Raw genomic sequence first — 60,948 nt, 5'->3', positions numbered from 1 at the left:
CGGTTTGGCACCAGTAGAAAATTTGCACAATTTGGTTATCAAGACATCATTTTCTTTCGTAAATGGCTTTATGCCGGGTGTATGAATCGTAAATGTCTTGATATATGTAAGACCGAAAGATGTGCAATTATCAGAACTGGAGATGGGAATGTGATCTTCATTTTGAATCTCTGGAAGTAAGCGCCCAGAGTAGGACATGAATCCACATCTGTCTTATAAAGAGAAAGGAGTTAGAATTACTCCAAAATGAAGACTGCAAATGACAAAATGAAATAAAAAAATGATGAAAAATGCAATGAAATTTGATGAATTTTGTCTGTAATTTTCGACAGATATCTATAGAGTAATTTGTATTGCATGTCTGAATAAGCCTGTAATGGGAGGTTTATATTGTGTTTACTTGTTTCTTTACTTTTCATCTTGTATCGTTTTATTCTTTTCCTTTCTATTCTCCTTCATTCTCTCACTTCTCTTTGTCTTTGTCTTTTCTCTTCATCTTTGCCTGTAATCAGAAGTTTATATTGTGTTTACTCGTTTCTTTCTTTTCATCTTTCATCCTTTTTTCTTGTTTCTTTCTTTGTTATTTTCCTTCTATTCTCCATCATTCTCACCTTCTTAACTTCTTTCTCCCTTAATTTCTGGTTTTCTTTATTCCCATCTTCCTTCCGTAATCCCTTCATTCTCCTTTCCGGTGTTGTAGCTAGACCATTTTTGGTGCAGGGCAAATTGTAAATGGCAAAGCGGGTGAAGTGCTCACCTCCACAGCCGAGGGTCAATGGGTTTTAGCGCACACATTCGTAATTCCGAACTTCGTTATTCCCAAGGTTTGGATATTCCGAATGTTCGTTATTCCGAAGGTTCGTATTTCCGAAGGTTCGAAATTCCGACGTTCAATAGTCTGAAAACGAATGATGTTCGTAATTCTGAAGGTTCGTTAGTCCGAAAACGAAGTGAGGTTCGTAATTCCGAAGGTTCGTTAATCCGAAAACGAAATGAGGTTCGTAATTCCGAAGGTTCGTTAGTCCGAAAACAAAATGATTAACGGAACCTCATTTCGTTTTCGGACTAATGAACCTTCGGAACAACGAACCTTATATCATTTTCGGATTAACGAATCTTATCTTGTTTTCGGATTAACGAATCTTCAGAAAATCGAACCTTATTTTGTTTTCGGATTATCGAACCTTTGGAATAACGCCACAAATGTTTGGATTAACGAACCTTTTTACGTTATGGGATTAACGAACATCGAGATATAGGCAATTTACGTGTTTCGGAATTACGCACCTTCGGAATAAAGAACCTTCGGAATAACAAACCTTTGGAATTACAAAGTGTAACTGGTTTTAGTACTATTAGTGGCTTAAAATCGTCAAAATTAGCGGTAAATCTTGAAAAGAATTAGAGAACGTAATGTTTGACAATCCTGTATGATTAAATGACCCGATTGAGCTCTTTTTTGCACATTGCTCGAGCAGTTGAGGAGGAATTTGTGCTGGGTGGCAAAGTGATTTTTAATGAGTGCTTTGCGTGAATTTAGATCACTAGGCAGAACCGCCAGCTGCTGCTCAGCGTAGCTACAACACTGCTTCTTACCTAAGTTTGTTCCGTCTTGCCACTCTGATTATATGTATGTTATTTATTTTGTTGAAAAAAAGAAAATCATTTTTCGTTGCTTTATGTCTGCTTGTGATTGCACCAGCGGCACCCACTATTGTATTATGCAATGGTACAAGTGTAATATTAAACAATATTAAATAATTCTATTCATTAAATTGCTCTTTTGAATTGCATTTTTTTTTCAGACCCTGGATCTGGTAGTGGGAAGAGTTTGTAATCAAACAACTTTAGGGCCCCGAAACACAAAGGTTAGCGATCAATCGCAAAGAACAATTCTGATTGGTTCCTGGTCAGTTTACCAAGCAAATACACATGCAACGATGATCCTGATAGGCCAGTTCATTTAGCGATTAATCATTAACTTTGATGTTACCTGGCCCAGAAATTAAATGCAACTTGATAATTTTTTAGATGAATTAGGGTGTCTTTCACAAACACAAGTATTGTAACTTTGCCATTTATAGGAACTTCCATGGAAACCTTGATTGTGATTGGCTGAAGAGCCTTGTTACCATGGAAGTTGCCTTAATCGCTAAGTTGCATTAGATGTAACTCTTTATGAAATGTGTATGAGGAGTTGCTTTTGAATGTAATCTTCTCTTTTTGTGGAAAGGGGTCCCTGTTCATTTACTGATACAAATGTCTACAATAATTGATTTATATGCAGAGGTATAATGAGAGAACCAGTGTGAAAGTGATATGGAAAGTGTTGGTCTTGTGTTGTATACACAGTGTACCGTATTCTGAAGTCGGGTTTAACTTAAACCCTGGTTTAAAGTTGTGGTTTAACTATGAAGAGCCAATTGGGGCACAAATCCCAAGTAGTACAACTCATATAACACTCAAAGTTTTCACAATTGTCTAGGAATGATAACTGAAGTATTTTTAAGAAATGCACAATACAAACAGAATTTTTGAATTTTTGGCTGCCCATAATTTTAGCACACAGACTGTGGTCCTCATACATTCGTAATTCCGAAGCTTTATTATTCCGAAGGTTTGGATATTCCGAAGGTTCGTAAGTCCGAAAAAGAAATGAGGTTCGTAATTCCGAAGGTTCGTTAGTCCGAAAACAAATTGAGGTTCGTAATTCCGAAGGTTCGTTAATCCGAAAATGAAATGAGGTTCGTAATTCCGAAGTTTCGTTAGTCCGAAAACGTAATGATTAACAAACCTTATTTCGTTTTCGCTTGGAACAACGAACCTTATTTCGATTTTGGACTCACGAACCTTCGGAACATCGAACCTTATTTCGTTTTCGGATTATCGAACCTTCGGAATAAGGCCACAAATGTTTGGATTAACGAACCCTTTTACGTTTTCGGATTAACGAACATCGAGGTATAGGCAATTTATGTGTTTTTGAATTACGAACCTTCGGAATTACGAAGTGTAACCCTGTGGTCTAAGTTAAACCTGACTTCAGAATACGGGCCCGTGTATGATGTGATCAGTGGCCGGTTTCATATAGACTTGTTTGCTTATAAAATATGCACATTAGCCAGAACAAGTTTACTATCGGCCAATCAGATCAAATCATTTCAGTAGCTTTTAACCATTATCGCGAATATGTTATAACAAGAAATGCGGCCCCCCCTGAATTTTTTAGCTCCAATGACTTATCTACACATGGTCAAATTAGGTGTAGACTGCTAGGGGGCCATTTCATAAAGCTGATCATAAGTTAAGAACAACTTTAAGAATGACTGGTGATCCTTTCTTACGCGCTAAACCATTGCCAATGAATATACCATTTACCACAAGAAAGGATCACCAGTCGTTCTCATAGTCCCTCTTAACTTACGAATAGCTTTATGAAACACCCACCAGTAGCCACTGAACAATTTTGTGGGTTGAAGACAAGGCCCTGACCAAGTTAAAAAAAGAAAAGAAAAATCACCAGTTTGTAATTTTTAAGTTTAAGATTGGGGCTTTCCCCTCCTCCCCCCTCGGTGTTGTCTATGAAATGGCTTATTAGACATCTCGGAACAATTTTCCAAGGAGGTAAAAACATCTCAATCGGGTGGCATTTTTTACGTTTTTGTACATTTTTATTGAAAAAAATGGGGCACCCCCTCCCCTCCCCAATATCGAGACATCTCGGGAGCAGCAGAGCGATTTTTAATGGTGGTGACAGGGACCGTAGCAAGTAAAAAAAAAAATCATCTTGGTTTTTTGTTTTAAAAAAGGAGCCCATCCCCTCCCGCTCGGTTGCACAACCCCTGTATCTGCTTGATGATGCAAACCAATTCAGTCTCACAAACCAAGAAAAGGAAAAATGCCAAAAACTGATGCATAGTAAATTAATTTATTTTATCTTAACGTAAACATACCACCAGATTAAGGATTTCCCGGTCATCTTCATAAAATCATCATTCGAATACAAAACTTTGTTGTTCAATTTCATGCAAAAGTGATTTACAGTGCTGTTCAAAGTAGGGCTGCCTTTTAAAGGGATGCTCCGGGCTGAAAATATATGACTTAAGCAGAGAAAAATTAGACAATCAAAAACACCGAAGATCTGATCAAAATCGGACAAAGAATAACAAAGTTATGGCATTTTAAAGATTTGCATTACTCCGGTGAAGCAGTTCTAGGCATGTCATCATGAATATTCATGATGTCATATCCCCACTTGCTCTTTTGTATTTTCTTATATGAAATTAGGTTTATTCAATTCTTTTCTACCAAAAGCTTAAAAATTGAATTAACAACTGATTTAGTGCATTAGACATTCATTGGCCGCAACTTATTTCATTATAAGGGAGACATATTATTCACACAAGTATGAAATAATGAAAAAAATATTATTTTTTTTAATAACATAAGAAAACGGAGAGTGGAGATGGATGTTCTCCATGTCTTAACATCACCATTAAAAATTAACGTTTTTTTTATTTCAAAATCAGATCGCAGATCAATCGAAAGCTGCACGGTGGCATGTAGCTTGCACTATAACTATAAACAATGTCAACATTAACTTTCGTACTCCTTCCCTATGACAATATATCGCCTCAAAAACTTCTTTGAAATAAAACTATCATGTGATAGAACATTCGTGGTATTAAGGAGAACTTCAATAACAGTTTAAGAGGAAGTTTACCCTGACGAAAGTTTTTTTTTTCTTATTATAAAAGATTGCAGGAAAAAGAATAAAACATAATTTGTGATGGTTTGAGAGGATTCCATCAAAGATAAAGAAAGATAAGATTTTGATTTATGACATCATTATGCGAGATTCTGCTCCATTATGTTACCTAATGTAAAATGCATGAATTTCAATTTTGTAGTGTTTAAAATGATCAAAATTTTTATTTGTTCCAGAGCAAGTGTGAAATGATAGTAGATATACTGAAGTAAAAAATAACAACTCTTTGAGGAAATGACATTTCATTTTTTTTTCTTTTTGCCACACGATATGGGGGAAGCTACTCTCATATGACGTCACAAAAACTTAAAATTCAAATTTTTAAATCTATATTGGATTTCGCTCGAACCTTCAATACCTTTTATCATATTTTCTGTTACTTTTACAAATAACAATTGACATTTCGTCAGGGAGTGATATTCCCCTTTAAGATATTAGATGGTACTTTTCATAATGGAATGTATACTATACTGTCATTAAGGATAATGCATAGATGTACAGACTGATTTAATATGTGGTAATATATTGATGACATTCAAATAAAATTACATTATTCTTAAAGGGGAATGAAACCTTTGGAACAAGTGGGCTTGTCTGGAAACAGAAACATCAAATAATAAGATCAAAGAAAGTTTGAGAAAAATCGGGCGAATAACGAGAAAGTTATGAGCATTTGAATATTGCGATCATGGAGATCCTCCCACTGACATTGTGTGATGTCACATGTGATCAACTTTCCCTTATGTCCATTTTTGCCAGGTGCTCTTTCTTTTTTTAAATATGGAATACAAACTCTTTTATCCATAATATATTCTTTAAAACCTGTATTACATGCCCTCCTACAGAAAGAATAAGCATGATCTACTGATAGATGTGATAAAAGAGGTCGTAGGTGAAATATATACACAAGTAATGGAAAGTTGTTCACACGTGATTAATAGATTGTCGCGTTGTCAATTGGAGGATCTACATTACAACAATGATTTAAATTTCAATTGCTCATAACTTATTATTTATTCATTTTTTTCTCAAACTTTCGTTGATCGGTGTCTTTGATTTTTCTGTTTTCGCACAAGCTATCTTGTTCCAAAGGTTCCATTTTCCTTTGAGGAAAAAGCATTAAAAGTATGATAGTGACGGTCAACCATTATTATTGTGAAGCATTTGTCCGTATGTAAACGGTATTAAAAGATCCAGTCCCAAGTCGAGGGTTTTGGGGGTGGGAGGGATGGACGGCAAATGTGGAGCAAGATTGCTGTTTTGATGGTTTGCGGGTGATACAGATATGTTGTATATTCTAAGTTGTAAACAGCCTGATTGGACGGATAATTAAGGAAATTTCGTTCCACTTCTTTAACTGAAAAATACAATAACTGCGATATATATAAATACATATATTTGAAAAGTAAATAAGTAGATTATTGCGTAGAAGTGTCCATTCAAATTGGTGTTCAAATTAATGAGTTTTCCTCGATCAACAAATCTGTACACCAGAATACCAGCAAACAATAAAACACGATTACGTATAGCGCCCTCTTTCCTTCATTAGGCCCCACCCTCCCCTATAATAATTCCGTCCGTTGCATGGTCCGAGATCTGATCAGTGACACGACATGTGTGTTCCCGCGACATTTGCTCCTGTCTTATATAGTACAGGGTGATTTTTAACCTGATTGCTAAGAAAGCATGAATGCCAGAGGACCGACGGCTTAAGGTCCTCTCCGAGGGACGGCTTAAGGTCATCTCAGAGGGCATATAGGGTTAGAGTTAGGACTGTAATATAGTTTCTGGTTCAGAATAAATGTAAAGATATTAGGATTAGTGTTTACTAGGCTTTGATGTCAAGGCTTTATTTTTTTTTTCATATTAAGCGTGCTGATTTTCCATTGGAGCAAAAGCGGCCGGAGCAAAATGTCATGGAACGCTGTGATCCTGTTTATTTCTAAAGAGCGAATGAGATGGAGTCTTCATAAAGAGCGATGACCAGTATGATGCCGATGCCCAATAAGAAGCCTATATTCTGCAAGATTGCCACGGTGCCCTTGCTGCTCTTTCCTTCGTAGTTTAGTAAAATGGGAAGCTGAAAAAATAAGACAAATTAAGGTTATTAAATTAAAGTTATAGAGAACTATTCCTAAGAAGTGCAAACATTAAAAATATGGGTTCATGTGGTTGTTTTCAAACTATTAACACTTTTATTAAAGCAGATGTGCTTTTTAAAGCACTCCAAAAGCTTTGCATCTGCTTCCAGAAAAATTCCAAACCACTCTACCATTTATTTACACTCGGGGTCATATTCGTCATACTCTGCAGCACTATAGAGTAAAGTATTTTCAAATTGTAGAGGAATAAAAAAAATGGTCCATGGAATAATTCCAGTTACTAGCTTCATAAAATAACACATTGGATAGATAATGGGCAATCATACCTTTTACATTCATTGTGACGTCAATGTAAAATATGCGCAGAGCATGATGCGCACAAACATAACTGTGGAACCTCCTTGAAATTAATTAAAATTCTAGATTCATTTTTTTAAATACTTTGATTTTTCTTTTTTTCTGTTATTTTTGCAAATTTTTGTGTAAGGTTGAACTTCCGATTTAATGTTCGTTTTTATTATTTTGGTTTATGAAAAATAATACCCGATCAATCTACGTAGAATTGTATATACCAGATGTATGATGCATTTTAAAGTATGTGTTCGCATTTTTCAGGAGGGGGAGGGGACTTTTATTTTGATTGCTGAAATACAAGCAAAGTAGCGCTGGTGGATTGACAGGTTATTCATTTAAAGAATTATGTTCAACCAATCAGAGGCGAGGATTTCAGTAGCTTATAACTGTGGTTGCTTACCATGTCAACGAGCCCGACGTAGAGGAACATGCCTGCCACTGCAGCGAAGATCCACTCTCGGGCAACATCGGTTTGGCCAAGTGGTATTCCGACCCACAATCCGAGGAAAGCCGTACATGCGCAGAGCAGGTTCAGAAGTAGCGCCGTGCGGAGCCGCATTCCTTGCTTTATGAGGACGGCCAAATCACCTACGAGGAAAATGTTATTAAATAAGATGTAAAAGTGTAGGAAAAAAATATGGAATATTCCGTGATTTGAGTTGATTTTGCTGGCGCGATTATTTTGTAGGCCTAGTGGATATCATCGTCATCATCACCATTGTAGTATCGTCATTATCATCATCATCATCAAAATCATCATTATCATTATCATCATCATCATTACCACAAAAATCATCATCATCACCATCATCATCACCATCATCATCCTCCTCATCCTCTTGATCCTCATCACCATTTTCATCGAAATCATCACCACCACCATCATCATTATCTTCAGCACCATCATCAACAATGTCATGATCATGACAATGACGATAATGATCTCCATCATCACGATCATCATCATCATCACGATCATCATCATCACGATCATCATCATCATCACCATCATCATCATCATCATTATCATCATTATCATCAACATCATCACTACCACCATGATCATGACAATGACGATAATGATGTCCATCATCACGATCACCATCATCATCACCATCATCACCATCACTGCCATCATCATCATCATTATCATCATCCTCATCATCATTATCACCATTATCATCATCATCATCACCACCACCATGATCATGACAACGACGATAATGATGTCCATCATCACGATCACCATCATCATCACCATCATCACCATCATCAGCATCATCAGTATCATCAGCATCAACATCCTCATCATCATCATCACCATCACTGCCACCATCATCACCATCATCATCACCATCACTGCCATCATCATCATTATCATCATCCTCATCCTCATCATCATTATCACCATTATCATCATCATCACCACCACCATGATCATGACAACGACGATAGTGACCTCCATCATTACGATCATCGTCATCACCATCACGAGTAAACCTATCAGATTGATACCTAGTTCGTGAGGAAGCTCGTGGCAGAGGACAGCTACGCTCGTGGAAAGTCCAGCAGCGAGACTGAGTGTGAAGGCAGCACCGATAGCCAGTCCGTCTCCGAAGTTATGCAACGCATCGCCCAAGATAATCATCATGGCAACAGGATTGCAACCTGCAGCAAGAAAAAAAAATGATATTAATATTTGCGTATACATTCGTAGTTCCGAAGCTTCGTTTATTCCGAAGGTTCGGATATTCCGAAGGTTCGTTAATCCGAAAGCGAAATAAGGTCCGTTGTTCCGAAGGTTCGACGATCCGAAAACGAAATAAGGTTCGTTGTTCCGAAGGTTCGTTAATCCGAAAACGAAATGAGGTTCGTTGTTCATTTCGTTTTCGGACTAACGAACCTTCGGAATTACGAACCTCATTTCGTTTTCGGACTAACGAACCTTCGGAATTACGACTCTCATTTCCTTTTCGGATTAACGAACCTTCGGAATTACGCCACAAATGTTCGGATTACCTTTTTCGTTTTCCGAACATCGAGGTATAGGCAATTTACGTGTTTCGGAATTACGAACCTTCGGAATAAAGAACCTTCGGAATTATGAACCTTGGGAATTACGAAGTGTAACCAATATTTGGATTAGGAGAGGACCTCTTTGATCCCTTCCCTCAATTATCAAATTTGTTTTTGTATTTTTAGACAAGTAAAACATACAAAGTAAAACATGTCTAGGGATACAAAAAAGGTTCTAAAAAACCCATACAAGTTTGAAACTTAAAATAATCACAATAAACTAGCATGAAGATAAAAGCATAAGCTTAACAATCGGAAAATAAAACGATTTAAATTACCAAGGAGAAGGTCAGAGATAACTTTTATAGATTTATGTAACATTTAAAAATATCGTCGTAATTATCATCTTCATGATCACCATTATCACCATCATCATAGTCATCATCATCATTATCATCATAATCACCATCATCATCATCATCATAATCACCATCATCATCATCATCATAATCACCATCATCATCATCATCATCATCATCATCATCATCATCATCATAATGATAATAATGATAATAATAATGATTATAATAATGATAATAATAACAATGATAATAATAATAATAACAACATCAATAATTATAATAATAATAATGATAACAATAATAATACATATGATTTATACAACGTCTTTTCCATTTTGATTAAGTGTTTAAGGCGCTTAGAAGAGAGTAAAACATAAAAGTAAAAAGAACTAAGAGAAGTACACCATAATCACCATAAAATAAAAGAAAACAAATACAAATGTGCCTACCGTACCTTCTATGCAGCAATTGGTTTCTGCCGTTGGAATTTCAACAGCCTCGTGTAGTTTTTCCTCATGGTTTGCCTGTGAAGGATGATAATGATAACAATACTAAATAGGTTCATTATTGCGGATTGAAATAATCGCTAGAGGGTATTCATTTCTCTCGCAATCTACTATGGTCAACAAGGAAATTCGTGATCACTCTCGCAAAAAGTTTTCACTGGCTTTCTAGGAAAATTCGTGATCACTCTCGCAAAAAAAGAGTTGCAGCGGCACTCGAAAGCTCGTGAACTTGTAAGCTAGTGAACACTTTTTGCGAGAGTGATCACGAATTTTCCTAGAAAGCCAGTGAACACTTTTTGCGAGAGTGATCACGAATTTCCTTGTTGACCATAGTAGATTGCGAGACAAATGAATACCCTCTAGCGATTATGATAACAATAATTGATAATAATACTGATAATATTGATAATGATAGAAAAATAATGATAATAATAATAATGGAAATAGTAATAATTATTATGATACTACTACTAATATTATTGATAATGAAAACAATAATAATAACGATGAAGATAATACTGGTTAATTGATAACAATAACACCAATGATATTAATAATAATGGTAATAATAACAATAATATCAATAATAATAACATAGAAGCAAAAAAGAATTAGTACAACTACAAGTAACAATAAATTTCATTAGTCAATGTCGCAAAAGTATTTTAAAAATGGTATAAAAACTAGTACCAGAAGTATCTGTGTATGTCAAAGTATAAGTATATTATATCCCAAAGTAGCGGAACTTATAGAAGGAAAAATTCATTGTAGCAGTAGTATTACGAGTAGAAGCAGCAGACGTAAAAGTAGAAGTAGTAATAGTAGTAGTATTAGGAGTAGTAGTAGCAGCAGTAGTAGTATAAGTAGTAGTAGTAGAAAAAGAAGAAAAAGTAGTAGTAGTAATAATAGAACTAGTAGTAATAATAGTATGATAATGATAATAATATGCATTTATATAGCGCAAAAACTATTTTTATATAGATAGCCAAGAGTGATTGGTCCATAGTGCATTACGTGATATGATCGAAATCATTTTTCCTCCAGCCGATCCTCTATCAATAGATATATTGACCAGCCGGTGCATGAATATATTTTTTTCTACGTGTACTGGTGTATGGCGCCCTCTTGTGGATTAAATGTTACCAAGGCATTAAAATTACATGTTTGGGACTAAAGACTAAAGTTTAGCGATCGCTTGCAATTATTGATCAACAGTTTATATCTATTTTAATCATCAATATTCACGAAACGGACCGCGGAATTTAAGTGAGTCCGACGACGACGTACCTAGGAGCCTTAGGTCTAACGTTCGATCTAACATTAGGCCTTCTTCACAGTTACTTAAATGGATCTACATGTTGCTTGTTAGATTAGTGTAACGTGAGACAGGAATAACCGTCATTTCTGAAATTCTGGAAATTCATTTAACAATTTCTGGATATGTTTCTGTAGGTGCAGCCAAAGTAGTTAGCAGATAGAGACTGAAGCTTAACGTTAGCTCAGACTAGAGTTTTGGATTTGGTTTATGAAAGATTTGTGGTGATGTCTGATGAGCAATGAGGACTAAGACCAGTTTTTGGACGATAAAATTTGGTAAGTAGATCTAGATTTAGGCCTGAGCCAAGATCTATAAATATATTAAGTTAGGTCTAATTTTTTAACGCGTTAGATCAAACTTAGACCTAGGCCTAACGTTGGAGTTAAAAAAGGAAAAAAGAAAGAAAGATAAGTCTAAACTCTAAATCTTGCTAACGACACCGTAAATCATCGTTAATGCTAACATAACATAAGTACATTTGGTCCTGGACCTGGTTCGATAACAGAAAGATCAGGACCACCACCAACAGTAAAGGCATAGGTCTAGTCTTTTATTTATAGTCTGACCTAGATCTAGTCATATTTTATCTCATCCTAAATTGGCAAATTAGATCAGAAACTGCTTTTGATCATGGATCATCATGCTCTGCCTTCCCTTGGGTCCTCGACCTGGACCGGACTCTAACTTAGATCTGGACCTTAGCGAACATGATTTTGATTAGAAAATGGTCATTATACCAGTTCCGTCAGTCATTGTGAATATTATAAACAACTTATCTACTGCAGGCATCGTAGACCTAACTTTAGATCTATCTTCATCATTCTAGGCTATATAATATAACAGACATGATGGGGTGTGATATAAAAAAAAATTCTTGGACCACCTAAAGTATTTAAATTTTCCCTCGTGATACAAATATATCCCCTGCAAACTCTGCTGGAAAACCGTTAACGCCCTCTACGTTTGTTGATTGAAACTAATTATTACCAGATCAGTTTTTGACTCGGTGATCGTCGGTTCGGTGAACGCCTTACCGTTCACCGCCGGCGAACCGTTCTTGATGAAGGAATTCCGAGTGGACAAGCTACGCCGACGTTGCCCGTTGATTGTCATCTCCATGTCTCCTACTGCGTGGTTGTGTGAGTGTCCGAAGACCTATCAATGGGGGAAATAAAAATAATTTAAGATTAAGATCAACATTTTCTGCAGGGTTTTATGGTATCGGCTTGTAGGTTATAATATCAGGGGTCCCATTTCATTTAATACCCCCCGGGAGGGGGGGGGGGTACTCGTATGATTAAACACAAAACTTAGGGGCTTTGGAACTAAATTTTGGTCATGAAATGGAGGTCTCCGGAACTGCAATGACTGCTAAAAATGCAATATTTTGGAATAGCATAAATTTTATATTATGGAGTGTAATTATGCTTAGAATTGATCATGACGGTTCTGAGGATTACCCAGTCAGCGGTTTCCGTATCTCTCTATAGAGCTTTTGCTGTCGTTGAACGCAGTTTGCGCCGAGTAAGATCGGAGCACTCTCCCTAGAGGGTCTTCGGCATGGGGGGGGGGGGTAGGAATTTCTATAGCTTCCAAATTAGTGAAGCTCTGGAAAAGAAACTTATAGGCTGAAATGGGAGTCTCCACCGCGGCACATACGTATCAAACAAGTGACCCCCGGGGTTTTAGTAACATATATGAAATACTTAATAGGGAGGGGGAGGAGTGAATTCGTCGGCGGTCATCCGAACCGTCGTATCCACATACGACGGTTGAAAACCCATTTAAGAGATAATCGACTTCAAAGTTTACTGTAATTTTCACACTTAGTTCCCCATCATTACAACAATTTTATTGCTATAGAAAATATATGGTTGGAAAGACCGAGACAACTGCTTGACAATGGTATCCTTACTTTTACACAAAACCAAGGATTATAGAATATCGCGAAAGAGCTCCGTGCTTGTAATTTCGGTTTGAGCGGTTTAGATTTCCCCTGTAAAAAAACGCTATAGGGAATACAACAACCCTGACCGCGATTTCAATGCGCGCGGTCAGTCAAAACGTCGTATCACTTTTCACGGGCAAAGTCAATGCAGCGCAGATGGCCGATACGACAGTTTGGTTGACCGCGCGCACTGAAATCGCGGTCAGTCAAAACGTCGTATCGCTCTGCTACAGTACACGTTTCCAATGGGATTTGGGCATTTTATTAAAAAATTTTATGGCATCGGCGTTAAAATCCATGATATCTCAGAAAATAAAATAAATTGCTGCCTAGAAATTCACTTATGAATAGAATAGGACTTGTACATTCATTTTCTGCAAAAATCTCAAAATCGATTTTCTGACCAAAATTGTCCGATACGACGGTTCGGAGGAACGCCGACGAATTATTTCGCCTCCGACTTGTCGCCCTTTTTATATTCCGGACCACAGATGATCGAGCATTAGAGAATCTGAATTAGGCTAGCTACCTTGACTTCTATTTTGTTCAAAGTTCCTTTTTGTTTAATATCATTTGAACCCGAAACTTTGTGGCATTGTAAGCGCAAGTATTGTCACATTGCGCCACGCTGTTCAGTTCGCCGAGTACTCTATTATAAATTATATGTTTCCAATTATGATTCGTGTTTTTGTTAATAATCATAATTTTAGTGTAGCCCAATCGTGGGTGGAAAAAAACCCTAGTCTGATTGACACCGGGAAGAAAATTTTGTAGGAAATATATGTTAGCGGGCGGTGAGGGGGTGGGGTCGCATGACCCCCAGAACATGTAGTAAAGGGGCATCTAAGGACATGTTCTTACATCGGGAAATCAAAACAATATCAATGAAATGTCATAAAAAACTGCATGTTTAAACTGTACCTTCAGTATATTACGAGACATTTCACACCTCCTACTGAAAGAATAAATCTTTGAAGTCTTTAATCATGAAAAAAAGGTGAAATTAAGGCATATTAGATGGGGCAGCTGCTCGCATACCAAGTCACAATCAAAATCTAAAAATCACTTTCTAAGTCTTTGATGGGCTTTTCTTAAACCCAATTCACTAATATTTTTGTGGTATTTTTACAACAAGCTTTTTGTCAGGATGAACTTCTATGTCAGGGTGGTCGGCCTATCTGATCGAAGAAGGCTCAAACAAACAACTTCATAATCTGTATGCATGGTTGGTGGTTATCTCAACATGTAGATATTTTCAAACTATAGTTGTTTGTAAACACGCATTTAAGTCGAGTGAAAAAGGACACCACCTACCCCCAAGAAAGTAGTGGTTTGCTCGAAGACGAAGAACACGTAAAGAGCCATCTCTACAACGAGACACTTCCATATATAGGCCATCTCAGGGCTAGTTGGTTTGTGGGCACCCTCATCATGGCTGTGGTCGTGAGAGTGTAATCCTACAGCCTGGAAAAATAAAAACATTTAAGAGACGAAGGTGTTACACTGTAAAAACTGCGGTGTTAAAACTGACACCAATTGGTGTTAATAGAGGACCACACCCTGAGGTGTTAGAATTACACCCTAGAGATTAAACGTAACACCAAAGAGTGTAAATATAACAACAAAAGGTATTGTAATAACTCCTATAGGTGTAAAACTAACACCACCAATTTAACACCGGTGTAAAATAACTGGTGTGGTCCTCTATGTACACCGGTTAACACCACAGTTTTTGCTGTGTAGGATGACTTCGTTAACTGGCGTATGAAGGGACAAGAGAGGGTGGGGGGGGGGGTGGCTCTGGCCCTTCTGAACTAATAGGGCCAAGGGGGGGGACCAATCTTTTAAGAAATTTGAAACAAAAGGGGAAAGCGATCGAGCACGTCTTTAGGGCATTTTTTTATTTTCAAAAGTGAAAATGATGGATTATGTGCACCCTTTTGGTAAATTTGGTGAACATTTTGAGTTAAACAGTTCTCAAAGTTGTGCGGGGGTATGCACTGAGGAAATGAATGAGGGGAAAAGAAAGCGGGAAACAATAATAAATGATTATCTAACGATAATAAATTTATGTTTCATAATGGGATTTTTATCAAAAAGACTAAAATTTCGCTGGGTTCGCAATTCGTTTATTCATTTTTAGAGACAGTTTGTCCCATCCATTTAGTCCAATTCCGTTTTTTTTAACACACGAACTGATGGAAAAAATTATTACATATGTGTTCCCTTTAGTGTTTAATGCCGTTTCGTAAAGACTAATTGACAGATAAGACAATACACAATTTAATAACAAATTCATACCATCGGATATAACTATTTCAGTAGCTTAAATCTTATATGGCAATTTGTTATTATGAAACGGGCCTTGGTGTTCATGACTATCATTTCCCAGGGAAAGCTCAAAGCTAATACGAACCAGCAGCCTCCTTGTATAGCGACAACGAAAATAATATTTCATTGTTCGAAATAGACATGCCAATGAAATACTCCGGAAATTTGCTTTCCCCTATTGATCGTGGACTCGGCAGCCGATGTGCAGCGCCAGATCGACGAGGCTCTATCTCTTTAATCATTGAACGCCAAACAGGGTAGCGCGACCCCCATCTTATTTTAACGTCTTTTGGTCTGACGCGGCTGGGGTTTGAACCCCCGACCTGTGACCTGTTCTGAGACGGACGTCTAACAGCTGATCCAACACCAGCTGAGCCAACACACACCCTATAAGTCTTGAACAACTTAAATCTAGGTAGATTCCTAAAACCCATAATGCATCATTCTGTGGTGTTGTAATATACCAATTTGAATGATAACACCAATCCTCTACACATTCGTAAATAACTATACCGCAATAATTCTGTTACAAAGTAGGAAAACAAATATATTGAAGAAATATTTGAGTTTCTCTATAGCCTACAAAATGATAATATGATTGACCAATGAAAAACTATTCTCTGATTTATTAAGAGCTATCTCAAAAGGATTATTTTAAGACTAGCTATTTATAACACACAGTCAATGAGAGACCGAGGTGTCACGCGCGTAAAACATTCCCCATAGACTTGTGTGTTAAAAGAAAAATTCATAAAAAATAAATGTGAAATTAGAGGGTTGAATGTCTACTACATACCTTTGGAGAGGATATACATCTTACATTCCAAATCTGACCAGAGAAGGGTATCGTAGCCAGCTCATTTTGAAAATAAATCGCCATTTATGAAGATAAGTATGATGAGATCAAACTCATCAACTGAAACAGTAAAATAGCCCCAATTCTTCCGCCAGTCAAAAAATAGTTCCCAATCATTGATATATCTTCGCAATTTCGTCAAAGGAAGTTCAGCAGTTGCCATTTCTAGAATCAGTGTTAGATTTTGAATCATATTCATATACTTTTGTCGATCAGCAATATCAAATTGAAAAAAATTCGAATGGGTTAATTGGGTTGAACGAATATCTTTAGCCCTCCTGATGTAATTAGCTCGTGGCACCACAAGTCATTAAGATTGCATACCTGCGTGGTCTTGAATGGTGACTATCATTTCTCACGAATAACTTAACATTGCTTACCTGTGGGAGAAGATGCAAGAGAGCATCACCAGTCAATGTGGCCACGGCCAATGCTATCATGGTCTGTATGGTTTTGTCGTAGACTGAATCCGACATGCACGGTACGAACAGGCCACCAAAGACCGAGAATAAACTGATGATTAACACGGCCAAAGTGCCATATCCCCATACTGCACAAATATATGAAAGAGAGAATATTCTTATATCTGATAGAGGGCTGTGCTTCACTAAAAGTTAAAGGGATGGTCCGGGCTGAAAGTATGTTTAGCTTGATAAATAGAGTAGAATTCACTGAGCAACTTGAAATGCCGAAAACTTCATCAAAATCGGATGAGAAATAACAAAGTCATTGAATTTTAAAGTTTAGCAATATTTTGTGAAATCAGTCGTCATGAACATTCATTATAGGTGGGCTGATGACGTCACATCTCCACTTTTTCTTTTGTATTTTACTATATGAAATTAGGTTTATTCTATTTTTTTTCCTCCAAGAACTAGAAAAATTGGATTGACAATTTTATTGCTGCAACTTATTTCATTATAAGGGAGACATATGATTTTATACACAAGTATGAAATAGTGAAAAAATATGATTTTATGTAACATAAGAAAACGGAAAGTGGAGATGTAACATCATCAGCCCACCTATTATTCATGAAGACTGTTTTCATAAAATATTGCTTAACCTTAAACTTCCATAACTTTATTATTTGGTATCTGATTTTGATGAAATTTTCAGCATTTAGCTTAGTGAATTCTACTCTATGTATTAAGATATAAAAATGCTCAGCCCGGACCATCCCTTTAAGTACCATTCAAGACCACCGCACACCTTGCGATCGGTCTGCGATCCGATTTTGGAATAAATAAACGTAGGGGATTTCAATGCTAACATTGACACATGGAATATCTTACCATGCTTACTGTGTAAAGTTCTAAATCATCGTACAAATGCCCATGTTCAAATCTTTGACTATGCTACTATCCTTATCAGAATAAAAATGAATTCAAAATTTATATTGGCGTCATTGCAACTTCCGATTTCCAAACGATTTGAAACTTTCTCGGCTGTTACACACTTGCAATCATCCAATATTTAATCAATATCATTTCATTCAATCTGAACTTCATATAAAATGATACTTTTCACTATTTTACATTTTCAGAAAATTAGCAAAATATCCGGTTGCATCATCGTGTTGGTCAAATTATGCTAAGAGGACGCATGCGCTACTACGTATTAATCAATAAAATTGAGCGTTAAATAAAGTGGGCGCCATCACTAAGTGTGATTTTAAGTAAAAGCTATCTCTTCGTGTGAATATACCAATCCTTTACAGACCAATGTCGGTACCTATTTAATTCAAAATTCTATTCTGGACTTTACATATAATGTTTGATTAAACGTTTCGCTGTTTTAAAGAAAAGGAAACAAAGAACTACACATTGATTTTCCTATACATTTTGATTCATTACGGTTTGTTTGAAAAACATCCACTTTTGCCAACAAAAAAAGATAACAAAAAAGAAAAAGAAAGCTTCATCATCGTCACGTAAAATTCAAATGCTCATGTTCGTTCATGTTTTTATTGAAGAGTTAACATGGTTAACTTATTCATAACATCCGAGTTCGTTCGAACTTTATCTGTTTTTTGTGCTCAGATCACGTTTCAGTATCAAAGCAACGTTATCACTATGTATTGATAAATATCCTCCATATCTTAAATAATTATAATCTACTAGCATGTTGTCTGTTTTGTCGCTTTTTGTTTCTGTTCCACAATATCTAAAAAAAAAAGAATGATGTACGAATAAAGAAAAAGAATATATATATATATATATATATATATATATATATATATATATCGCTAAGGGGTTATCGTGGTTGTTGTTATTTTGAGAAAATATCAAAGCTGTTGCGAACTTTATAAACACTACTCACCTTGGGCTATGGGTATTTCAGACGGCTCAGTGACGGTGGTCTCTGCGCATGCGCCACTCAAAATCTGTTGCACCAGTGATGGAGACAGTGCGTTGAACTGTTCTTGGGTAAGCCCCTCCTCGTGGTCGATGCCGTAGATGTCGAGAAGTTCCTCGCTTGAAACACAGGTCTGCAGTCAGGAGGTAGAGAAAGAGAGAGGGAGAGGGGGGGGGGGGGGGCGGGTGAGCAGAAATGCAGAGATTAGAGGGGGAGTAGAGAGAGAGAGAGGGAGAGCCTTTACAATAAATATATATTGACTGATATTTGGGGGCGATGGCGACAATTCAAAACTTTTCCCTATTATACTCAATTTTATCTACGGATACATGCTTAAAAATACACACTATAGAAATAGGGAATCAAGTTTGAACCCTCCGGGTTGGTACAATAGCTGCACCCAAAGGGGTGCTAATGAGTGTAATTATGCTCTTTTGAGGGTGCATATAGCCATGTTAAGTACCCTATATAGGGTGCGAAATTGAACAATGTGATAAAGGTTCAAATTTTAACAATTTTTAATGTTTAAGTACTATGCACCTTGACATTTTTATACTTGGGGAACCTCATATTTGCACTAGCTATTAGGGAGCAACGAGCATTTCTTGGTGCATTTAATGATAAAAAAGGTGCATTTTTTCACCTTTTGCCACTTAGGGTGCACCCCTACAGTTTGGAACAAGTGCTTCATACGGGTTTAAACATTTCTTAGTGTGTACCCTTAATATTTTCATTTTTGACTACAAGTTTATGGATTGCAAACAACTTGTAAAGAACCCTGAGCATGGCTTTAAAGATGCTCCTTTTTTACAAGAAATCCGTAACGAAAAAGAAATTACACTGAAACCGGCATTTGCGCCAATCCAAACTTGTCATAGGAGGTAATATTTGCTTGATATAGAAATATCGTTTCTTCTTCCTCATGCCTAACTATGTAAAAAATTACAAAATAGGGGTTCTATATCATTTACCCATTTAGAAGCAGCTTTAATTTCTTTTAGTTTTATGTTTCTTCGTAAAATATTATTGAATCGGTTGATGAATGATTGACATATTGGAAATAATTAAAGTTTAGTAATCACCACAACGGTGAGATAATAATCAGAATACCATAATAAAATGAGAACCCCTGTTTAAAGCGCTACATTCGCAATTTCGAAGCTTCGGTATTCCGAAGGTTCGTTATTTCGAAGGTACGTTAGTCCGAAAACGAAATGAGGTTCGTAATTCCGAAGGTTCGTTACTCCGAAAACAAAACTAGGTTCGTTAGTCCGAAAACGAAATGATTAACGAACCTTATTTCGTTTTCGGATTAATGAACCTTCGGAACATCGAACCTTTTTTCGTTTTCGGATTATCAAACCTTCGGAATAACGCCACAAATGTTCGGATTAACGAACCCTTTTACGTTTTCGGATTAACGAACATCGAGGTATACGCAATGTACGTGTTTCGGAATTACGAACCTTCGGAATTACAAAGTGTAACCGTTTTAAGGGAGTAATACCTTACACGTAGGTCCCCAACCATGTGTGTTATATGGAAAACTGTCGGTGCAGGCTAATAAAAAAAAACTTTGATTAAACCACATCCAGACAGACAGATTTAAACTGCCCACTGTCAACTTAGAATTCGTTGAAAACATTTAAGAGTAGAACAAACAATTTTAATATTCCAAGAAGAGATTTAGCTGTCTGATTCGTCAGAGCCTCTCAGGGAATTAGTAACCTACTATAACCCCGTGGTGCAGCTCCCTTGGGTCCATGATCATAACTATCACTCATACAGCAGTCAATATATCTTTATATCCAATGATTTCTTACAATCAGGTGCAATAAAATGTCTGGGTATATTCCCTATCGTAAACTATCGTGCATTACAATGGCAGAGAGATGCAAGTGTCAAAGCAGCCTGGTCTGATTTAAGCCATTTTGACTCTCACTTTCAAAGTGAGAGCTTATTTATATCAGTTTGTTTGAATAAATTGAATTACCCCCTTCCTGAAGATATGTCAGGCAGGCATTGTGGTGTCGCATTGGTATCAGTCATATCCTTGCAAATGACTGACAGACATTTTTTTAAAGAAAATATATTTTTCGTCACTTACGTCCTATTGCAGCAGAAGTTCAATGCAGGGAGGTGAATGTACTGTATGTGTTAAAGATAACATTTCACCCCTGACCTAGCCATATGGCGCAGCGCAGACTAATGCTATATGAGTGCGTTGCACGAGGTGAATATTTCCTGATATTCACCGACTACTGTTAAAAGCTTTTGGAATTCTCGCTTCTCATTGGCTGGGGTGAATTTTCCTCAGTGAGAACCAACGACAGGATGTGCCTTGAAATGCACCCCAAGAATATAAAGATAAAGACATGCATGTTTCCCCAAAAGAATAGCGACTTAATACATGTCTTTTGAAAATAAAGAGAGAGAGAGAGAGAAAGAGAAGAGGGGAAAATCATCCAATTTTCCCCCTTAATAGTTTAAAGGGAATTATTATTTTTCATTTGCCCTTTGTCTGATTATGCAGTTACCGAACACTTTTAAATGAAATATTGTTGATTGCTCATAAAGAGATTGAGTTAAAATAGTAAAGATAAGGAGTGGGTGTTGTTTTTACCGTTGCAACATCCGGTACGTGCGAGTGATTATGATGATCGTGATCGTGGTCATCATGGTTGTGGCCATCATCAGCCAGTACTGTAGCTCGTTTCTTAATGCTCCGTCTCTTCGAGCCCGTTGACATGACATCTCTCCTCCTACGGGTGTGATCGTGGTCATGATCATGACCAGGATGGTCGTGATCATGGTCATCAGCTGCCATGGCTTCCCTCCTCTTTCGTGTGTGATCGTGGTCATGATCGTGACCAGGGTGGTCGTGATCATGATCATCAGTTGCCATGGCTTCCCTCCTCTTTCGTGTGTGATCGTGGTCATGATCGTGACCAGGGTGGTCATGATCATGGTCATCAGCTGCCATGGCTTCCCTCCTCTTTCGGGTGTGATCGTGGTCATGATCGTGACCAGGATGGTCGTGGTCATGGTCATCAGTTGCCATGGCTTCCCTCCTCTTTCGGGTGTGATCGTGGTCATGATCATGACCAGGATGGTCGTGGTCATGGTCATCAGTTGCCATGGCTTCCCTCCTCTTTCGGGTGTGATCGTGATCATGATCGTGACCAGGGTGGTCATGATCATGGTCATCAGTTGCCATGGCTTCCCTCCTCTTTCGGGTGTGATCGTGATCATGATCGTGACCAGGGTGGTCATGATCATGGTCATCAGCTGCCATGGCTTCCCTCCTCTTTCGGGTGTGATCGTGGTCATGATCGTGACCAGGGTGGTCGTGATCATGGTCATCAGCTGCCACGATATCCCTTCTCCTACGGGCGTGGTCGTGTTCGTGGTCGTGGTCATGGTCGTGGCCTGCATGCTCGCCGATGCCCAGATCCATCATTATATGAATAAACTCTGAGTTGGGGGAAAATAAAATTGCAAATATATTTTCCCTATTCATGCAACCACATGTCATCTTGTGAAGTTACATGAAGAAACCAAAAATGTAACATAAAATATAAGAATAATTTATTGATATCTGCAATTCTTTTGTAAACAAATTAACAATGCAAGCACAATAAAGATAGCATGGAAAAAGAAATATGTGATAAGCAAAGCAATCTACAAAACTTTATTTTCTTTGACATACCGATTAAAAAAACACAAGAGGTGTGACACGACATTTGCTCGTGCGACAATTGCTCCTGCCTTAAGTTCATCTAATATTTTATTTTTTATTTATTCAAGCAAAACAGTTTCACAACATCAGATATTAAATGACTGCATTGCATCTTTGTCCTCTTTGCAGTCGAGGATTATATGTAAGGTTTCGTGTTAGTCTTAGAATTAGTGTGTACAGTGTAGTGTTACACCCTAGGTCATTCGATAAGGGAGTGGAATTTAGAACGGAGCAGTTGTCGTCGGAGCAAATGTCATAGACCTGCAGTGATTGCCACTAAAAGCAAAGCTTGACTGGGTGAAATATATTTGAAACAATTAACAAAATTATTCATCCCATCATCTTTCTTAATACAAGTTACAGTGAATGTGAGTTAAAGTTTGAGACAATAATAAAGGAAAGGAACATTTTTTCATTCAATTCAGTGAATATTAGTTCAATAGCCATTTTCAATTGATGTCGTAATATGAAAACTTCTCAATCACTGACCTTCCTCTGGGATGACCCCTGACGTTCCGTATATGCCGAATATATATTCGGTGAACGCTGCGGTCGACGGCATCGAAGGCTCTCCAATGCAATGACCATGAAGGAGTCCGTTGATCACGACCTGGGCGATGTGGTGCGTCTCGTGGTCGTCAGCTCCTGTCTCGTGGTCAGCCACGTTTTCTTCGAATACGGATTCGACGTTGAAGCACTGTAGATAACATGAAGAAATTTAAAAGAGCAGGTTAAATGTATAGTTATGTACATTAGTTATATCTCTGGGAACGATTTTTCCCTTTTTTTGCTTGAGGTGCTGAAGTGAATTTGACAAGCAAAAAAAAAGGAGGGTGGGGGTATTCGCTCAAATAAAGGTCGTAAATGGGTTTCACTACAAAATGGATGTCGTTTGGTCACGAGAAATTCGACTAGAACACTATGGTGTTAAATTAAACTGACAACAATACTGGTGTTAATAGAAGACCACACCCTGAGGTGTTAAAATAACACCCTAGAGATTGAACATAACACCAAAGAGTGTAAATGTAACAATCATAGGTGTTGTAATAACACCTATAGGTGTAAAACTAACACCACCAATTTAACACCAGTGTAAAATAACTGGTGTGGTCCTCTATATGTTAACACCACAATATTTGCTGTGCATAATGAAAATAATAATAATACACCTAGCACCCATGCACCCCCTTGGAAAACCATGGGAAGCACCCTCAGCACCCCCGATTCCCAATGTCATGTCTCAGGTAGGCCTATATCGGGGAAAGTACGAATTGAATAATCCATTTTTCAAATATCATTCCGAACAATAAACTATGGACCTTCATTTTAATTTTTTTATATATAGGGGTGATTCATTACGCCATACGCTAGGAGCTTCACACTGTAGGCCCTATTGTGAATTAAAAGAAAAAATAATTGAAATGTCATTGCTATAAAAAAATGAAAATACCAATTGGTTTAATACCAATGTTCTTTTCATGCATTTCGCCCATATTATGACATTTAGTCTAATTAGACCAAAATGGAATATGGACTAAATGGCGATTGGAGCAACACGTTATTAGACGAAATGGCGAGTGGACGAAATGACGATTAGACCCTCTGGAAGAACTGATGGTAGACCGAAGGGGATAGAAGACGAGCTGGTATTTGGACGACTTGACATAAGACCAATTGAAAATAAACATGTAAAGCCGGGGCCCCATCTTACAAAGAGTTGTAATTGATCCAATCAACCACAACTATGGAAAGCCAGCAACGTCAACATCCAAAATTCAATTTGTTCTAAATATTTTCTAAATACCATGAATACGATATGTATTCATAAATTTATAGCTTTCTTGGAATTTCAGCGTGCTTTTCTTTGTTTGCAAAGGACATTGTGCAAATTTCCTGAAGAGAAATCATGAAGTTGATGGATTTCCATATACACGAGGCTGATCGGATCAATCGTAACTTTTAGCAGGCTGGAGGCGCCCAGATTTACGGATGGCTCCGCGGTATGTCGATGGGCTCGGGTAATCCATGCTGTGTTCAGTGAACGTGTAAAAATTCCCTTGATAGCTAGTATGTCAGGCCTCAGGGGGTTTCTTTACCCACAAGTTATGATCCTTATTTCAAGGAACTTGGGTTCAAGTTGGAGGACATATTATTATAAGATCAGTCAAGTTTAGCACATGTTCACCAAATGGACCTGATGTAGGATATGGGAAGAGAGACACGTTATACACGTGCCAACCAACGTACCTCCCCGACTAAAGAACAGCTAGCCCTCGGGTTAAAATACTATAAGGAGTCCATGTCCGTCGCTCGACTGACTTTGCACAGAAATTATAGACAAATACTAATGAAAATCGAATTCTGTATGTTTTTCATTGAATGTTTACGATTTAACAATTCAAGAAACAAAAGCGAAAAAGAAGGGATTAATGGATGGTGGCAGCGTAAATTCTAATTGAGGCAAATCAAATCACTGGTCATATGGTAGTAAACAAATCCGTGCACAGATGTGGGAGCTAGGGTGTGTGTGTGTGCGGGGGGAGTGAGTGCGTTAAGGCGACCCCACACCTTGCGACTAGTCTGCGACTCGAATTCGGAATACAATGTAGTAGAATGTGATGCTAATATTGAGACTTGGAACATCTTACCGTGTAATGTTCTAAATCATCGTAAGAATACCTATGTTCAAATATGTGACTTTGCTATCATCCTTATTAGAATAAAAGCGAATTTAATATCTAGTCGTAATGACGTCATAGCAGTCGTACGATTGGCTACGATTTGAAACTAATTTGGCCTTTGCTGCAAAATAAAGGCTCACAATCTTACAAAATGGTATATTAGTATTCTTTCAATTAATTTTATCCTCAAATAAAATGATATGTTCAATTTACATTTTCAGAAAAAGAGCGAAATGCGATTTATTCCAAAATCGGATGGCGAACAGTCGTAAGGTGTGCAGTGGCCTTTAGGGTGGTTCGCACAGAAGTTCATCGCACACATTACGACTGGTCCATTACCCGGGAAGTATCATCATTATGATCATTTATTACTATTTCATTTATTCGGCAAATGATACAAAAACACATTTCGGTATAAACAGTACAACATAAGAAATATCAACAATTGGAACGCCAGGGACAGAAACAGTTAAAGAACAAGTCCACCCCAACAAAAAAGTTGATTTGAAAAAAGGAGAAAAATCCAACAAGCAAAACACTGGAAATTTCATGAAAATCGGATGTAAAATAAGAAAGTTATGACGTTTCAAAGTTTCGCTTTATTTCACAAAACAGTTATATGCACATCCAGGTCGGTATGTAAATTGGCAGACTGATGATGTCACCCACTCACCTTTTCTTTTGTATTTTATTACATGAAATATGAAATATTCTATTTTTCTATTTATTATTCTATTTTAAACAAAATTTAACTTTTTTGAACATGTGGAATTACCATTATTCGAAAGTTGGTCCTTGATTGTCAAATATGTAAAAATTAAAATATTGTATTATTCAAACAATAAAAGACAAAAGAAATGGTGAGTGATGGACATCATCGACTCTCTCATTTGCATATCGGTTAGTTGTGCATTGAACTGTTTTGTGAAAAATAAGCGAAACTTAAAAATGTCATAACTTTCTTATTTTACATCCGATTTCAACGAAATTTGCAGCGTTATGTTCATTTGATTTTTCTCCATCGATTCAAATCAACAATTTTCTGATGTGGACTTGACCTTTAACTGAACCACTGTGACATGAAGCCTCCTGTCCCAAACCCAATCCCAATTTAACACATTTTCTATCAGTATGAAATATAGAAATAAATCTTGTTTGACACATGTTGATGAAAATAATGAAACACTAACCAGAAACTTCTAAAAATATGGAAGTGTTAAGTTTTACAGTAGTGTTTATAGGATGGAATAATCATACGAAATGCTCTACACTGTAAAAGCTGCGGTGTTAAAACTGACACCAATTGATGTTAATAGCGGACTACACACCCATGACCTAGCATGACCTAGCTGAGGTGTTAAAATTACGCCCTAGAGATTTTTATCGTAAAACCAAAGAGTGTAAATGTAACAACAAAAGGTGTTGTAATAACACCTATAAGTGTAAAACTAACACCACCAATTCAACACCAGGTGTAAAATATCTGGTGTGGTCCTCTATGTACACCGGTTAACACCACAGTTTTTCCTGTGTAATTTCTCTGAAAATCGGATAACAACGGATCGACAATTAGTTTGCGCCGGGCTCTGTTGATAATGTCGTTTTCTTGGAGTTTAAGGCGCGTACCATTCAGATAAGAATAGTTACGCCTGTGATTAATTATGTCTTATTTTGCGGGTATAAATTTGTGATGCATTAATGCTCTAGATGTACAATAAATAGCCTTTACACAGGCTTATTCTTGTAGCACTGGGTTCATACTTAGTTTATAATGCCACACAGAGGTTAGCCGCAAATCTTAAGACCTTGTAATGAATTAATGAGAATGCTAGTACCCCGTGCAATCGGAAGCCGTGCTTATTTATTGGAAGTGTTTTAACGCCGACATCTGTTCCCGGAATGAGCAATACAGGTGCTACTTACGCAGTTAAAATTGCCCATATACATGATATATGCCCTATCAAGGTCTAGTTTTACGAGCGTGTATCCTGTTAAGTGTAATGGGAATTGCTCCCCTCAACGACTGTTACACTTTCACAAAAGGGTTCATTAAGTCACAATCGATCTTAATACCGGAATCACTCCTTCTCATTTTCTTAATCGCATTTTTTTTGATATATCAAGAATTGCCCTTTTAACTGCACAAAAAATTCAAATCATATGTCATATGATTGAATTGATTACTTTTTTTGCATATGAATAATTTAATATACCTGCATGTGTCTTAGCAAAATGCATTTGCAATTGCCAGGGGCGGATCCAGGATTTTCCAAAAGGGGAACGAATTTTTTGGAGGAAAATTTTGACAAGCCAGAAAATAAGGTTTTCAACCTCAAATTAAGAATATTACGTACCCGGGAAAAATTGACAAGAAAGCAAAAAAAGGTCTTCAATTTCAAGGGGGGGGGGGGCACACCTCGATTTTACTTCTCAAAGGGGGGGGGGGGACAATTGGATTTAAGGATAAAACTATATAAGAAAATTTTGACATAAAAAGGGGTCATTTTGGTAAAGAAATCAAATAAAAGAAGAATCATATATACTCTCTAAATCAAAAGAGCTAATCTAGCTCCTAATCACACTTCCCTTGGAGTTCTGCATGCAGTTAACTCCAAAAGGAGTCACAATGCACTCTTAAAGGATGTACAGCTCACTCCAAAGGGATTGGTACCTTGTATCACTCCAAGAGAGGTGTGATCAGGGATTAGATTAGACTTCTTTTTTTTTGCATTTAGAGAGTATTTTCTTTTCTTTTTCTTTCTATTTCACATTTAATTCAATTCTTTATTCCATTCCATTCAAAACATAATACAAAGTAATATAAAGTAATACACATAAAGTACAATTTTACAGACGAACATTCTTACTTCGTAAAACAAAAAACAGTATAATATTACGCATCAGTGGAAATGAGGCGGGTACACTAAAAAACAAAGGATCCCCTTGGAAATGAAAAAAATATAGTCGACTTATTCGTATTTGCGAATATACATATACAGTAAAAGAAAAAGAGGACATACCCCCACCCCAAAAAGATAAAATATGCGAATTATTGAACCTACACTGTAAAAACTGTGGTGTTAAAACTGACACCATTTGGTGTTAATAGAGGACCACACCCTGATGTGTTAAAATAACACCCTGGAGATTGAACATAACACCAAAAAGTGTAAATGTAACAACCATATGTGTTTTAATAACACCTATAGGTGTAAAACTAACACCACCAATTTAACACCGGTGTAGTCCTCTATGTACACCGGTTAGCACCACAGTTTTTGCTGTGTAATTATCATGATTATTAATCACTCACCGTGGCCATGGTTGTTGCAGTATAGTTCTGTTTTATCGTGTCAAGAATCACTTCCAGGTCAGCCTCGCCCAAGGTCGCGTTCGAAGAATCGGGCGCCGTGGTCATGAGTGACGTCATGACCACGCTCTCGGTGAGGTCGGTCCCACCCGGGCCGGCGTGGCAGACGGAAACCATCTCGTAGGTCCCGTAAAGGAGGATGGAGCTGGCGTGGAGGAATGTGGCCTCGTCGAACCCGTGGTCGACATCGATCCCCATGGTTGAGAAGACATCTTCTGTAAAATCATTCTGACACTGTAAGGCAAAGTGAAAACGAAATTGGATGGCGATCAGTAATATTTTTCTATGTTTATTTATATTTATTTTCACTTGAAAGCACGGGATAACCGAGTTGTGGGCCTACATGCTTTTATTACAGATAAAACTTTGAAATTAGCAAAGAAAAACTGGAAAAAGGAATAGGAAAAGTAAGCAGAAAACCCAGTTGCGCATCCATGCACGGTGATCTAGTGTTTTTAAAAAAATTGCTCTTTTTTTTTGGGGGGGGGGGGGCGGGTCTCGTGAAAAGTTCCCACTCTCGGATTTCATATTCTTTACAGCATCTCTTCGAGGATTGTTTACCTTCAAAGGACCCCCCCCAAAAAAAAATCACACGAAATCGCAATATGCACAAACACATCCATACAACTCATAATCTCTTTAGTTTGGGGTAAAACAAAAGAAATGAACATTATCAATCACTATCTTGAAGTTGAATTTCAATTTCAAAGAGGTTTTTATAAAAAAAGTACTCTGCTAAAACAATCAGCAGACTAACAATGGCAGTTCAAAAATGAAAGATATATATTTACCAAAGATCACCGATTGAATAAAAAACACAGAAAAAGCAGGCCACAAATGCGTCTATACATGTATTTGACAAATTAGTCATCGGCCTAGCAAATAGGGACATACTGGATCCAAATAACACGATGTGGTAATGCGGCATTGCGCGCGCATCTACTGGATATTTTGCCACGCCCACATTGTTATCACATGATCACATGTTTGGACGCGTGAACCAACTACTGTATCACATTGTTGTCGCCACAATGAAGTATCGGTTTGTCGGAATCGAACCATGTAATCAAATTTACACAAATTTTGAAATACTGTAACACATATTCTGATAACCATCCACCAAAAAGATCATACCTTTGTTTTTAAATTGTCATTTCAGTTGACATTTGGCAAAAATATGACGAGACAAGGGACTTGACCATGAATGAATCATCCCCACAAGATTCGGTCAAAATACATGATCACAGCGAGAAGGAAGAGAGAAGCAATTTTTTTTTCAATGACGGTATTTTAATTCGCATTTTCGCATTAATTCGCATTGCATGGTCAGTCTCCTTTATACCTTCAAAATCTAATCTCTGAATACATTCCCGTAAGAAATCTCCGATCCTCTACTAATAAACAGCTAAATGTACAAAGAACGAATTTAACTCTGGGAGAAAAGGCATTTGCCTCATCAGCTCCATCTCTCTGGAATGCTCTTCCACTGAGGATCCGATCAGCAGAATCACTTGAAGCATTTAAAAAATACCTAAAATCTTATTTGTTTTCTTCTTATTTTTGTTAAATATTGTTAGCTAATTTCATTTATTCATGCACCCATACATTATGCAAATTATTTTATCTGTAATTCCCAATCCCTCTGCGCCTCGGAATAGTTCACTAGATAGATGGCGCATAATAAATGCTGTGTTTATTATTATTACTATTTTATCTGATGCGAAAGCGTGCATGCATGAAACAAAAACTCGTAAACTATAACCTTCTTTTAAGTAAAGAAAGACAGAAATAGGCAACTATAACGCGATGTATCTGTCCCTAAAATTGGCAGTGAACATAACGTTTGATATCTTCGTTCACTATATTAACTTGATTAATATGGATAAAGAAACCATACTAGTAAGGGGAGCGAACTCGCGTATATACAGTTCGGCATATGCGGCCCTTAAGTCAATTTTTACGCCTTTCCAGCAGTTACCAAGCATTTCATTTTCCCCTTTTTTGATCACCCAGCCAGTACTTCCAAGTTCCAACGAAACACAAGCGCCAGTTCTCGGAGACCCCCATTTCATGTTAAATACCAGTTCCCAAGCATCCCCATTTTCAGTGGGCCACATAGCAACTTCCGTACTTCAAGATATGGTTTCAGATTTCGGGGCCCACCCAAATCAAAGTACCCCCACCCCTCCCCCTCCCTGAGATACTCTTCGCGCCAAAACGGCTCATAACTAGGTCTCTGATTTCATATAAAGACTTGTAGTAATCACAAAATACCAAATTTCAATTAACATATTGCCATCAGCCAATCAAGTGGAAGGATTTCGTTAGCTTTTAACTGTTATTGCAAATTTATTATTGTAACAAGTTTTATGAAAACGGGCCCCTTGTCCAGGTTAGAAACGCCAACAAAAGTCATATTACATTTGGTCGATGAAAAGGGTATTCTGGGCTTTAAAACATTATCATCTAAATATAAGGAGCCAAATTCACAGAGCAAAAAACGCTGAAAATTTCATCAAAATCTGGAAACAAAAATAACGAAGTTATTCAGTTTCGACGTTTAGCAATATTTTGTGAACGGTGATGTCATGTCCCCACTTTGCCCTTTTCTTTTATATTACATTAAATCATGTATATTTAACATTTTCATTCATAAGTAATATCCCGGGCGGACGGTGCCCCCGATGTTAATCATTTGTGGTCCGGGTCACGCAGAGCGGCAATTCACTCTCAGACAAAACGCGGTAGGACATTTCCAAGATAAGCAAAAGTATAATTTTTTTATAAGAATGTGATTTTTTTTATTGGAGGAGCGGTGGCCTGGGTTAAATTAATGTCAAAAGCGGCATGGTTCTTTATTGATGTAATGGGGGTAAAGAAGGATAAGAGATTGCCATATTTCCCATGTGCATCATGGGAAATATGAAATATTATAATCATATCCTCATTGTCAAGTGAAACAACGATTAATTCCTCCCTGAACATGTGGAATGAGCATTGTTTAATACTATATGATTCAGTTAAGTTAGCCGTATATCGTCAAATCTGTAGAAAATGAAATATTGTATTATTCAAACAATAAAAAGCAAAAGAGTGAATGAGCGACATCATAGACTGTTCCATCTGCATGTCACCGAGTTATGCATTGTACTTTTTGTGAAAAATAAGCAAAAAAAAGTTAAAACGTCATGACATTCTTATTTTACATCCGATTTAGATGAATTTCCAGTGTTATGGTAGTCTAAATTCTTTCTCTTTGTTAGTATTCCAATCAACAATTTTCTGGGGTTGACTTGACCATTAATGAGTCCAAAAAGGGGCATTTATACTTGAGTTTTGTGCAATATAAAATAAGATTTGAATATAGGCCTTTCCAATAATTCAATTTTTTTGCAACATAAACTCAAGGGATTTCATGTGTCTGATGACGAGGTAAAAAATGATGTTAAAATAGAATATTCAAAGAAGCGGCTTATTAATTCGTGACGGTACGAGTGGGGAGAATGTATACGCATTTTTACACAATAAAAATGGGAGACATAATTATGTTAACACATGCATGCATGCATAAATAGCCGAACCCATTCGGTGAAAACCCTAATCGAGTATCCAATTTTGTTTATATAACAAAGATATTTTTTTTTTAAAGTTATTTTTAGATTGGCGGATGTGGTATCTTTGGTCTCTTTGAACCTAGCATAATTTTGCTTCCCTCAAACGAAGTACAGACTGCCCGGTAAGAGGATACGAGTTTGTTTTCTGATCGAAAATACAAGGGATGTATGTATTCAATCGCTCTCAAAATGAGGAAAGGACAAAAGAGTATGAATACTAGTGTATTAACAGCATAATGATGCGATATTTGTAAAAAAAAGTTAATAGTACCATCAATCAATGAAAATGTAAAATAAAAAAAATAATATAGAGAATACAAGTTGGACAATTCGTAATTGAGATAATCTGTAATGTTGTTCTATTGGAAATGTTCTACGCTCGTATTCCTGCAAAGATTATTTTCGGACGCACGCTTTTCTTCACGAATTGAAAAAAAAAACGATCCTGCTTTTTTAATAGGCGTATATAAAACAGACAGGCCTATAATATAACGCAACTCTCACGTTTAATACCTTATTTGGCAATACCTTAAGTTTAGAAACTGTATCGTGACCTTAATTTGAAGGTATGTAGACATTAATGATCTCACTTTAAGTGGTTTCACTTCGCCTTTCGTTTGGCCGGATCTCTATCTATCTACCTACCTACCTATCTACCTACCGTTCTATCTATCTATATTTCTATATATCTATCTATCTAATCTATCCGGCGATCTATCTACCTACCTACCTATCTATCTATCTATCTATCTTTCTATCTATCTATATTTCTATATATCTAATCTATCCGGCGATCTATCTATCTTATCTATCTATCTTATTTATCTATCTATCTTTCTATCTATCTATATATCTATCTATCTAATCTATCCGGCGATCTATCTATCTTATCTATCTTTCTATCTATCTATATTTCTATATATCTAATCTATCCGGCGATCTATCTATCTATCTATCTATCTATCTATCTATATATCTATCTATCTATCTATCTTTCTATCTATCTATATTTCTATATATCTATCTATCTATCTATCTATCTAATCTATCCGGCGATCTATCTATCTATCTTATCTATCTATCTATCTATCTATCTATCTATTCAACCATCCATCCACCTATCTTTCTTTCTTCTTTCTTTCTTTCTTTCTTTCTTTCATTCTTTCTTCTTTCCTTTCGTTCTCTTCTGCATCTCGATCAAGTGTTTCGTTAAACCTCTTAGTAATGAAATAAAAAAATAAGGTGTACACATGCAATACATTATAATTAGGAATTCGTTTCCTTCATTCATTGTTTCAGTTATTTTTTTCAGTCTTTTCACATTCCTTATTGATTTATGAATTGGCGCATATTTCCGTATTTGCAATTTGCATTAAAGGCAATTGGAATATAAACGAAGACATCTTCTTTCTATTCTTTCTAAAAAAAAGCACGAATTTCTTTTAACTTTTACCTTTGTGCAGTTATCCACCCGGTGTTCACAATCGATTCGCCCGAAAACTATTTCAACCAAAGACAGAACTTGGGAATAAGAAATGTTCTGCTCCGGATTGTGCGAAAAGTCGAATTCCTCCCTCAGTTCGGCAAGCTCAGCTTCCAAAAGATAATTTCCAATTTCCACAAAGTCATCATGGTTGTGTTCGTGTTCATGTTCGTGGTCATGGTCATGCTCGTGTGTATCCCTCGATTCTCTCGTCGACGTCGCCCCCGAGATCGTCAAAAAGTTTGAAAGGATGAGAAGGAGGATGAAACCTCTGCACACGGTACCTAAGTACGCCATCTTAATTAGACAGTCTTTCCAATACTGAGTGCGTGTTACGTACAACAGGTTGTACTTTAGTACTGTGCGCAGCGTACCAGGACGTGCCGTGTGCATACAGAGAGACAACGAAGTAGTTTCAAGAGTTAGCATCACTAATACTTGAAAGAGATACACTATGCAAATAGTTATATATTGACTTTGAGGACATTAAATCCTATCCCGGTTAATTTCTCTTTATTCTAAGACACGCCTCCTGATATTACATGTTGTACTTTGGACTCGCTTGTTGATTAAATGAAATGCAGACCGCAAGTGATTAACGCTATTGATAAGAAACTAGATACCTACTTGAAGCGGTACGGTATGAATATATTCATACCCTTTCTCTATACTAACATCGGATTGGCTCATGAATATGAGGAAATACCAAAAGCGGTCGTTTAAGAATTCCAGGATTTGATTCAGATTGTCTTATGATAAAGATAGGTCTTACTTAAGATTATGTTTGATGCGGTTAACATACTCCTTCTTCATGTTCTTAAAGAAAGAGAAAAGAATGAACGAAAAAGTACGCCATTGGTAAAACCTGTAGATAAAGTGATAAAGTGATCTATGATATAATACATATGTATATAATAAGAGAAAGAGAGAGGGAGGGGGGTTGGAGTTTTGAATGAATAGACATAATCCGGAGAATGACGTTTGATCAGTCTGGAATTCCACAAGGAACTCTAGTTGGTACATTAATATTTATATTATATTGAAATAATCTTTTTTTGCCTTTCCTTCTCCTCCTCCTCCTATGCCTTATTAATTCTTCTTTTCCTTCTTATTCTTCTTCTAATTCTTCTTCTTCTTCCTCTTCTTCTTCCTCCTCCCCTCCTCCTCTTCTTCTACGTCTGGATATCATTCTTCTTCATGCCCCCTCCTTCTTTTCATTTCTCTCCTTGCTCCCCTCCTCCTCTTCTTCTACTTCTGGATATCATTCTTCTTCATGCCCCCTCCTCCTCCTCCTCCACCATCTTCTTCTTGATCATTTTTTCCCTCTGCTTCTTCGTCTCCTTCTTTTTCTTTTTCCTCTTCCCCCTCTTCTTTTTTTTTTTCATCTCCTGCTAATTCTCATTATACTTCTTCTACTTTTTCGACGTTCTATCATGGACATAACAAGAAAGTCTTTGATCCATGCAGAGGATATCATTCGGGTATCATTCAGCCATGTGACGCAATTGACCATAACCATCTTAAGTCATCAAATTACACGTCCTCCCAAGAATGGTGCGTGCGTGTGAGGGTGTGTGTGAGTGAGTGTACGCGTGTGCGTCCGGAGGGGGGGGGGGGGCTGCCAATATAAAGCCACAGCTTCATTCGTCTGATCTTGATTGCACACTGTCTGCTTGTTACTATTAATCCAAATCTGATTGTATGCAAAACTAGTAATAAGATCGGTCACAGTACCCATGCTAAAGGATTACTCAAGACTTCACCTGCCCAACTTGACAAATGTCGTTAAAGTTCCTCTTAATCGTAATTGTCGGTGGTAATGGTATAAATATGAGCTCGACCAGAATCCAATAAAGTGACCACCAAAGTGGTCGAATGTATTAAAAGAATATGTGGCAGATGACTTTGACAAAAAAATACCCGGAGTGTTGAGAAATTATGGCATTTCAGCCGGTTGTCAGGTCTTTTATATAATTACTTTTAGTGGTGATGTATGTTTTGATTCACTTTGAGCTTATATTTTCATGGTTTTATGGAGTAAGGTTTATGCAAATGAATATGATGTAGATACTTATATGAATGTCACAAAGTGTAATCACAGTGTGTTCACATAATGGACTATGTGAAAATATTATTCACACTGTTAAAATGCTCAAATTTAAGAGTGTGGAAGGAATTTCTCACTGTGGCTACCACTGTGGTGTGGATGTTCACAATTTGTTTGCATAGAAGACCAAGTCAGGTGTGTGAACACGTAATTTACACTGCTGAAATGCTCAAATTAAACAGTGTGAAGATATTTTCACACTGTGGGCACCTCGATAGTGTGACTGTTCACAGCGTGTTCACATGGCCAACTTTGTCATGTTTGTGCATATGTGTTTCACGCCGTTGAAAAGTTCAAATTGGACAGTGTAAAAGTAATTTTACAATGTATTCTACACTGTTTTTTTTTACATTTAGCCTTCGTTTTAAAGACTTTTCATGAAATCATGGACGCAACCACATATTTAGCACACATAACTTTTTTTGAAGTAATAATCTAGTTCGGGAGTACTGGCACCTTTAACAAAGTAAAAATAATTAACCTCGAGGTACAATAATTAAACCACGCTGCAACTTCAAAAACTTCGCTTAACATGGTTCAAGCCGATGAAAAATTGACAAAGTGACCTTGTCCATCCTTGGCGGAAGAGATAAAATAAAAGAAAGAAATCCAGGGCAAAATTCGGGGATATCGATAAGAACTGTACGCTCGAGGTACCTTGTAAACTATCCCATCATGCCCGAGGAGAGCCGAGGGGTTTTTCACTGTCCAAAGGTGATGAATCTGTGTAATTATTCAAATTCAGGAGCTATATGGTGTGTATAATTTGTTTGAATTGATAGTGATCATGGTGATGTGAAGAACTGTACGCTCGAGATACCTTTGGAACTATCCTATCACACCCGAGGGGTAGCCGAGGGCTTTTTGAATGTTTAAAGGGAATAAGTATGGTTAGTCATTGAAAAACCCAACAATATGGTGCGTATTATCAGTGTTTAGTAAGATATTGATTTGAGTGAATATGCACCCTTGTCGTATGATCAAACGATTAACTCGTTATGTAGTAGATATCAATCATTTTGTTAGGATTAAATTTCATCATTTTATGATGATAAATATTGCTGCTGTTCTGCTATGTCTACGGTGTCGAGTCATAAACATGCGTATCACAAACAGCCAAAAAACACAACAAAACAAACAAACATATTGTGTTGTTGTGTAGTACATGAACCAAACAATAATGCCCTTAATACACCATTGTGTAGTTGTTTAGTGTATGAACCAAACAATCAATCCCTTTAAGCACAATTGTGTAGTTGTTTAGTACATGAACTAATCAGGTATTGTTTGAACGTTGAACAAAATGTATAAACTTAACACAACAATGTTTAATTTGTAATATGTATTGATTACATGTTTAACATTGTTCGAATCGTTTAGAAATTTGCTTAAAGACTCTGTGACTCTGAAAGAAAAAATCTTTATTTGTATAGTACATCTATAATTTATCGGCATAAATAATGTACATGTTCTATAGTTGTGTTACATTGCCGGAAATCCCGAAACCGATGTTTATCGATTTTTAATTATAAACTTAGTTATGATTTCAAAAATCGCCATCATAATCAACCGATGTGACATGAATAGCACTCAAATTTTTTGCCTTACTTGGAAAGTGTATTTTCACTGGTGTAAGGAAAACAATGCACCACAGTGCACCCAATGATATTCCCAACCTATTCTGGATCACAGCGCAGTCTGTTATACCCCTTTCATATTGCCCTTTTCATTTTTCACCGGTGAACTTCGCCGGCGAACTTCTCCGCCTCGCATTCCCCACTTCACCGGCGAAGAAAAAAATGTACCCTTTCGCACTGACATTTCTTCCCCGGCGAAAGTCAACGGGCGATTGCAGAACAAAACGAAAGAAAATTGTAAACATTACTTCTTACCTTTTACAACTGGCCTTTTCACCGGCGAAGTTCGCCGGTGAAAAGTTTCCCCGGCGAACTTCTCCACCTCTAGAGGTGGAAAGGTTCACCGGCGAACATCAACGGTGAAGTTCTCCTGTGTACCTTTCATACTGGACACTTTCCCCTTCGCTGGCGAACTTCGCCGGTGAAAAGCGCAATATGAAAGGGGTATTATTACCTTCATACTGTTAAATTTGAGTATTTACCAATGAGAACAATATCTTTACATACGCGATCTCGATGATTGTGAATAGGACGTTGTAAACACATTGGGTGACAATGTGAATACACTGTAAAAAGCACTGTGAACACACTGAGAACATACTGATGATACACTGTGAACATATTGTAGAAACGGATTTGAACGCACTGTTAACACTCAATGAACACACTGTGAATACACTATGATAACACAGTGAACACTGTTTTATAGTAGAAAAATCCGGACACTTAACCTTAATTTTAAAGACTTCTCATGAAATCATGGACGCAATTACATACTTTTTAGGTACTGATTCCAGTTCAGGAATACTGTAAGCTTTCATAAGGTAAAAATCCTGAACCTCGGGGGTAATAATCATACCATGCTGCACCTTAAAAAACTTCACTTAACATGATTCACACTCATGAACAATGGACAACGTGTCCTTGTCAATCCGAGAATAAAAATATAAATCCAGGGCAAAAGATAAGAACTGTACGCTCGAGGTACCTTTAGAACTATCCTATCACGCCCGAGGAGAGCCGAGGGGTTCTTGACTGTCCAAAGGTGATGAATCTGTGTAATTATTCAAATTTAGGAGCTATATGGTGTGTATTATTTGTCTGAAAAGATAGTGATCATGTTGATATAAAGAACTGTACTCTTGAGGTACATTTGGAACTATCCTATCACACCCGAGTGGTTACCGAGGGCTTTTTGACTGTTGAAAGAAAATAAGTATGATTAGTCATTCAAATACACGAACAATATGGTGTGTATTATTTGTTTAGTAAGATATTGATTATAGTGAATATGCACCGCTGTTGTATGATCAATTGATGAACTCATTATACGTGATAGATATCAGGCAATCATGTTGTTGGTATTAAATTTCATCATATTATAAGAACAAATATTGCTGTTGTTCTGTTTCGTCACGGTGTCGACATAAGCAATATACATGCGTATCACAAACAGTAAAAAACACAAACACACAAACAAACAATTTGTGTAGTTGTGTAGTACATGAACTAACCAGGTATTGTTTGAATTTTAACCAAAATGTATAAACTTAACACAACAATGTTTAACTTGTAATATGTATTTCTCACACGTTAAACATTGTTCAAATCATTTAGAAATTTGCTTAAAGACTCTGTAACTCTTAAAGAAAACTCTTAGTTTGTATAAATAATACATCTACAAATAATCGGCATAAATAATGTACATATTCTATTTGTGTTTCTTTGCCGGAAATCCCGAAACCGATGCTTATCGGTGCTTTATCATTAACGTTATGGCTTCAAATATCATCATCATAATCAACCGATGAGACACGAATAGCACTTAAACCTTGCTCCACGAAAAGTGTATCTTCTTTGGTGTAAGGAAAACAAAGCCCCACAGTGTACCCGGTGATGTCCCCAACCTATTCTGGATCACAGCGCAGTCTGTTATTACCTTCATACTGTTAAATTTGAGTATTTAACAATTAGAACAATATTTTTATATTAACATCGGGGGCAATAATTGAACCATGAGCACCTTCAAAAAATTCACTTAACATGGTTCATTAAGCCAATGACAAACTTGACAACGTGACCGTGTCAATCCTTGGCGTGAGAGATGAAATAAAAAAAAAGAAATCCAGGGCAAAATTCGGGACATCGATAAGGCCTGTACACTCGATGTAGCTTTAGAACTATCCTTATCACTCTTGAGGTGAGCCGAGGCGTTTTTGACTATCCAAAGGTGATATATCTGTGTAATTATTCAAATTCAGGAGTTATACGGTGTAGTGTTCATGGTGGTGCAAAGAATTGTACACTCGAGGTACCTTTGGAACTATCCTATTACACCGAGAGGTAGCCGAGGGCTTTCTGACTGTCGAAAGGCGATACGTCTGCTAAGTCATTCAAATACACGAACAATATGGTGTGTATTATTTGTTTCATAAGATATCGACTGTATGATCAAATGATTAACTCGTCACGTGATAGGTTTTATCCAATCATTTTGTTAGGATCAATATCATTTTATATGATAAATATTGCTGCTGTTCTGTTATGTCTACGGTGTCGACATGAGAAATACACATGCGTATCACAAACAGCAAAACACAACAAAAAAACAACAACAAACAAATAAAAAAAAACCCAGACAAGCCAAACAATAACCCCCGTATGCACCGTTGTGAAGTACACAGGGGCGGAAATCTCTCCCAAAAGGTAGGGGGACATGGGTCTGGAAAATTTGACAAGCAAAAAAAAGGACATTACCTAAAATTTAAGGTCATTTCGACGAAAATATATTTGACAAGCAAAAAAAAAAGGTCATTTCGTCCCAAAACGCACGTTTTATTCCCATTTTCAGTGATATATTTCTTAGCATCACCAAAGACCCAAAATAGTAGGGGGGACATTTGATATTGTGTCCCCCTGCTATTTTGAGTAGGGGGAACACGACCCTTCTGGGATTTCCGCCCCGGTAGTACATGAATTAATCAGGTACTGTTCGAGCTTCAAGCAAAATGTATTAAATAATGTATTGCTTTCACGTTTATCATTGTTCAACGTGCTTAGAAATTTGCTTAAACACCCTTTAACTCTTAAAGAAAAATGATCTTCGTATGTATATTACATCTATAATTCATCAGCATGAATTATGTACATGTTCTTTTTTTTGTTATTTTGCCGGAAATCCCGAAATTTATCATAAACGTTATGACTTCTAAAGTCGGGGTAATAATAACAGGGCCCGCTGGGAGAACAGTTTTCGGAACTGAAGTGGCTACCCTGGGTAAATATGCCGCTATTATTATTATTATTATTATTATTATTACTTCTTAGATACTAGCAAAAGTCACCATTATAATCAGCAGATATGGCACGAATAGCACTTAAACTTTCTTCATAACTCGGAAAGTGTATTTTCTCTGGTGTAATTAACACAGTGCTCAATAGTGTACCCAATGATATTCCCGACCTATTCTGGATCACAGCGCAGTCTGTTCTTACCGTCATACTGTTAAATTTGAGTATGTAACAATCAGAACGATATCTTTACATACGCGATCTTATTGTGAATAGGACACTCAACAAATTGGGTGACGAGGTGAATACACAGTATAGACAGTGTGAATACACTATGGATACACTGTGAACACACTGTCTCTGTGAACATACTGTAAGCTCAATGTGAACACACTGTGAGCAGACTGTGAACACACTGTCAATACACTATGATAACACAGTGAACACTGTTTTGTTAAGTAGGAAATTCCGAACACTCAACCTTGGTTGAAAGATGTTTCATGAAATCATGGATGGAACCACAAACCTACCTTTTTTTTAAGTGATAATTTCAGTTCAGGCATATTGTTAACTTTGATAAAGTAGAAATCATTAACCTCTGGGGTCATACTCCACCATCAAAAGTCAAAAGATTAACACGATTCAAGCTAATGAAAATGGACAACCTGACCTTGTCAGTCCTTGGCGGCCGAGATGAAATACAAATAGAAATATAGGGCAAAAGTCGGGGACATCGATAAGAACTGTACGCTCGAGGTACCTTTGAATCTATCCTATCACGCCCGAGGAGAGCCGAGGTTTTTTTGACTGTCCATAGGTGATGAATCTGTGTAATTATTCAAATTCAGGAGCTATATGGTGTGTATTATTTGTTTGAAAAGATAGTGATCATGCCGATGTAAAGAACTGTACGCTTGAGGTACCTTTGGATTTATCCTATCACACCCAATGAGATCCGAGGTGTTTTTGACTGTCCAAAGGTAATTAGTAGTACATTTACAATTTATTTTATTCTCGATCACAGCGCAGTCTGTTATTACCTGCATACTATTAGATATGAGTATTCCACAAATAGAATACTCGCGATCGTACACTGTTGGTCATAAATATTCAATATTTTTGAATAAAAGTCGACAGTTTTGTTGGTATTTGAAAGGCTACGCGTAGACAAAATGGTAATTGAGTTATTACATAATGTTTTCCCATTACACAGGTGACATTATAACATGAGAAATTTGGATTACGTAATAATTTTTGTTGTTGCAGACTATAAAAGCCTATGCATGTGATATTCTATCCCTTTCCCTGATTTGGCACTGTGTATAAGAAGGTTGCATTTTTTCGAGTTCCTTGTACCGTTTGAAATAAAAATCGGTAGAGACGTTCCCTGGACTATGCCTGGTCCAACGGCAACAGCAACACGCGAGAGAGTGGTAGCACTGCGACAGGAGGGCTACAAGCAGACTGATATCGCAGAAGTCCTAGGGATATCACAGAGTGCAGACTCTAAGATCCTGAAACGTCAACGTGAGGAGGGGAATGTGCGGCCACGGAAATCTCCAGGACGTCCCAGATTGACCACAAGAAGAGATGATCGCCAACTGTTGAATTTCAGCCGCAGAAACCGGAAATTGCCCACGAGCCGTCTTCGTCGATTGTGGAGGAGATATCATGGGATCAACGTTTCCCGGTCAACCATTAATCGCAGATTGCTCCAACATGGTTACCGAGCACGACGGTTGACCAAATGTCCACGCCTGTCTGTTCGCCACAGAGTAGCTCGTCTACTTTGGGCTAGGGAGCACAGAAGGCTTCATCCAGGACATTGGCAACATGTGGTCTTCACGGACGAGAGCCGGTTCATCCTTGACCGAAAGGATGGGAGACAACGAGTTCGTCGATTAGCCGGGGAAAACCTTCGCGATGAATGTATCCACGAGACGACTCAAGGCGGAGGCGGCTCAGTGATGATATGGGCCGGCATCCATTATGGAGGGAAAACGCCACTGGTGGTTCCGGACGGAAACGTCAACGCCGCCGCCTACAGGGATATCTTGGAGTTCCACTGTCTTCCATATGCAAGACGAGCGTATGGGCACAATTTCCGACTGCAGGATGACAACGCTAGACCGCACAGGGCCGCTGCAGTTGCCATGGCCAGCTTGTTCGCCGGATATGAACCCCATAGAGCATGCATGGGATGCCCTAGGCCGAGCCATCAACGACAGAGAGGTCATTCCTCAAAATCTGCAGGAGTTGGCAGATGCTCTGAGGGAAGAATGGGACGCTATGCCTGTTGACGTCATCAACAAGCTTGTGGACAGCATGCCACGACGTCTGCATGCGCTGGTTCGTGCCAGGGGTGGACATACCCGATACTAGCGACTGAGTAAGAACAATGACTCAAGTTTGATGCAAATTTGTCCATGAAATCACAAAAAAGAAGTCATCTGGAAGAGTGAAAATAAAGATTCATGATCCTTTAATTTAGTGTATATTGTCATCATTGTTGTTCCATGCTCATGACATCCATCGCTTAGGACATAAACTTGTAAAATATCACTGTCAAACGTGTGTAAAAGGCAGAATAATAAAGTAAAGTGGTTATCATGCACCATAAATGCCATATTCAAATCATGTTGTAATAATGACGCTGTGAAAATTTGGTGAAAAAAAAAACATTCCACCTTTATGACCAACAGTGTACATAAATTTCGCGATGCCACTGTGAATAGGACACTATAAACACACTGCGAACACATTGTGAACACACCGTGAGTACACTGTGAATACACTGTGAATACACTGTGAACACACTGTGAACACACTGTGAACACACTGTGAACACAATGTAAATACATTGTGAATACACTGTGAACACACTGTGAATACACTGTGAACACAATTTGAACACACTGTGAATACACTGTGAACACAATGTAAATACACTGTAAATACACTGTGAATACACTGTAAATACACTGTGAATACACTGTGAACACACTGTAAATACACTGTGAACACACTGTGAATACAATGTAAATACACTGTGAACACACTGTGAATACACTGTGAACACACTGTGAACACACTGTGAACACACTGTGAATACACTGTGAACACACTGTGAATACACTGTAAATACACTGTGAATACACTGTGAACACACTGTGAATACACTGTGAACACACTGTGAATACAATGTCAATACACTGTGAACACACTGTAAATACACTGTGAATACACTGTGAATACACTGTGAATACACTGTGAATACACTGTCAATACACTGTGAACACACTGTGAATACACTGTGAATACACTGTGAATACAATGTAAATACACTGTGAATACACTGTGAATACACTGTGAATACACTGTGAACACAATGTAAATACACTGTGAATACACTGTGAACACACTGCAAAGACACTGTGAATACACTGCAAACCCACTGCAAAGACACTGTGAACACACTGGGTGACATTTTGAATACACTGTGAAAACACTGTGAAGACATTCTGAATACACTACAAATACACTGTGAACACACTGTGAAATACACTATGAAGACACTGTGAGCAGACTGTGAACGCGCTGTGAGCAATCTGTGAAGACACTGTGAACACACTTTTAGCACTGTGAATACGTTATGAAGACACCGTGAACACACCTTGAAAACACAATAAAGACACTGCAAACACACTCGTGGTTAAAATGACTGTAAAAAACCCCTTTAAATCGATTCAAAGGAATATCGTTATAACGTATAATATTCTAATCACTGAATATACACAAAGCATCAACGCATAATATATAATTATATACTATAGTATACTAAGATATAAGCATAACATAAGCATAACATTTACATAATCGAAGCATAATCTTTGCAAAAACATCAAGCGAAACCGACAAGTTTGCATTCTGATTAGGCCTGTATGTGCAATACCTATTTTTCCGATTAGTCAAACAAACAAATGACAATGTTAAAAAAGCATGAAAAATGACTTTGATTTGTATTAATACATTGCGATCATGACGCTTGTTAGTATTTACAAAGATTGTTTACTGAGTAAATAATTGCACTTTGAAGAGAGAATATGCCGCTCTCATAATCAATCTATGCGACCTCCTGTCATAAAATGTACTAGAACTTTGTTAAACTTTTCATTGCCGGGGGGGGGGGCACATATCACCATATTCACCTCGCACATCATGTACATGTAAATAATTACCCTACTTTACATACAAAAATACATATATTGCCATAATGATAACAGATAGCCCTGTTTGCGTAGTAGTAATAAATGATAGTAGTGATATCTTATTGAGCGCACACACTGTCCTGAGACACTGATGGCGCCAGTGAAGCAACAGTTCCTTTGGATACAAATATTTTATACACCTATATGTTATAAAAACTACAAATATAAATACAGTAAGATATAGTAAGATATATTTTAGTTACTTGGATGATCATTTTTAGGGCCTATTACTTGTCAAGGGTGTCGTTTCACAAAGACCTGTTAAAATGAGATATTTTCCATCAGCCAATCAGACTGAAGAATGTTAGTAGCTTTTATCTGTTATTGCAAATATGCTGTTACAACTGGTTTTATTAATTCCCTATCTCACCAACGGAGACGTCGCCGCGACAGTCTCCAACTTATCAGTCGCTGCAGTCGCGGAGACGTCTCGGAAACAAAAATGGCTTGCGCTCTCACCAAGGAGACGTCTCGATGGAACGTTTGAAAGATCATACACCCGACTTGGAGCAGGAGGAGGGATATCAGCACGCGTTCAGTCACGTGGTTTCTGAAGTGGGTCAAACAGTGTGAAGAATTGTCGCGGAGACGTCTCCGCAATGTATTATAATTTTTTTTTGTCTCCAGCAGGTCTTCGCGATGTCTCTGCGACGTCTCTGAGACATCGCGGCGACGTCTCAGCAGTCGCGGATATTATTAAGTCTCCGAGACGTCGCAGCAACTGAGGGAGACGTCGCGGAGACTAGAAACAGTCTCCAAAAATATTAAACATGTTTAATCTTCTTGCGACTCCTCGGAGACTCTGTAATTTTCATCAGACGTCTCAGAGATGTCGCGGAGACGTCTCTGCAACTAGCAAAATTTGTAGTCGCGAACTAGTCGCGAACTAGTCGCGAACTAGTTTCAAGCCCAGTGAGATACCCCCTTAAAGGGATGGTCCGGGCTGAAAGTATATAGCTTAATATTAAGAGTAGAATTCACAGAGCAAAATGCCGAAAATTTCATCAAAATCCGCTAACAAATAACAAATTAATAGAATTTTAAAATTTAGCAATATTTTGTGAAAACATTCGTCATGAATATTCATTAGGTGGGCTGCATGATGTCACATCTCCACTTGTTCTTTTGTATTTTATTATATGAAATAAGGTTCATTCAAAAAAATTCCTCCAAAAACTAGAAAAATTGGATTGACAACTGATTTAGTGCATTAGATGTTTATTGCTGCAACTTATTTCATTATAAGGGAGACATGTTATTCACACAAGTATGAAATAATGAAAAAAAATGTAATAACATAAGAAAACGGAAAGTGGAGATGTGACATCATCAGCCAACCTAATGAATATTCATGACGACTGTTTTCACAAAATATCGCTAAACTTTAAACTTCGATAACTTTATTATTTGTTATCCAATTTGGATGAAATTTTCGGCAATTTTCTTATTGAATTCTACTCTATGTATTAAGATATAAACATTTTCGGCCCGGACCATCCCTTTAAACCGGATCCTAGGTCTAAACTCGCTGCCTATTTACAATTTTGAATTTAACTCTACTCCTAAAATGCAATAGGTATTTGGGACTGTTTTCAAAGGGATTGCCAAATGAGGACCTTTTCGGTGTGTTGTGTGTCCTCGGTCAAACGTTGAACTTCATGTGGGTGCGTTTGCAAGTGTGTGTGTGCCATTCTTTTCTATAATTGATGATGCCTTCACACAAATCTAAAACTACCCTTACTTTTTCTATCCCACTCGCACATAAACGCCACCAGACACACACTCATCACATATTGGCATTCAAGTTACCTCACGATCTCCCACCATCTTCTCATTTTACACAAACACACACACACTCCCAAACTCGCTTATCTCATTCACACCCACACATGCGCGCACACACCCTTTACGACATTTGATTTATATCAATTTGATTTGATTTATAAAGAGTGAAATAGTATTCATAACAATAGGTTTTCTTACTTTAATCACACACCCTATGACCCTGTGTACACGAGTCCTTCTTTAATAACAGGCATTTATATAGCGCCATCTATCTCGAAATATTCTATTCCGAGGCACGATGTTATCATTATTATTATTACCCCGGTTCTATCTCGAGCTGCCTTTCAGCGCTCATGCATTCAAAGAATTAATCCTGCCGGGTACCCATTCACCTCAACTGGGTTGAGAATGTGGATATACTTCTTGCTGAAGGAAATAAGCCATGGCTGAGATTCGACCCTCTGTTTCAAAGTCAGAAGACTAATCCACTGGGCCACAACGCTCCACATTTTTTTCGTTGTTTTCTCTCTTTTTTCGTTTGTCTTTCTCTCTCATCTTTTTTTCTTCACATTTCGTCTATTATAATTTGCCTGCCATGTCATCTGGAAATTAGACCAAATATACTAAATGAAGACCAAGCAAAAATAAGCCAACCCACTTCGTATCTTAATAAAGAAATGCGCGCAGTTACTAACAAGGTACTTTCTTGAATCATTAAATAACAATAAATGAATGAATAAATAAGTAAATGAATATCTTATGTTATTACTGCCCTTTGGACAACAAAAGACAAAACATTAAAAAACGATTTTTTATTTACACAAATGTATTTTTAAAATAATTCAAGCAATGATTCACATTCAGCGTACACGTCACATGCAGACCTATATTGAACTTTTTAAATATAGGCCTACTGAGTTGAATATATACATTGAAAAAAAGAAATAAATGAATGAAAGCTGTTGTACATGCATAATTTCTCACATTTACATGTATATATATTCATAGGATATATATACATCAGAAGCGATCAATTTTTCAACGAATAATTTGTAATCGACAAAAATCACTGAAATATATCATACTAAATCTTATCAAATATACATGCAGTGGTAAGATGTGGTTTAAATCTCGTATGTACATTTAATCTCTACAGTAATATAATATAATTCATTGATTTTATTAAATATTCATTTGAAACCGAGATTAATCGATGATTTACCATAACTTTATCACAAATACAATAGACAAATGACCTATCTTTGTAAAGCGTAGAATCTCCTCTTTCATCTAGTATTACTTAGATTAATCCTCATTCACGCATGAGTGAGCAAAAAAATATGAAGAAAGGATATCAAAAACTAATTTGGAGGGGGGGGGGGGTATCTGAATTTCAAAAAGAAAGTCCATGCCTAAAAATTTCAATATCTCTTCTCTTATTTGATACCTTAATCACATGAAATTGTCAAGAAGAAAGTTATGTTCCCTCGAAACAATGCTTGTATTTCCATAATTTCATTAAATAAACGTGTTTTCACCGGTTTCCCACAGAAGCTATCGCATGGTTAATAAAAGACTTAATGCATGGCTGATCGTCAACAAAACGGAGTGTCGAGTGGCCTGTAAAACCTCTTCATTTTATGAAATTACTAAAATTCAAGCCTTATTTTAAATAACCAGAACTTAGTTATTTCATGACCATTTTCTGTAATTGAAGTATCAAATTAAAGAGCAGATATCGATCTTTTTAAAAGTGTGGTTTTCTCTTTGAAACCCAGATACAGCCCGCCAAATGACTTTTTGGTATCCCCTCTTCTAATAGTTTTTTCTCACTCATGCGTGAATGAGAAATAATTTGAGTAATTTCAGATCAAAGAGGAGATTCAAAGCTTTACAATGGTAGGTCAAGGACATCAACCTAACTTTTAGGACATCAACCTAAATTTTAGGGGGGACAAGAGACATTTTAAGGGGGTTCACCAGAATTTAGGGGGGGGGGGTGGCCCGGGGACGCAGGAAACAAAAATTGACAAGTAAAAAAAAAAGGTTATCAACTAAAAATTTAGGGGGGACCGTCCCCCCACCTCAATTTTTTTTTGGATCTGTCCCCCCATCCTCCCCGCTTCCGTCGCCTATGGTCACAATAAATTACAAAAAAAACTAAGGAAAGGATATACCATCGTTTTAATAACTATCTGACACAGATTAATTGGAATATATATAAATCTACTTCGATGATCCCGGTTGAATAAAGTTATGATAGCAACTGGTATTGAATCTCTCTTTGCGTGTGGTAATATGAGAATGCGTAACAATACACTAAAGATAGCGAAACGATAACCTATATATAACAAAAGTGAATGACTCGTACGTGGGGGGGGGGGTCATCCAATCCCAGGAAGATAATAATAAACTAATGGAGCTATAAAGGGAATAGTTGAATTGACTAATTAATAGTAACAATAAAACACCTTTACGTGTACTTGTGTATCACCCAATTGCAATTACTCCAGTATGATATGGCGCCCATTTTTTTTTAGAGAAAGGGCGCAATAATTCATTTCATATCATATTTCTCTTCAAATCAAATTAATATTCATTTTATGGGTAAATGACTTCTTCAAGGTTCTGATTTTTTCAACTTGCCTGACGTAGCAAAGCTTTAAATCTTTTTTATTTTTTATTTGAAGCTTTTTATATATTTTTTTCGCCAGTGTACGATGCCGATGTGCAAAAAAAAAAACACTTTTGAAAAAAATGAGCATTCTATGATATTACCTCATATTTACTGTAAACAGTTCAAAATGGCCTATATATGCAGTAAAACATATTTCTTAAAAGTCAAGTCCACCCAAGATAAATGTTGATTTGAATCAATTGAGAAAAATACAACAAACACAACGCTGAAAATATAATCGATACCGGATGTAAAAAAAGAAAGTTTTTTCATTCTAAAGTTTCGCTTATTTTTCACAAAATATAAAGTTAAATGAACTAGCCAGTGACATGCAAAAGAGAGAGTCGATGATGTCACTTACTCACTATTTCTCTGAAGCATTTGTTTGAATTATACAATATTTAAACTTTTACAAATTCTTCAACAATTTAAAAAATACTAACTTGACTGAACCATACATTTTTTTGAAAATGGTACTTCCAAATGTTCAGAGAGGAATAAGCCTACAATGTAGCTTTAATATTTTTTTCATTATTTTCTTTTTGGGATAAAAGATTTTTAAATCATTTCTCTAAAGTAATCAAATAGAATGATAGTTTATGGCGTAGCTAGTAATCTCTGGCAAAATCTATTTTCTTTCTTGGACTTTTGAAGGATATAATATCATAGAGCTCATTATAATAATCAGTGGAACTGACTGGGAGATATTTCACATGGATTAGGAAGTGTGAAATTGTGTTATTCTGCCAAGAAAGTGATGGACATATTGATGTGATAGTTAAGCCTCATTGGGTTGGTCTAGTCCCATGTGCTAGCATTTTTGTTGGACATAAACGTTACACGACCATCAGACTGGCAATGGTAACAATGATGGTCTATTGTATTTGACTAATCCTTATGAGATATACTTGTGTTGAATATACTTATCCTGCAGGGTGCAAGGATTTTAATGACATTCTGATGGGTGATGGGTGTGTCACGTGTGGGCTGAGTGTGTTTTGTGTGTTTGCGAATGTTTGTGTGTGTATGGCCATCGATGTAGGTCGTGTCAAAATATTATTTTGATATGTTGCTTAGGGAAGGGGGGGGGGGGTGCAACAAGCTGAAGATTCTAATATACCTGTAATTATGAAAATTACAAATAAATAATTATGCAAAATACCTATAATTATTTGAGGGAATCTCATTCCACAAATCCTTAAAGACATTTCTTTAAATTCTCTCATTTCATTCCTTATTTATATCAATTTGTATTGGCATACAATTCTATAATCATATATGTCATACTTTGTAAACATTTTTTTATCGAAATGAAATAAATGGAGCCAGCCAATGATTGAACGAACTAACCAACCAACCAACCAACCAACCAACCAAATGAATGAATAGATCAAGTAAATGAATAAATACATTAACAAGTAAGCTGATAAATAGATGAATTGATAAATGAATGAATAAACAAATGAATAAATGAATGAAATAATAAATAAGTATATAAGTAAGATAAGTAAATAAATAAATAAAATGAATAAATGACAAATGTAAAATTAAAACCATGCATCAGTTATAGGTGGAATAATCGACGGTCTTTGATCTTTACTCCTTTTGAGATCAAAGCTATTGTAATTTCCATCGTTAAAACCACTGTTCCAGTCATCATTGTAACTTGGCACATCATTCGCTGGTTTGACCCCAATGTTATTGCGCCACCATCGTTGAGGAAGGAGTACCATTCGTAATGTCTCCTCTCGCCGCATGTCGGCGCTCTGCGTGTAATGACGTACGATACAGATAACTACGACGACAACGACCCCGACGAAGAGTAATGTCGCCCCAGCGAAAATGAGAATCGTCATGCTATCACTCAGAAAGTTAGCTTCATCTATGGAAAATGAAACAAAAATAAGGGGCTAGTTTGGAAATGTAAGGGCTGTACTTAGGGACCGTTTAGTGGTGACCGACACCTAAACGATTGGTTCGAGAATATTTCCTTTGTCGGGGTGTGATTTTCAATCGAGTACTGTTGGCAATTTTGACTAAGAAAATGCATGAAGAAATGTATGAAATGTATGAATAAAACTACACAAAACCACACAACTTTTCGCAACCCTACAATCTTGACCCCTGTTTTTTTTGTGTGTGAATATTTTGGTCCAATGTATATGGGACCAATAGCTGAACGTGGTGTTAATTCTGGTTACCGAGTATATAAATGCATTATGATTATTAGTCACTATGCACACTAATGCGCAGTAGTTGAGAACCAGAATTTATTCATGAACAACACGAACAGTTAGTCTTGAATTAGACCATTGAAACACGGAGCCCATATAATGCATACCTAGGACCAACAATTGGAACATGAAAATCATTATCACCATTTTCACCATCATCGTCATCATCATCATCATCATGACAACCACCACCATCATCATCGTCATCATTATCAAATTCATCATCATTTTCTGATTAATTTACATCACTTTCATATGCCCCATTCACATGAAATTATTTACTGGCAGTGGTGAATATTTTTTTTTTCAAAACTCGAGAGCGAAGTGCGAGCTGAAATTTTTGATGTGGGCCTTACTGACTTGAAAAAGGGCCTGTTCAGGACCGTTAAGGACTGCAACGTGTCATGAAGATGCTACCTCACCAAATAAATAATGCGAACACAAAGCGCGAGCTGATTTTTTTTAATATCCTGGGATGATGTCTGGACGTTTTAAACACTTTGTGATCATGAACAAGATAGGTATTTAACTAAACAATAATGTGAGCGCGTAGCGCGAGTTGAAAAATTATGATTTATGAAAATTACGACCATGCAGGATGCGTATTTCGCTAAAGCGAATATCAAATCCATTAGCTTGAACACTAGATTTTTAGGCCCCATGTTATCCTATTCATCTTTTCAAGTCAACAGCCTCTGCGAACGCGAAGCGCGAATGGAATTTTACATTTTATATAATGACATAAAGGATTTATGTTAGTGACAAAAAATTGTTGAGAGCTAATGTTGGGAATGAATGGATTATAAATTTTCCAAAATTTAAGAGTAAAAATGTTGTCTTAGAACACTTTACATCTTTAGTAGGATGCTTAGGACAGCATTTTTTTCAGTTATCAAAATTTCTGGGGGAGGGGTGGCAATTTGGAGGGGGGGGGGGGGCGGGCGACGATCCTGAATCGGAGCGGAGGGGGGTGAGGCAAATACCCCCGTTGCTCCACCCCCTGGAGCCGCCACTGTTCACTGGGTTCCGCTTACCTGCAGTTTCTGTGGTTGTTTCCGGTTGACTGTGAGTAGGTGGATGTGATGTAGTTGTAGGTGCTGGCGATGGAGCCGGGACGGGAGCAGGAGGAGGAGCAGGAGCTGGAGCTGGAATATATACCTTGAATATGATATCGGGTACGTGTACTGCAGGTGCTGGTGCGGGTGCAGGTGCAGGATTCGTAACCGCTACGCTGCTTGACGTACTTGGCGTTGCCGTAGGACTGGTTCTAAGCGAATCTGTTATCGGCTCTCTTGTACTGCCGCTGATTGTAGTTGCCGGTTGACCACTGGAAGTTCGTGATATCTGGACAAGGGTGCCGCTTTCAGACATTTGTGAATATGGTGCCGTTGAGATCATAGGGACCGACATTAATCCAGAATTATCGGTCTGGGTCAAGATGGTCTGAATAGATGGATCAAGGTCAGAACTGGTTGATGTTATTTCATCCGAACTCGGTACAACACTCATGCTAAGCTGTGAACTCTCTGACATCGCTGATGCGTTACCAGTATGCATCACTGAAACTTGTTGCGATACTTCAGTTGTTTCTTGTGCCGTAGTCGTCTGGACAATTGTTTGGGAATTATTGTGAGAGGACATTACAGCTTCTGAAGTGTAACCTGGAGCCAAGATTGATGTGGATTCATCGAAGATACTGGTATCACTTCCGGTTAAGACTTGGCAGTTTGTAGGGTTCACACATGTTTCAGATTCAACGGAAGAGGGTGATGTAACTCCAGAATTGTGGCTAACAGTTGATGACAATGCGACTGTCATCGCAGGCGTGAAACGGGAATATTCAATGCTTTCTTGGGATGATACAGCTTCCGAAGATACAATGGTCATTGTGATGGGAAGCACTGTCCCTTCATCGGTGGATTCTTCTACTGTTCCAGAGGAACCTGACAATCCTGACAGAGTTGGTGATATCTGAGACGCGCTTGTAAAGGACACACCTGTTCCTGATGGACCCTGAATCGTGTTAGTTTTAGGAGGCCCAACTACAGATCCTGTCGTTTCCGAAATGGATAATGAATCTAGCACTTTATCTAGCGTTGTTACACCAGATGTACGACTTAAGGATTGTTGCAACGCATATGATGAATCTACATCGCTTGTAGATTGAATGGTCTGTGGCGATAATTGTTCGGACGGACTGAAATACACCTGGGTCGTCATGCCAACGTCAAATGCAGGAGTACTTGGGAACAGTGTACTCTGAGGTGAAGGTCCAGGTTCTGATGTTTCTACCGAGCCTGTTGAATCCTGACTTAATATGAGTGAGTTGTATGTTGTGCTGGGAATCAAATTCACCTCATCAGTGGTTGGCTGAACTGTCGATAGGGCTGTTCCACCCACACCATCAGCTACAGGAGACGAATCTAAAGATAAAACCGGAAGACTGGACAAAGATTCAGTTGATCCCAGCATACCTGATGACATTACTGAAACTCTCACACCCGGAGATGGTTCTACGGTCGCACTCTGTGTAATGGTTGTCGAATCAGTAGTGCCTAACGTGGATACCAAGTAGGTCGCTCTTGTGGGATCTGTTTCAGTCAATCCCAGCATACCTGATGACGTTATTGAAACAGTCGCATCAGAAGATTGCTCTTCACTCGCACTCTGTAGAATGGTTGTCGAACCGGAAATGCCTTCCGTCGACACCGAGTAGGTTGCTTCTGTGGGATCTGTTTCAGTCAATCCCAGCATACCTGATGACGTCATTGAAACAGCCGCATCAGAAGATTGCTCTTCACTCGCACTCTGTAGAATGGTTGTCGTACCGGCGATGCCTAACGTGGATACCAAGTAGGTCGCTCTTGTGGGATCTGTTTCAGTCAATCCCAGCATACCTGATGACGTTATTGAAACAGCCGCATCAGAAGATTGCTCTTCACTCGCACTCTGTAGAATGGTTGTCGTACCGGAAATGCCTTCCGTCGACACCGAGTAGGTTGCTTCTGTGGGATCTGTTTCAGTCAATCCCAGCATACCTGATGACGTTATTGAAACAGCCGCATCAGAAGATTGCTCTTCACTCGCACTCTGTAGAATGGTTGTCGTACCGGAAATGCCTTCCGTCGACACCGAGTAGGTTGCTTCTGTGGGATCTGTTTCAGTCAATCCCAGCATACCTGATGACGTTATTGAAACAGCCGCATCAGAAGATTGCTCTTCACTCGCACTCTGTAGAATGGTTGTCGAACCGGAAATGCCTTCCGTCGACACCGAGTAGGTTGCCTCTGTGTAATCTGCACTTGTATGGACAAAAGATGAGTCTCCGGTGGTATCAGTTACCGATGATCCAACGTATGAAAGTGTGCCAGTTTTCGGTGATGCTTCTGTTGGAAGTGTCCCAGTATCCGTCCATTCACTTACTGAATTTGTAGCCGATGATTCGACCATAGAAAATGAAGAATCCTGTTGTGTGACTGATGGCGACTCATCGTACAAACTGGATGACACGTCAGTAAATGTTTGAAAAGTCACCGTTGCTGTTGCCGATAAGTCGCCGCTCTGTGGAATACTGACATTCATGGAAACATACAAGACGTCACTAGAAGTTGAAAGGGAACACGCGAGGCTTGCGCTCATTATAATTATGAAGATTATATGAAGGTTTCTTATCTTCGCCATGCCTTTGATTGTCAGTGGATTTGATACGTCTACATTCTGATGTTATATCTGCGCATGAGATGGCTCGAAGAAAATAGTCAGCTCTCTGCTGATAGATTCTGAAAGCATATCAGCTTATCGTCCGGGTAATACAACACTTCGGTGTGTGTGTGTGTGTGTGTGCGGGGGGATGGAACTATAAATCCATTTCATTGGTAAATTGTATCATTTGATATGAGTTATATTATTTTCTTGATGAAATAGCTTTCATATTTATTCATTGTTCAGTTGGGTTCATGTTGTGTTAATGAGTATTCAGATGGGTTAAAGTTCCCAGAGACACACATGAGTCTAAACCTGGCACGATACATTTTGTGGTTAAGGGACGTTTCCAAGGCCAAATTTGACGCGGGGATTCCTATATTCCTCCAATGAACAAGATTCCTTATTAATTTTCGATTGGGTCCATGCTTTGTCTTGATCTGTTTCAAACTGTAAAGAAAAGAATTGAGGAAAATTTAATAAACTAATTCAATCAACTAAAATTTTGACCTTTTTTCTGTCTCTATGAATTTTAACTCAACGCACTTCTATGTTCCACGAATTTTATTTTCATTTGGTCCAATGGGAATCTTTGGAATTTCGCCGACAAAAACATATAAACTCCATGGTTTTCATAATAATTCATGATCTTGGTTCCCCTTACTTGATTAAGATTCTTTTAATACTATTTATCACAACTATTCCTTACGCTCAATTGGAAACTTATCTTTTCCTACGCCACGTACTGAATCGTGTCGTCGAATGTTTTCATACCGTGGTGCCTCGCAATCTAATTCTTTATCTCTTTCTATAAAATCATCTTCTGATTATAATACATTCATTAGGACACTTAATAACCTAATTCTGAAAACTATTTCCCTATAAACCAGAGTTCAAGAATAAAATTTTGGGGGTACTTTTGGGGTGGGTAGTAAGTTGGGTAAAGTACTCGGTTTATACTGTAGGGTGGGGTGGGGTTGCTATTCTTTCTCCCTCTAACTGATGTTGCTTTTATGTTATAAGAAAATGTTAATAAATTCATTTTTGTGATATGAATATCATCTTATTCATTTAATATAGCTGAACCACTCGGCAGAACAGTTGTGCTGTAATGGCTCAGTTGAGTAGGGCGATCCATCCAATTTTATTTTATCATGCATTATATTGTAATTTTATATGTTTTGTTTTTATATTGGTAAATAAAATAGAATAAAATAAAATGACAATTCCTCCAATTGCCAACTCGTCTACTATAATGTCGCCTAACATCAGTTCGTCTGACATCCACATGGTCTAAATGCCATTTCGTCCACTCACCATTTCGTTAAAATAACCAGTCGGTTCAATAGCCATTTAGTCCATATAGCATTTGGTCTAATAAGACTAAGTGTTAATTGGGTAAAAAATGAAAATAAAACGAATATTAGACATGTGAGACCAACTGGTTATGAGACGAAATGGCAAAGGACAATCTGATGATAAGACGAAGTGATAATTGGACCAAATGGTAATCGGACCAATTGGTTTAAAAAGAAATGTTGATCGATGGAATAGCATTATAATAAATAACAGCAGACCATGTAGTAAGTGGACGAGTTGACAGTGGACGAATAGGCAATTCAACATCTTCTACACAGGCCCTTTGCTCAAAAGTTTATCCAGGAACTTATGAGTTTAACGATGTAAGGGATATCATGCCTTTACGAGAAATACCTTTTTTTCATTCATTCTTAAATATTCCCCCTAAGTATGAAAATATTCTCCAAAATATTAAACTAATAAGCTATAAAATCAATTATCAATATCAGTTATCGAGCATTTTACCTTAAAAGGACAATCCGCTTTGAGGAAGAGATTTACAGTTTAATGTATTTTGTATTTCTTATGTCTTATGTAAATTTCTGATTTATCTAACACATGTGTTACTATACTACGTGACTGTTTGTTATTATGCAGAAGAACTATAAATTAATCAAATTAAATCTATGGAAGCGGCAGACAAATATTTTTTTCATAAATGTATCCTAGTTTTGAAATTCAGGATAAGCCCAATGTCTATTGTATGGAACATTTATGTTATAAGCATTACTAATAGAATTGGGTGATTTCATCAGCAGCTGTCCTTATTAATTTACTGTTTGAAGATAAAAGACCTATCAAAATTTATTCATAAATGAGGACTTCTAGCTAATATTCTTGCGTTATTCTAATTTTTGAGAAATGTTCTTTTTGTTTTGTTTTAAATCATATGGTATCCAATATCATGGGCGGAAATCCCAGGGGGACGTGACCCCCTACTAAAATAGTAGGGGGGACATAATATCAAATGTCCCCCCTACTATTTGTGGTCCTTTATGATGGTAAGAAATACATCATTCAAAATGGAAATTAAACGTGTATTTTAGGATGAGATGACCTTACCTTTGGGAGGGTAATCTTTTTTTTGCTTGTCAAATTTTCCAGCCCCATGTCCCCCTTACCTTTTAGGAAAGATTTCCACCCTGTCCAATATCAGCCCACACCTCATTGTAAATTTGTACCATAAAATAAAGGAATTTTGATATCAGCATTCATAAGACATGCGTTCATGTCTATGCGACAAAAAAAAATCAAATTTTAGAAATGGAAATAGAAATTTTGGAAATGAGCACTCCTTGGCAATCTGAACGACATATTGCCAAGAAGGAAAACAAAGTTAGTAAGATGTTGTTATTCTTTATATTGGCATAATACATAAGAGAATGAAGACTAGAGGAAAATCATCCATATAAGATCTTTGAACTATAGAAAACAATACAGAAATAGGATAAAACATAAAAATAAGGTAAAGGAAAATGATACTTACTTCTCCTTTTTCTCCTAAAAAAACAGTTGGAGTTTTCACCCATTCTAAACGATGATGGCTTTACCCTGTCGCGTTAGTTTAAATACTTAGGCCAGCTCCGAAATACTGAGCTCATCCTTAAAAAGTTTTGTTCCCAGCTTTGCTAATTATATATTTCGCTCCAGCAATGGCTATTCGAGTATGACCATGTTTGTCTTGTTTATATTTCATTTTCTTTACATCGAAGAACAGCAGTTCCTGACGGCATCAGCACAATACGGATAGATGATTAATATGATAATCAATAATCTCTCCCTCTCGCGTGCCCTGTTTCACCCCCATATCGCTCCTAATCGATATTGGTAACATTTCTTTACCCCCCTCTGTCCTCCCTCTTTATACTTCGTCTGTATCAATGTCTCTATTTCTTTCTCTGGTTTATTTTATTTTTTTCCTTCTTTCTTTCTTTCTTTCTTTCTTTCTTTCTTTCTCTCTCTCTTTATTTCTTTCTTTCTCTTTCAATCTTTCTTTCTTTCTTTCTTTCTTTCTTTATTTCTTTCTTTCTTTCTTTATTTATTTTTAGTTTTCTTTCTTTCTTTATTCATTTATTTATTTCCTTTTCTTTCTTTCTTTCTTTCTTTCTTTCTTCCTTTCATTTGTTTGTTTGTTTCTTTCATTCTTTCTTTGATTTTTTTTTTTTTTTTTTCTTTTTTCTTTCTTTCTTTCTTTCTTTCTCCTTCAATATATTTAGCAGTTTACAACAAATCATCTTCCCATCAGTATATATTTTGATTTTAATTCTTTACCAGGAGATTGTTATAAAAATGATTTATCATTTCTTGAGGATTCCATCCAGGTTAAAGATGCCTAATATTATTTCATTTACACTTAATTCAAATTTCGATAAAATCGGAGCTTCCCATATATCTACCAGTGCACTTCACGTTGTTTTACAAACCGAAATGAAGCTCTATCAATTTAGAGTTCTTGAAGGTACTGTGTCCGAAGTAAATAAACCTCCTGAAGCATGGTGAAAGAGTTCGTTATATCCAAATATTTATGCCAATTAGAAAGTTTAACAAAAAACGCTTACATCTACTTTTAAAGCGAACAATCGCACAGTTTTATTTTCGTGATGTCACAAAATGAGACCCCCGATGTTAGACCTTTTGTTAGTCCTGGGGCCCGTTGCAGAAAGAGTTGCGTTCAAACACAAGCCAAAAAATCAATCTCAAGTCCTAAATGCGCGCTATTGAAAATATTGCGCATTTCAAATAGAGTTGAAAATCAAGTTGCACAGGATTTTTAGAGTTGCGATTGATTGCAACTCTTTCTGCAACGGGCCACTTGAACGAGATCCGAACTGAGACAACCCAACAATCAAAAGAATACTGTATCCACTGTCACGAGCGTACATCCCATATAACGAAAACTTTATAGAGCAGAGTTAATTAAAATACTTCATAACAATAAAGATAAACGGCGCATAATCAATAATTGATACATGATGTTTTTGTTTCGCCCGCGCAGTATGATTTCACGGCACCACCCCCGATGAAGTTTAGGATATTAATAATGACTTTCGAGTTATCGATTTAGTATGTTTTCTCTTTGGATAAGGTCTCCGATTTCTGAAGGGAATCAATGACACCAAAAGGAGCAACAGATCCTATGCTCCTTCGAACAGAATGGGGGAAAAAGGAGAGGAAAGAACATAAAATGGAGAAAAAGAAAGAAACGAGACTCAGTATAGAATATATCTATATATGTAATATATGTAGATTCTATAGAATGTTCACGAATGTTAATCGGCGGAAATCTCTCCCCAAAAGTAGGGACCCCCCTAAAAAAGGTTATCACCCCAAATGTAAGGTCATTTAGTAAAAAATAATTTTTGTCAAGCAAAAAAAAAAGAAGGAAAAAAAGGTATGACAAAAAAGGAGGTCATCTCGTCCAAAATGCATGTTTCATTTCGGAATGATGTATTTCTTTCCATCAAAAAAGACCAAATAGTAGGAGAGACATTTGATATTGTGTCCCCCTATTATTTTGGGTAGGGGGACGCAGTCCCCCCTGACCCCCTGGGATTTCCGCTCATGCGAATTTACCTAAGATGCTTTTTATAATGTTCTTGTTTTTTTTGATTCATTTCAATCCCGCACGAAAAGTGCACAATTTCCACTCCCTGGGAAGCATTCCTTGCATTCATAGCAGCCTCATTATGGCGCTGGCAAAATCAAACATACAATATCTTTCGCATCCTACCGGGTACCCATTTAGCACCTGGGTCGAGAGTGGCAAAGTGTGGATTAACGCCTTGCCAAAGGACGCTAGACCGCGGTGGAATTCGAACACACGACCCTCTGTTTACAAGGCGAGAACCAGAACCACTGCACCACGGCTCTTTCATATAAAGGTTATTAATTTTCGGGGGGGGGGGGTGATGTCTTATGCTTTACGATAAAGTCATTTACATAAAACTTTATTTCAACAATTACGTTATTATTGAAAATGTATACGTATGTGCATTTTATGTTTATTTGAATAGGTGAATAGGCTAAATTGTCATCTATTACTCCAAAAACCTAAATATGTGGGAAACCAAACTCCCTCT

General features: G+C 37.3%; 2 protein-coding genes across 2 annotated transcripts; both read right to left on the bottom strand.

Moving 5' to 3' along the window:
* Positions 1-5,630: 5,630 nt before the first annotated feature.
* Positions 5,631-34,220, bottom strand: LOC121417054 (zinc transporter ZIP10-like). Its single transcript, XM_041610614.1, has 12 exons — positions 33,780-34,220; positions 28,656-28,946; positions 23,148-23,355; positions 21,543-22,393; positions 18,884-19,052; positions 16,942-17,111; positions 14,689-14,838; positions 12,414-12,581; positions 10,057-10,126; positions 8,740-8,892; positions 7,625-7,812; positions 5,631-6,848 (listed from the first exon to the last, which is right to left on the bottom strand). Exons 1-12 carry the CDS (start codon positions 34,200-34,202, stop codon positions 6,711-6,713), a joined length of 2,979 nt encoding a protein of 992 aa, XP_041466548.1. The 5' UTR covers positions 34,203-34,220; the 3' UTR covers positions 5,631-6,710.
* A 16,901-nt stretch (positions 34,221-51,121) lies between these two features.
* Positions 51,122-55,390, bottom strand: LOC121416878 (serine-rich adhesin for platelets-like). Its single transcript, XM_041610404.1, has 2 exons — positions 52,843-55,390; positions 51,122-51,456 (listed from the first exon to the last, which is right to left on the bottom strand). Exons 1-2 carry the CDS (start codon positions 55,388-55,390, stop codon positions 51,122-51,124), a joined length of 2,883 nt encoding a protein of 960 aa, XP_041466338.1.
* Positions 55,391-60,948: the final 5,558 nt, after the last annotated feature.

This window comes from Lytechinus variegatus, chromosome 6 (assembly GCF_018143015.1).
Source record: "Lytechinus variegatus isolate NC3 chromosome 6, Lvar_3.0, whole genome shotgun sequence".
Lineage (NCBI taxonomy): Eukaryota > Metazoa > Echinodermata > Echinoidea > Temnopleuroida > Toxopneustidae > Lytechinus > Lytechinus variegatus.
Note: the sequence above shows the minus strand (reverse complement) of the source record. Positions and strands in the feature narration are given on the sequence as shown.

Excerpts from the sequence above, each read along its gene's own strand:
- LOC121417054 (XM_041610614.1), bottom strand. The coding sequence starts at position 34,202 with ATGCACACGGCACGTCCTGGTACGCTGCGCACAGTACTAAAGTACAAC. Across the intron at positions 17,112-18,883 it reads TGAAATACCCATAGCCCAAG|TATGGGGATATGGCACTTTG; the intron begins GTGAGTAGTGTT and ends ATATTTGTGCAG. Across the intron at positions 12,582-14,688 it reads AAACCACTACTTTCTTGGGG|GTCTTCGGACACTCACACAA; the intron begins GTAGGTGGTGTC and ends CCCCATTGATAG.
- LOC121416878 (XM_041610404.1), bottom strand. The coding sequence starts at position 55,390 with ATGAATGTCAGTATTCCACAGAGCGGCGACTTATCGGCAACAGCAACG. Across the intron at positions 51,457-52,842 it reads AACAACCACAGAAACTGCAG|ATGAAGCTAACTTTCTGAGT; the intron begins GTAAGCGGAACC and ends CATTTTCCATAG.